Below are 71,412 nucleotides of genomic sequence, written 5' to 3'. Positions count from 1 at the left end.
ACATTCTGTTCTTTCAGAGCTTTGACTCAGAGTTCCCAAGGTGAGGGACATATACAGCTATAAATAAGAAGCCGTGCCTGAGAATACAGAAGGCTGCATTTACGCATTATGTGTCTATAGAGTCAGCACTGAACTGGAAAGATGAGGAGAATCACGATAAATTGGGTTTTTTTCTTAGAAACATAGAAGATTGACTTCAGAAAAAGACCTCAAGGTCCATCTAGTCTGCCCTTATACTATTTCCTGTATTTTATCTTAGGATGGATATATGTTTATCCTAGGCATGTTTAAATTCAGTTGCTGTGGATTTACCAACCATGTCTGCTGGAAGTTTGTTCCAAACATCTACTACTCTTTCAGTCAAATAATATTTTCTCACGTTGCTTCTGATCTTTCCCCCAACTAACCTCAGTTAGTGCCCCCTTGTTCTTGTGTTCACTTTCCTATTTATAGCAGCAGCCCTAATTACTGGAGCCCCACCCAAACACAGGTGGCCGCTCTTATCTCCTGTAATATGTCCTTTCTTGGTCTCTTCTACGCATAATTCTGCGCTTGCTTGGGTCCAAAACATCTTCATCCGAATCAATGGAAGATAAGGGAGATTGACTGCCTGGGCTGTGTGCCAAGCCCCCCTCTGCCGAGTCACTCCCACCTTCTTCTTCGTTTGAGGAAACTAAACTCTGAACTGACTCTTTAGACAATAACACAGGCCTGTGACATGTTGAATTTTCCCCTGCATCCACCTCCACATTGCCTGGGGCAGGAACTGGGCCAGAGCCAACCACAACATGGACAAAGTAAAAAAAAAAATGGGTTAGACAGCAACACCACCAGATGGATTCAAAACTGGCTGGCCAACCATATTTAATATGTGGCCATTCAATGGGACTGCATCTACATGGAGGGAAGTATGCAATATGCAGTGGAGCATCCCAAGGCTCTGTTTAAGGCCCAGTCCTCATCAACACCTTCATCAATGACTTGGACGAGGGGATAGATGGGGAATTCATCAAATTTGCAGATGAGATAAAACTGGCAGGAATAGCCAACACTCCAGAAAATAGGCTCATGCTACAGAAGGATCTTGACAGACTTGAACATTGGGTGCTATGTAACAAAATGAAATTCAAAGGTGAAAAAAGTAAGGTTCTACATTTAGGCAAGAAAAACAAGATGCACAGGTACCATATATGTGGTACATTGCTCAACAGTAGTAACTATGAGAGGGATCTTGGAGTCCTAGTTGACAACCATTTCAATATGAGCCAGCAGTGTGCAGCAGCTGCCAAAAAAGCCAACACAGTTCTAGGCTAAACATAGCCTTTATGTTTAGGCTTAGACATAAACAGAGAGATAGAATGAAGATTACGTGAAGTGTTAAGTCCACTTTATAAGGCCTTGGTAAGATCACACTTGGAATACTGCATTCAGTTTTGGTCGCCGCAATGCAAAAAGGATGTTGAGACTCTAGAAAGAGTGCAGAGAAGAACAACAAAGATGATTAGGGGAGTGGAGGCTAAAACATATGAAGAATGGTTGCAAGGACTGGTTGTTGTGAGCCACCCCGAGTCTTCGGAGAAGGGCAGCATACAAATCTAATAAATTATTATTATTATTATTATTATTATTATTATTATTATTATTATTATTGGTGTTGTTGGTATTGTTTGTTGGTGTTGTTATTGTTGTTATTGTTATTATTATTATGTCCCATTTAATGAAAAGAAAGACCAGGGGTGACATGATAGCAGCATTCCAATACCTTTGTTGCCACAAAGAAGGAGTCAACCTACTCTCCATCTTCTTTCTTCTTTTTTTTCATTTTTGCTTTTGGATTTTTTCTGGTGTTTTTTTTTCCTGCACATGCACAGAAGCCAGGTTTACAGCTCTGTACATGCACTTTCATCTTGTTTTTGGTGGGTTTTTTAAAAATACTGTTTTTGTATTGTGCACAAGGAATGGCCATAGGGCGCAGGAGGAAGTGAACCAGCAACGAGGTAAGTTAGAACCCACCCTGGGGGGGGGGGCACTGAGGATGAATTTGTAGCGCCAAGGGGGAAGTGGAGCGAAAAAGTTTGGGAACCACTGGTTTAGTCTATATTTAATTTCACTGTGGTCCTTGCTTTTTAGTACTAAAATTACCTTTGACTGACTGAACATCTTCTGACATATACTGTATTTGTAACACAAATATTTTTAACATAAATATACTTTCTTAAAGACTTTTTTTTTAAAGAAAAGAATATTGTAATCAGTTGCAGAATTGAAAAGCGATTTTGTTCAAAACTAAGCAAACAGACCGCTAATTTTCGCAGTCATCAATTACTTGCCTAAATCAAAGTCTATCCCGCCACCTGTTGGCTGTGATTGGAACAGCACCCTTTCTCTCAATCTCTGCAAGGCACCAAGCTGTGAAGACTACCATTTCCTTCCTCTTAGCCACATAATTGTCAAATCTTTCTTTCATTCTTGTAAGAGCGAAAGAAGAGCCATGCTGAATCAAGCCAAAGCCCATCGAGTCCAGCATTCTGTTTCACACAGTGGCCCACCAATTGTACATGAGCAGAAAGAGAAGGCAAAACCCTCCCTTTCGCTTGACCCCCAACAAATGGTACCCAAGGGAATCCTGCCTGACTCCACCGACATAGAGGACATCAATAACCACCGATACAACCTCATCTCACATAGTCTCTTTGTCTTCCTTTTCTTTATCCATTCACACTAGGCTTAATTTCCAGATATAACAAGCAGGAAGAGGGAGATTGTGTTCCTGCTGTATAGAGTGCTGGTGAAACCACATTTGGAATACTGTGTTCAATTCTGGAGACCTCACCTACAAAAAGATATTGACAAAATTGAACGGGTCCAAAGACGGGCTACAAAAATGGTGGAAGGTCTTAAGCATAAAACTTATCAGGAAAGACTTAATGAACTCAATCTGTATAGTCTGGAGGACAGAAGGAAAAGGGGGGACATGATCGAAACATTTAAATATGTTAAAGGAATAAATAAGGTTCAGGAGGGAAGTGTTTTTAATAGGAAAGTGAACAACAAGAACAAGGGGACACAATCTGAGGTTAGTTGGGGGAAGGATCAGAAGCAACGTGAGAAAATATTACTTTACTGAAAGAGTAGTAGATGCTTGGAACAAATTTCCAGAAGATATGGTTGGTAATCCACAGTAACTGAATTTAAACATGCCTGGGGTAAACATATATCCATCCTAAGATAAAATACAGGAAATAGTATAAGGGCACACTATATGGACCATGAGGTCTTTTTCTGCTGTCAATCTTCTATGTTTCTATGAATCAGAGGATGGTTAAAGGTCACTTCAAATAAGAAGTTGGCTTGCTTTTCTTTTGAACAGAAAATGCCAGGTTCTCCCTTGTCCCCACCTTGCAAATCAGACTGAGTATGTCATCATTCCTTGAAACTGATGAGCAGTGGGGTTTAAAGGGGAGATATAAATTGCCTATGTTTTGTTTGAAACCTAAAGAAAAACCAACTCCCTAACAGCATAGCATAATGTGTGATTAATGCACATTCTTGGGACCAACACACATTTTTTTTCTATGCAAAATACAAAGGTTAAAAAGAACCAACAATTACTTGCATCTCACAGCTATCTAATTTCATCAGAGAAATCTTTACAAAAGAAAGTTCAGCTCAGTAGAAGGAATTAGATCCAGAGAGCAATTTTTTTTAAAAAAATCCAGGGACCAGCCAATTATTTCACTTTATTATTATTTTTTGCATACTCTATGCCAGTAATGGCGAACCTATAGTATGGGTGCTACAAGTGCCATGCAGAGCCATATCTGTTGGCACATGAGCCGTTGCCAGTGATAAGCTCCTACGGGAACGGTCAGGAACGCAGTTCCGGTAGCAAAATTGGGAGCTCCACTCCGGAGCACCCAATTTGCACTGAAAGATGTTTCTTTTCTTTTATTTGTTTATTCATTTGTCCAATACACAATACATATAGAGGAGAATAGACATGAGGTAATATATATAAAGAAAAATATAAAATAGAGGAGAAGATACATGAAAGGAAGAAAATATATATGATATATGGGATAAAGGAAAGACAATTGGACAGGGGACGAAGGGCACACCAGTGCACTTATGTACGCCCCTTACTGGCCTCTTAGGAACTTGGAGAGGTCAATCATGGAGAGTCTAAGGGAGAAATGTTGGGGGTTAGGGGTTGACACAATTGAGTCCAGTAATGAGTTCCACACTTCGATAACTTGATTTTTGAAATCATATTTTTTACAGTCAAGTTTGGAGCGGTTCGTATTAAGTTTGACTCTGTTGCGTGCTCTTGTGTTGTTGTGGTTGAAGCTGAAGTAGTCATTGACCGGTAGGACATTGCAGCATATGATCTTGTGGGAAATACTCAAATCGTGTTTTAGGCGCCCTAGTTCTAGGCTTTCTAGGCCCAGGATTGTTAGTCTATTTTCGTCGGGTATTCTGTTTTGAGTGGAGGAGTAAAGGGCTTTTCTGGTGAAGTATCTTTGGACATTTTCAAGGGTGTTGATGTCCGAGATGTGGTATGGGTTCCAGACAGATGAGCTGTATTCTAGGATGGGTCTGGCAAAAGTTTTGTAGGCTCTTGTGAGTAGTGCAAGATTGCCGGAGCAGAAGCTACGTATTGAAACAAAATGCATAAGCCATGCCCACAGTGTGGTAGTAAAAATTTTGGTAGCCCATCACTTGCTCAGCTCCAACGTGTGCTGGCCAGCTGATGTTTGGCTCACACAGATGGTGTTTTTGGCTTCCAGAGAACTTCCAGGGGAATAGAGAGGGCATTGTTACCCTCCCCCAGCTCCAGGGAAGTCTTTGGAGCCTGAGGAGGGTAAAACACGAGCCTACTGGGCCCACCAGAAGTTGGGAAACAGGCTGTTTCCAGCCACCAGATGGCCTCCAGGGCAGGGGAAGCTGTTTTTGCCCTCCCCGGGCATTGAATTATCAGTGTGGGCACTCGCTAATGAGTGATAGTATGCGCCAACGCTCTTTCGGCACCGGAAGAAAAAGCGGTTCGCCATCACTGCTCTATGCTCTAAGAAAGTTTTGGAGATATATAATCATGTATGAATTAAGCTTGTCAACCCTAGCACCAATTATACGGAGGCAGTATGACTATTAATTTGTATTTCTGTTAACACAAATATGAGGCCAAGTAATTACTGGAACACCGGGATGAATAAAGTGACATTTCAGCTTTGAAAGAGCAATAATGAAAACTGATTAGATAGTCCCATTTTTGCATCCTTAGGCCAGGTACGCATTGTGTGTGATTCATCTGAATTTGTCCAGCCTGATTAGATTTCTGCCCCTAATATTAAAAAAAAAAGATAATCAAACAAAAAGAACCCAAAGATGATATATTTCTAAATCTCTGAAAACAAGGAAGGATTTAGTTACTTTGATTATCAGCATCAATCTTTACAATGGTCATCAACCAGCACAAAGCATATCAGGAAATGAAGATAACATTATTGCAGCGTTTCCCAACCGGTGTGCCGCGGCACACCAGTGTGCCGCGAGACACAGTCAGCTGTGCCGCCAAGCTCCAGCTGGGCGGGGCGCTGCCGGTGCCTCCGAGCTCCCACTCGCAGCTGTCCCCCGGTTCCTGCCCGTTGCCGCGGTTTCTGGCGCTCTCCTGCTGGGCCCCAAAGAAGGAAGGCGGGAAAAAGGAGAGCGAGTGGGAGCTCGGAGGCACCGGCAGCGCCCCGCCCAGCTGGAGTTTCCTGGCGTCGGCGGCAAGCGTCCTTTGGGCCCGGCGGGAGGGCACTGGCGGTGGGAGCGGGAGCGTGCCGGCTGCAGCGGCCCCAGGCGGTCGTGGGGAGATGGAGGCGGCGAGAGGGAGCATCAGCGCCACCCCACTACGAGCAGCAAGACCCTCAGCGACGGGGCACGCCGTTTGCCTTTCAGCTCCGTCGCTGAGGCTTTTGCTGCTCGTGGAAGGGAAGGCGCCGATGCCCAAAGCCTCAGCGACGTTTGGCTGCCGGGGGGGGTGGGGAGGAGAAAATCCTCCCCCCCCCCTCCAGGAGCAGCAAAAGCCTAAGTGACGGATCGCGCCGTTTCCCTTTCGGCTCCGTCGCTGAGGCTTTTGCTGCTCATGGAAGGGAAGGCGCCGATGCCCAAAGCCTCAGCGACGTTTGGCTGCCGGGGGGGTGGGGAGGAGAAAATCCTCCCCCCCCTCCAGGAGCAGCAAAAGCCTAAGTGATGGATCGCGCCGTTTCCCTTTCGGCTCCGTCGCTGAGGCTTTTGCTGCTCCTGGAGGGGGGGTTGGCGGTGCCGATGCCAAATGCTTTCCCTCCGCGGTGGGGGGTGGAGGGCAGCCGCAGTCAGCCCCAGGAGACAAAGAGGGAATAAGAGAAAGGAAAGAGACAGAAAGGGAGGGAGAGAAAGAACAAGTGAGAGATAGAAAGGATAGAGAGAAAGGGAATGAGAGAAAGGAAAGAGAGAGAAAGGGAGGGAGAGAAGGAATGAGGGGAAAAGGGAGGAAGAGAGAGAAATTAGAAACATGAGAGAGAAAAGGGGGAAAGACAGGAGAAGTACCCAGAAATGAGACAGTAGTATAAATTTCAGGAGGGATGATTGATGAGTGACTGTACAGGTATTTATAAGGGGATGTTACATGGGATTGTATATATGAGGGGGTTATTTATGTATGTATGTATGTATGTATGTATGTATGTATGTATGTATGTATTTATTTATTTATTTATTTATTTGTGTCATTTTGGTTGGTGGTGTGCCCCAGGATTTTATAAATGTAAAAAATGTGCCGCGGCTCAAAAAAGGTTGAAAATCACTGCATTATTGTACTAAACTTTTTTTAAAGGCATATATAAATAATTTTAACTAAAAAGAATGCTAGGAGTAAGTGACATTAAGATTGATTGATTGATTGATTGATTGGATTTGTATGCCGCCCCTCTCCGTGGACTCGAGGCAGCTCACAACAAACATAGAATACATAGTAAAACAATTTGATCCAATTAATTATAATTAAAAGACTTTAAAAGATCCTAAAAACTTAAAAACATTCAACTTATCATTCACTCAATAGGTCACTCTAAACACATTTGTTGGTCAGGTGTTGGGGGAGATCTAGTGGCCCCAGGCCTGGCGGCAAAGATGAGTTTTCAAACTTTTTCGGAAAGCAAGGAGGGTGGGGGCAATTGGTTCCAGAGGGCCGGGGTTCCCACAGAGAAGGCTCTTCCCCTAGGCCCTGATTCTGCACAAATCAGAATAACGTATGTTATTTTGTTAATATCTTGCTCCAGTACATTTCTGAAAATGAGAGATGGGAATTGGGTGGGGACGGGGGACAGAATGTTAGTATTCTTCTTCCTGATTGAGAAAATGTACAAAATAAACCGTTCAATCCAAGAATTGTTTTGCATCCATTCTTGGGAAGGCCTTGTTAAATGGGTTGAATCCCACAACTGCCAACATTCAATAACGGTGTTTTTAATACAGGTAGTCCTTGACTTACAATCATTCGTTTATCCACCATCTAGGACAGTGATAGCAAACCTATGGCATGAGTGCCACAAGTGACATATCTGCTGGCACACAAGCCATTGCCTTAGCTCAGTTCCAACATGCATGTGCATGCCAGCCAGTTGATTTTCGTCTAACGCCAAAGCTATAGGAGGGCGTTTTTAGCTTACAGAGGCCTCCGGGGAAAATAGGGGAGGGCATTTTTGCTCTCCACAGACTCTAGGAAAGCCTCTAGAGCCTGTGGAAGGCGAAAAACAGGCTTAATGGGTTCACCAGAAATTGGGAAACAGGCCGTTTCTGGCCTTGAAAACCTCCAGGTAGAGGGGGGAAGCCATTTTCACCCTTCCCAGGCATTGAATTATGGGTGTGGGCCAGTAATGGGCAGCCAAAATTTTTATTGCCACACTGTGGGTGTGGCTTATTTTGTGGGCGTGGCTTAATGGTCACGTGACTGGGTAGGAGTGGCTTGTGACCGGATGGGAGTGGCTTGAACGATCATCATCGTTCAAGTGAACTGTTAAGTCCTTGACTTACAACCTCATCAGTGTCGCTCTCTGGGGTGACAATTTGCTTCGCGTTTCCCGCGCTCTCCTTCCTGGGTCCCTCCCTGCCTCAGGTTGCGTAGCTAGGCGAACGGGTGCCAATCAGCTGTTGAGAAAAGATGGGGGAGGAAAAGGGCCCCCTACAACTCCTGCCGGTGCTGATCTCCCTGCCGCTTTCCGAGGAGGAGGATGGGAGGGGGGGATTTTTTATTATTATTATTATTATTATTATTATTATTATTATTATTAATTAGATTTGTATGCCGCCCCTCTCCGTAGACTTGGGGCGGCTCACAACAATAATAGTACAATATATAACAAATCTAATAATTAAAAGTCATTAAAAACCCCTTATTTAAAAAGAAACATACACACAAACATACCATGCATAAAACTGTATAGGCCCAGGAGAAATGTCTCAGTCCCCCCATGCCTGACAGCAGAGGTGGGTTTTAAGAAGTTTACGAAAGGCAAGGAGGGTGGGGGCAGTTCTAATCTCCGGGGGGAGCTGGTTCCAGAGGGTCGGGACCACCATAGAGAAGGCTCTTCCCCTGGGTCCCGCCAGACGACATTGTTTAGTCAACGGGACCCGGAGAAGGCCAACTCTGTGGGACCTAACCGGTCGCTGGGATTCGTGCGGCAGAAGGCGGTCTCTGAGATATTCTGGCCCGATGCCATGAAGGGCTTTATAGGTCATGACCAACACTTTGAATTTAAAAATATCAGAAAACCGAGGGAGGGTTACAAGGTTTTATTGCCGCATGACACCTTTTCGTCTCAGCTACAGGCGGAGCAAGGGCTTCCCAAGGGGGAAAAGACTGCAGCCCAGACCACTTTGGCATGGCTCGACTCGGCTTGGCTCAGCTCTCCTTTCCCCCCCTACTGCTGCTGCTGATGCTGCGCACTCCTTGCTTTTTTTCTCTTTCCTCCTTCTAGGAGATGGCTGTGAGAAGGAGGCCAGGAAGGAGGAAAGAGGAAAAAAGCAAGGAGTGCACAGCAGCAGGAGGAGGGAAAACTTTCGCAAACTTCTTAAAACTCACCTCTGCCATCAGGTATGGGGGAATTGAGATATTTTCCCCTGGCGTATATAGTTTTATGTATGGTATGCTTGTGTTGAATGGTTTTAAATTAATGGGTGTTTAGATACTTTTTAAATATTAGATTTGTTTATTATATACTGTTTTATTATTGTTGTGAGTCTATGGAGAGGAGCGGCATACAAATCTAAATGAATGAATGAATGAATGAATGAATGAATGAATGAATGAATGAATGAATGAATGAATGAATGAGATTTGAGCCTAGACCGGTAATCCAGAAAGTGACTGTCGCCGGTCAACTGGAGCTGTGCATGCAGCTTCATTTCCAGTGGTGGAACTGCGTTCCACCCCGTCCTGCCTGCTGCTGTACGTGACCATGCATACAACTCACATTTCAACAAAAGTTAAGAGAAAACTCTATAAAATCATTCTTGCCCATCAATACTGAAGGTAAACTTGGCTAATAGAACCAGCAAAGGCCCCACAGCAACTGCTGCACGTAGCTTTCCCTACAACTACCGCAGATTATGCATTTAACTCTCCAATTTCCAAACATATGGGAATAGCAAGGGCTATTATGATTTCACCTCCAGGAAGCCAGGGGAAGGTTGTCTTAATGAATATTAACCAGTCGGTTACAATATTTAACACTAAATCTGAACTTTAAATTTCATGTTTTCCTCTGGGAATGGTTGCACTAAGCCCATTAAATGTTTTACAAGTCTATGAAAATCTCTGGGCACATAAAAAGCTAAACAGAAATTAAATATGAATGGTTTTAGCCGCCTCATTGAAGAGTAAGATATTGAGCGCTGTAGCTTAATGAGGTACAGTTTTCTTTTCAATATCTGAGAGAAGCAACCAGAGCATCTTGTTCTGCAAGTATTTCAGCTGTTGAGGAGGCGTGAGACCAAGCTTCTGTGAAGTGCTATTTAAAAACTTGTTGTGACATGAAACGCTGGTTTTATCGGTTGTTGTCAGAAAACGAATTCATTAGGAACCTTGATTATATATCCCTGCTCACAGAAAGCAATTTGAAAACCAAGGTTTAAGGCACACACAGAGAACAGCTCAAAATTAGCATAAAATACTGACACCTTTGAGAAGATTCCTATAATTACTTTAAATGACTCCTTTAAAGCTTTTTACAGGTAGTTTCTAACTTAACAACCCTACTTGAGTCCACAATTTTGGGTGAGGGCCATAATGGGATCACATAACTGAGCCCAATTTTTACAACAGTTTTTTGCATTAGTCATTATGAAGCTAAAGGTAAAAGACACCCTTCCCTAAAATTTCTGAGATAACAATTAAACAAATACCTATAGTCATTAAAAAGCAGAAGTAAATGCTGTTTTCCAGCAAAACCATCATAAATAGTGATGGGCGAACCGAACCCGCACAATTCGGGTCCTTTTGCGGTGTTCGGTATGCCGAACACGAACCTGAAATGTTTTGAAACTTCGGGCAAAGTTTGGAGTTGGGTTTGGCGTTTGGAGCTTGGACGTCACCGGCAGGTTGCTAAGGATGTTAAGGTGATCACTTCCTGGATTCCATGGAATCCAGGAAGTGATCACCTTGGCATCCTTAGCAACCTGCCGGTGACGTCAAGGCTCCGCCCCCGGAATATCTTCATGGGAGGGATTCCCCAGCTCCTTCAAAGGGAGGTCTTCACGTAAAAATAAACATTGTTATTTTTACAAAAAAGGAGGCCGCAGCAGCGCTGCAAGCAAAGGGCAGTCCTTTCACGTAATAATAAACATGTTTATTTTTATGTGAAAGGACCGCCCTTTGCTTGCAACGCCGCTGCGGCGTCCTTTTTCGTAAAAATAACAATGTTTATTTTTACGTGAAGACCTCCCTTTGAAGGAGCTGGGGAATCCCTCCCATGAAGATATTCTGGGGGCGGAGCCTTGACGTCACCAGCAGGTTGCTAAGGAAGCCAAGATGCTCACTTCCTAGATTCTATGGAATCCAGGAAGTGATCACCTTGGTGTCCTTAGCTACCTGCCGGTATACGTGACATCAAAGCTCCACCCCCGGAATCTCTTGGTGGGATTCTCCGTTCGGGTTCGCGTTCAGGTTCGGTTCGGGTTTGGCCGAATTTTGCGTAAAGTTCATCCGAACTTGCCGAACCCAAACACTGTTGGGTTCGCCCATCACTAATCATAAATTCTGTGACAGTTCTGAAGCAAACCTGACTGAAGCTATCTTTTGCTGCCCCATAGTTGCCATGAATTCTGAAAGGGGGAAGAGAGGAGGAAGTAGATAGACTAGCTAACAGTCAAAACAAAAAATGTTTTCTTGTGGGAACCAAGGTCATCCTAACATGTAGCAGGTGGGAGAAAGAAAGGAGCGATCAAGCAATCTGCCAGCTACTTATATTGGACAATGTGACCAGTGACATCTGGGGAGGGAACCATTTGTTCTTTTAATTAGGCAAAAACCTGCAGGAACTTTTATCATTTTCTCCGGCTGTGCCATTATGATGTATCTGATAAACATATTCTTTGAAGAATCTACCTGCCTCAGAATTTTGGCAGGTGTATTATTTGGAACGCTGACATTTTTTGATTCATTCTGCACAGCATGATTTGGAAAGGAATCATAATCTCCATATCTGACCAGCACATGGCAAGGCATATATGCCAACAAATGTCTTTATTTTTATCTTCTTCTGTGCAATCATTTATTGCTTACACCTAATATGGTAGACAAAATCTTGTTGTAAAGAATATTCTTTCCGTGCCAACTCAGAAAGCTCAAACTGCCCAAGGAGCTGCTGATATAGTTCTACAGAGGAACTATTGAGTCTGTCATCTGCACCTCTATAATTTTATGGTTCGGTTCTACAACCCAACAAGATAGACACAGATGATAAACAGAATTGCAGAAAAACCAATTGCTACTAACCTGCCTTTCACTGAGGACTTGTATACTGCAGCATCCAAAATGAAGACATGTTGTGAAAGTAGGAGTCCCAGTTATTGGGAATTTAAATCCAGGTCACAAATAGCCTTTTTTGAGTCTATTAATTATGCAAGTAGTTGCAAGTTGAATACCACCTTTATTTTGTCTGTGAGAGTCAAGGTATTTATATTATTGGTGACTACTTTCCAAAAACAGTTGCATTAGTCTTAGGACAAATTTCATTTTTAAGGTTGTGGGTTCCGCACTCCCCATATTGTACTTGGCCCTGGTTTGCTTCATCCTTTTTTGCAAGTTAATATCTACTTAGTAACTCATAAATAATTTAAATGTTTACAGTAACTGTTTCCACACCCCACCTTATTTCAAAATGAAACATAACCTTATGGCTTAGGTTAGCATGATGTGTGAATCTACTGTAAATGTGTTATAGCTCTACCTCAATTCTAACATTTTACCCAAAGGAATTCAAATGCCATAAGGGGATATTAAAAGACTGACTACTCAGATATAACTCAACTGTAGATGTAACTTAATCATGTACATAAATAATGCATTTTATAAATGCCTCCTTTTGTGGCTGGGATAAACAGTTGTTGCCTTTATCTACAATATTAAGCAATATTTTGCAACAGTATGCACAGCAATGAGATATCTTTGTTTTATACAGGTTTACCAGCAATATTTAAAGTCAGACGGATCTGTGCACTAAGCATGTTTGTTATCACACAACATGCTCACTAGTTCCAATTCAGGGAGTTTAGATATCCTACAGCCAGAAAAAACTCCATCAACCACTAGTAAGTAGAAAAGAAAAACAATGTCAGAACTGTATTACATAATGCTCTAAATTTGAAAACTAGGGCAGGATTATTCTGAAATCATGTTTATTAATGAAGACACATTAAGTTGGGGGGGATCTGCATTAATGAGAAATCTTTTAACAAATAAAATGTAGAGGATGCAAGCAAGTGAAACCACATTTGGAACTCTCCCACATTCTTTATAAAGAATCTGGGTTTTGAAAGCTAGAATTATACCCAAAGCACAAAGCCTTCATTCAGCGCTCTCAATTTCCCCACTTAATGAATATAAAGCTTCCTTGAAGCCCCTCTTCAGGAAATCTCTGTTCTGGGAAGCATTTATACTCTTAATGTGCAGAACGCGTGCAGATATCATATGTTTCGCCGTATTGGCTGGACAAATGACTGTCCTGATCTCTGTAAGGCTATTATAATCTGAAGCAGTAGGGAAGCCTTGTAGATTAACACATTTTTTGTGGTGCGGTAAAGATGCCTGGTACAGAAACATAGAAACATAGAAGATTGACGGCAGAAAAAGACCTCATGGTCCATCAAGTCTGCCCTTATACTATTTCCTGTATTTTATCTTAGGATGGATATATGTTTATCCCAGGCATGTTTAAATTCAGTTACTGCGGATTTACAAACCACGTCTGCTGGAAGTTTGTTCCAAGGATCTACTACTCTTTCAGTAAAATAATATTTTCTCATGTTGCTTTTGATCTTTCCCCCAACTAACCTCAGATTGTGTCCCCTTGTTCTTGTGTTCACTTTCCTGTTAAAAACACTTCCCTCCTGAACCTTATTTAACCCTTTAACATATTTAAATGTTTCGATCATGTCCCCCCTTTTCCCTTCTGTCCTCCAGACTATACAGATTGAGTTCATTAAGTCTTTCCTGATAAGTTTTATGCTTAAGACCTTCCACCATTCTTGCAGCCCGTCTTTGGGCCCGTTCAATTTTGTCAATATCTTTATGTAGGTGAGGTCTCCAGAACTGAACACAGTATTCCAAATGTGGTCTCACCAGCGCTCTATATAGCGGGATCACAATCTCCCTCTTCCTGCTTGTTATACCTCTAGCTATGCAGCCAAGCATCCTACTTGCTTTTCCTACTGCCCGACCACACTGCTCGCCCATTTTGAGACTGTCAGAAATCACTACCCCTAAATCCTTCTCTTCTAAACTTTTTGCTAACAGATAACTGCCAATACAATACTCAGATTGAGGATTCCTTTTCCCCAAGTGCATTTATGGATGGATATATGTTTATCCCAGGCACGTTTAAATTCAGTTACTGTGCATTTACCAACCATGTCTGCTGGAAGTTTGTTCCAAGCATCTACTACTCTTTCATTAAAATCTACAAGTCTAAGAAACAGTAAGTAATTAGAGATAAAATCACTGGTGGGTTCCTACTGGTGCAGTAGGTAACTCTGATACGGTATTATTATTATTTCTGTCTGTCTGTCTGTCTGTCTGTCTGTCTGTCTGTCTGTCTGTCTGTCTGTCTGTCTGTCTGTCTGTCTATCTATCTATCTATCTATCTATCTATCTATCTATCTATCTATCTATCTATCTATCTATCTATCTATACAAATATAAATAATTAGCCAGGTTTTGCTTAATAAGAGTTAAAGAGGATGGGCTGGCATAGCAAAACAAAAACCGCAGAAGCTTCAACCATTAGCTGCGTTCACCCAGAACGCAGGACGATTTTGCTTTCACGCCAAAGCAAAATCGAGCCGACCCTTTTGGGTAAAGAGCCCCGGGGGTGAACGCAGCCGGAGAAGCATCTGAGAAAAGAGCAAGGACCGAGCCAGCAAAACCTGCGTTCTTCTGGCTGGATCGCTTCGGAAGGCGAGATCCGGGAGGCGGGAAACCGCTGGCCCTTTAAAGGAGGGAGGGCCGTGCGGGTGACTGTTTCCCTTCTCTCTCGGGGCCGAGGTGCCGCCTTCCTCTCTCCAGAAGCGCCGGGCGGAGGGCTGCGCCGGGTCAGCACCTCAGGGCTGCCATGCGCTGGCTAGGCCGGCCGTGCGCCCTGGTTCCGTTTTGGCCCCGGGGCGCTTTCCAGGCGATCGGCGGGCGCCTCGCTTTGGACCGAGCAGTTGGCACGGTCGGTGCTGCGCCGTTGGGGTCCCTGCCGGCCCAGGGACAGCTCAGCCGGCCAGAGGAGAGTTCGCTTCCCGGCCGAGGGCACCAGCCAAGCGGTCTGCGGCTCCTGCGCCTCCTCTTGCGGGAATCGAAGCTGCTGCTGCGCCCCACTCACTTTGCGCTCCCGCCGGCGGCCGATGATCCCTTCACTCTGCGCCTTCCCTACAGTCAGCTGGAAACGCCGGCGGTGGATCCCAACCGGCTGCGCCCCGACATAGCCTGGCATGGGGCGAAGAGCGACTTCCCTGGCGGCGGACAGGAGAGCCGAGGCGGCGCACCTCCGAAAGTGGGTGAAGGACGGGGAAAAGGCAAACGCGTGTGCGTGGGAATGCGCGCTTGGGTTGGTAAAAGGGGTCCCGGTGGTGCGCTACGGCTGGATATTCTGGAGATCAGGGTGGGCGAGCCACAATGCTTGCAACTTTTTCGATCAGAGAGTAGTGCGTACATGGCTTGTGTAGTTCGGGGATCGTGGGTGTCTATCCCTTGGGGACTTGGATCGACTGAACGCGGAAATGTCAACAATTGGTCGGCGTGTCTTGTGAGTTCACTCACAATAAGGGGTAATAATATAGTAGTAGTATTAGTAGTAGTAATAGTATATTGCATTGGCATCCTACAGTCTCGAAAGACCATGGTGTCATTCTCTGGATTCCCCAGGGCATGAAAAAGCCTGGGTAGGTTAGAATAGTAATAATAATAATAATAATAATAATAATAATAATAATAATAATAATAATAATAATAATAATAATAATAATAATAAATTTGATTTAGCATTTAGCTTTCCTTCTCTTTGACAATATTTAGCAGGTTTGAACTGGGGAATTCTACTCCATTTCCCTAGTCTGCTCAGCTATCCTTTATTATTATTATTATTATTATTATTATTATTATTATTATTTATTAGATTGGTATGCCGTCCCTCTCCGAAGACTCGGGGCGGCTCACAACAGTAATAAAAACAATTTAGTAGTGGAACAAATCTAATATTAAAAAACATATAAAACCCTATCATTATTTTAAAAAAACCAAACAGCACATTCATACCAAACATAAAACTAAGTATAAAAAAGCCTGGGGGAAAGGTGTCTCAACTCCCCCATGCCTGGTGGTATAAGTGAGTCTTCAGTAGTTTACTTTATAAGAGGTTTGTCTTGTGTGAATGCTACAGATAAAAGGGTGAGACTTGGGGAGGGGTGGGAGGGGCAGTTGTCACTTATCTGCCTTGAACTCACAGTTTACACTAGTTTTCTGTTATCTGGTGCCTGCCAGAAAGAGGCAGAATTACAATTCCATCCTTACGTTATGTATTTAGATTCATAGTCCACAATTATCAGCGTGGGGCAAAGTTGTCAAAAATGCTGCACTGTAAGACTTTTGTTGTTGGTTTGCTTAATTTTTACAGTCATCTTCCAATATGTATGTACTGTATTGAACAACAAATTCCTTGTGTCTTACTTTACCTGCAACATGTTTAAGCAATCGGATAAAGACTTAGAAGAGTAATTTGAAGCAACATGATAAGCTAGCTTGTTGGTAACTTTGATTTGCATTTTTGGAAACATGCTGTACATACCAATCAGCCCACTCAATTTATGATTCATTGGATTGTGTAAACACAGATGATGGAGTAATTCAAGAACCAGTTTAAGAATATTGTGGGATGCAACAACTGTTTGATTTTTTAAAAGCACCTGCTTTTCTGTTGAAATTATATCCAAGGTGACTTACAGTAGACAATAAAGCAATCTAGCATCACAAAAATAATAAGAAAGCAGCACCCAAACCCGGAGGAAATGTTTTTATTCAGGTAGCCTTTTTCAGCTAATGCTGAAATCTGCATGGATTTGACAGCATAAAAATTCAATAAAGTAATATTAGAAGACTGCATAATTCCCGAACTTTAATTATAATTTACTATTTTTTAATGTCAGCTTTTCTGAGCACTATTTGTTACGAAAAAGGTCAGATTCAATTTAATTAATTGAAATCCCTCTGTACATAAGAAGGAGCAGTGGAAGAAACAGGGTTTGTATTTACCTTCTGGAGATATCCAGGGATTAGTTTCATAAAGTTGGTCAGAGATCTATTTTACTATGAGAGAGATTTTTTTTTTAACTGTTTGGCTTCTCTTATAAGAAATGTTATCTATAAGTGAAACTTATAGAAAAGAACTCACTTCGCTGAGCCTTTTCCCTTTTGCAGTATTTTGGGCCAAACTTGCCCTCAGCACCATTTTGATTGATTGATTGATTGATTGATTGATTGATTTTGTCCAATACACAATGAGGGTTTTAGTGGGTATACAGATAGTAAAATACATAATGAAGGTTATACAGGATTTACTCATAGTAAAATATATCTAAGAAAGAATAGAAGATATAGGAATAGAACATATCAATGAAAGAATAGAAGAAGAGATATAGGAATAGAAGAAAGGTATAGGAGATATAGGAGAGCAATAGGACAGGGGACGGAAGGCAATCTAATGCACTTGTACTTGCCCCTTACTGACCTCTTAGGAATCTGGATAGGTCAACCGTGGATAATCTAAGGGTAAATTGTTGGGGGTTTGGGGATGACACTATGGAGTCCGGTAAGAGTTGCACACTTCGACAACTCGGTTACTGAAGTCATATTTTTTACAGTCGAGTTTGGAGCGGTTAATATTAAGTTTAAATATGTTGTGTACTCTTGTGTTGTTGTGGTTGAAGCTGAAGTAAGGACGTTGCAGCATATGATCTCCATTGTGCTATTTTACAAATTAGATTACAGTAGACGGGAGAGAATTTAGGAGACCAGAAATGCCTCTCAGCATGTAGTGAATTGACAGATGATTTAGAGGATAATATTGTTCTATATCAAAAATCTACAGCTTTTTAAAAAATGAATTTGCAACTATTCCACGGCAAGCTATTCTGTGGGTGTTCATAGCTTCTGAACATTTTAAATATGCTCTTCCCACAAGCTTTCGTCTCTCTTCTACGTGTATGGATTAATTTCTAGTTCTTGATGGCTTCCATCCTAAAAACTTTCAGAAGCTATTAAAGATCTGTCTATTTTCCCAGTGTGGGGTAGAGTGATGTTTGAACCTCTGTTGAAGGGGTTTTCCTTGTTTATATGGTGGTTTGTGTGTGCGTGTGTGTGTGTGTGTTATATTATTTATTTGTAATTGTAAGGTGCCCAGAGTCATTGGGAATCTGGCAGCCTATGAACTGAATAAAGGAATAAAAAATGATATTCAGAGGCTTTGCCCAGGTTCGCCCGGTGCACCAGTTGCGGCCCTATTTGGACAGGGAGTCATTGCTCACAGTCACTTATGCCCTCATCACCTCGAGGTTCGATTACTGCAACGCTCTCTACATGGGGCTACCTTTGAAAAGTGTTCGGAAACTCCAGATCGTGCAGAACGCAGCCGCGAGAGCCATCGTGGGGCTTCCCAGATTCGCCCACGTATCTACAACACTCCGTGGCCTGCATTGGCTGCCGATCAGTTTCCGGTCACAATTCAAAATGTTGGTTATAACCTTTAAAGCCCTACATGGCATTGGACCAGAATACCTCCGGAACCGCCTGCTACCGCACGAATCCCAGCGGCCGATAAGGTCCCACAGAGTTGGCCTTCTCTGGGTCCCGTCGACAAAACAATGTCGTCTGGCGGGCCCCAGGGGAAGAGCCTTCTCTGTGGCGGCCCCGGCCCTCTGGAATCAACTCCCCCCGGAGATTAGAACTGCTCCCACTCTCCTTGTCTTCCGTAAACTACTTAAGACCCACCTATACAGCCAGGCATGGGGGATTTGAGGCATCTTTCCCCCAGGCTTATTATAATTTATGTTTGGTATGTATGTGCTGTTTGGTTTTTAATTATGATAGGGTTTTTAGTTTTTTTTTTGTTTTTTTTAAAATATTAGATTTGTGCCTGTATAATACTGTTTTTATTGTGTTGTGAGCCGCCCCGAGTCTTCGGAGAGGAGCGGCATACAAATCTAATAAATTATTATTATTATTATTATTATTATTGTTGTTGTTGTTGTTGTTGTTGTTGTTGTTGTTGTTGTTGTGACTCTGTTCCTGAACATGGGGTTGTAGCAAAATTAAAACTATTTGGTATAGTGGCTAAGGTGCTAGTCCAGATTGAAACTGGGAGACACTGAGTTTTTAGGCATAAAAGCCGGCTGGATGACTTTGGGCCAGCCACTGTCTCTTAGTTCAACCTACCTCACAGGGCTGTAGTTGTGGGAAAATAAGAGGATGAAGGAGTATTAGGTATGTTCACCGCTTTGAGTTACAAATAAAGTAATAAAGGCAGGATAAAAAATCTAACAAAATAAAATGCACTTAAAATCTATTGCGAAGTGGTTAATGATTTAGAGATCTGGGCTGATCTTAATTAGAAACATACTAGTGCAATTGTTTATGTTACCATTTCCTGCAGCACAACAGTGAATTTTCTTGTCGAACAAAAATTCACATTCAATTGCTTTCTATATACCAAAGCTTAGGGACGATGTCAGGTTATCCGTGTCTACAGCCACTTACCTAGCACAGAGGGGGACCTTCCTTTATGCATCATTAAAAGAGAATTATGCCTATCACTTCTGCTTAGCTGACTTATTTTATGGATTGTAAGTTGTGCCAATCAGGCAGGTTTAACAGCTTTTTCCAATTCGCTGCCCTCCATATGTGTGAGACTTTTCATTTTCAGGTTTCCAGCCAGCATGGTGCTTGGCTGCTATAGCTGGGAAATTTGTGAAGCTTCAGTTGTGATGGAAGATAAGAAAGGCTGAGATGTAGATTACTGTGCAACCATTTTTTAAAAAAAATAAATGATTATAATTGTTAAAGGTCTGTGCAATCCCTGAACATTAAGTTTTAGAGCATATGAGTATCAGGATTTAAAATGTAATTAAAAGGACAGGAAGGATAGGAAATATTAAAAGGACAGGAAGAATTAGACTACTGTATTAGTTTCCGGTCACAATTCAAAGTGTTGGTTATGTCCTATAAAGCCCTTCATGGCACCGGACCAGATTACCTCAGGGACCGCCTTCTGCTGCACGAATCCCAGCGACCAGTTAGGTCCCACAGAGTGGGCCTTCTCCGGGTCCCGTCAACTAAACAATGTCGCTTGGCGGGACCCAGGGGAAGAGCCTTCTCTGTGGCGGCCCCGGCCCTCTGGAACCAACTCCCCCCAGAGATTAGAATTGCCCCCACCCTCCTTGCCTTTTGTAAGCTGCTTAAAACCCACCTCTGCCGTCAGGCATGGGGGAATTGAGATACTCTTTCCCCCTAGGCCTTTACAATTTTATGCATGGTATGTCTGTATGTATGTTTGGTTTTTATAATAATGGGTTTTTAACTGTTTTTAGTATTGGATTATTATTATATGCTGTTTTATTATTGCTGTTAGCCGCCCCGAGTCTCTGGAGAGGGGTGGCATACAAATCCAATAAATAAATAAATTATAAAGTAAGGGATAAAGTCTATGATTGGCTAGAAAAAAGAATATCGTATAGAATTTAATAATATAATGTAATTGATAAGTAATAATATAAATTTGTAAATAGTAAATAATATTTGAATTTTAAGTATAAAGAATTATAGAAAACATTGGTAAGCTATATCATAAAAGTTTATGAAATGCTATAAATATTTAAGTACAGTATCTACAAGTATCTACAATTCAACCCCAGAAAACAACTTCTGACAAGAGAGAGGCTATAAAAAAACCCTATAGTGTATATGTTTTGTGTTTGTTTGTACAGTATTTTGTATTGTCCTATCTTTTAAAAAAAATACCAGTAAATAAAATGTAATTAAAAATACAGTATTAAAATAAATAATGCAAAACAAGAATTTTCAATCTATATTGTATAAGCCTTCTTGTGTCACCATGGCCGAGTCGGTGGCAATATAAATTTTCTAAAATAAAAATAAACCTGCTATGTAACACATTTAGAATATTTATAAAAAAAACATCTTTCCTCATTATCCTTGATAATGGCTCAAGTCTCTCTCTTCTAAGCTTTTTAAAAAGAAATTGAAATCTATGGAAAGAATATTGGGGAACAATATGCACCAGGTTCTGCTAGATTTCCTGTTTTCCCAGATTCCTCTTTGCTTTTCATTGCCTCTCGTGTTTCTTAACCACCGCACACTTTACTATTGAGATAGTCTAATTGATTTTGCAATGTAGGCATGACCTTTGGAGAAATGTATTCAAATCTGTAGGCTCCCAGAGTACTTGACTGGGTGTTAATGTTAAAACAGCAGCTTGGGTGATTTGCAAACTTTTCATTAAAAGGCTAGGATGAATGCTACCCTTGCTGCCTCTCTGACCCCAGCGAGCTGTTGTGAAATCCACGTAATGTTTTAATTCTTCAGCTGCCTAGCGAAGAGTGTTTGTTGCCCGCAAGCAATCTGCCATGGTTTGTTACGACCACACGTATTGCATTATGCAGCAGGAGCGGGAAAGCCAAAGCTTTGTTCCCAGAGGAGTTATTTTACATCAGCATCCAGTTTAAGCGGTGACAAGCATTACTTGCACATTGCCTGCAGCAGTACAGAAGTCCCTTTCTTCTCCTAGGATTTCCTCCAAAATAATCTCTTTTGGGGGAAAATCATTGTTTTATCTAGACCTAGACTCAGGTTCTTAGCTGTCTACTTGCAATCATCTCTTGAATAATCAGGAAAGAAGTTTGGAACCCTGCATTCTTATATTCCACTGTTTTGGTGCTTTGCATGTACATGCATTTACAAAAGTACATACAGTACACATTTATAGAGGTAGTCCTCAACAACAGTTCACTTAGTGACCATTCAAAGTTACAACACCACTGAAAAAAGTGAGTTTTTCACACTCATGACTGTTGCAGCATTCGGGTGATCAAAATTCAGATATTTGGCAACTGACTCACATTTATGACATTTGCAGTATCCCAGGATCATCAATAGTGATGGGTGAACCCAACGGTGTTCAGGTTCGGCAAGTTCGGACAAACTTCACGCAAAGTTCGCCCGAACCCAAACGGTCCATGGCGCCAAAGCTCCAACCCCGGAATTCCATTGCTTTTTATTTTTACGGATTTTTTATTTTTATTTATTTTTATTTTTACGTGAAAGGACCTCCCTTTGCTTGCGGCGCTGCTGCGGCGTCCTTTTTCGTAAAAATAAAAATAAATAAAAATAAAAAATCCTTTAAAATAAAAAACGATGGAATTCCGGGGTTGGAGCTTTGACGTCACGTATACCGGCAGGTTGCTAAGGATGCCAAGGTGATCACTTCCTGGATTCCGGGGGCGGCACTAAAATAATGGAGGGAGGATGGAATCCAGGAAGTTATCACCTTGGCGTCCTTAGGAACCTGCCGGTATACGTGACATCAAAGCTCCGCCCCCGGAATCTCTTTGTGGGATTCCCCAGCTCCTTTTGTGCCTCCCTCCCAGCCGACAGCTCCCGGGTGTTTGCCTTCCTCTGCCGCCACCGGTGCCCGGCTCCTCCTTCTCTTCTCAGCACATGACAGCCGGGCGGTGGCTTTCGCGGTGTTCGGCACGAACACCGAACCGGAGCACAATTTTTTTAAAAAAAATCGGGTTCGGCTTCGGCATGTCGAACACCACAAAATTCGGTACGGACCTGAATTGTGTGGGTTCAGTTTGCCCAACACTAGTAATCAACTTTTGTGACATTTAAACAATCAAAAGTCAATGGGGTACCAAAGATTCAATTAACAACTGGGTTTCTAATTTAATAATTGCAGTAATTCACTTAACAGCTGTGGAAATAAATGTTGTAAAATGGAGCCAAACTCACTTATTATTATTTATTTATTATTATTTATTAATTTGACTTCTATGTAGGGGTGGCCTACAGCCGGAATGAAGGGGGGGGGGACACATTGGGGTAGCAAAAATGGAGCTCCACCCCAGAGCACCCAATTTGCACTGAAAGATGTTGAAAGAAAATACATAAGCCATGCCCAGTGTGGTAGTAAAAATTTTGGTAGCCCTTCGCTGTTTCTATGCCACCCAATCCCATGGGACTCAGGGCGGGTTAACAAATGTCTTACAGCAACATAAATTTTGGGGTTAATTGTAATCATAAGTCGAGGACTACCTTTAGAGGCCAACCTTTGTAAAATAAAATTTTACAGGTGAGTTACAAAAATATACAAATAGAATGAAGCAAATAAACTGCAAGTCAACACAAAAATGAGTTAAACTGGCAAACACCTTAAAGACCTCAATTGGAGTAGGCACAAAATACTGTTTTCTGACCTTAAACCTCTATTTGTATTCTTCCACAGCAATCTTTCCGAAGGTCATTGCCCAATTGGTGGAATTTTCCCAACATTTTGAGAGTATTAGCTCTCAAATAGATTTTACACAAAATTGAAAGAAAAAAAGCCAGAGAAAACAGCCAAGGGGAAGAAATAGTAGAACTATATCCCCAACCTGCAACCATAGTTACTCCTATTTTCAGCCATTGATTCTAAATACAGGTAGATCTCATTTAGCGACCATTATGGGGACTGGCAGCTTGGTCAGTATCCAAAATAGTTGCTAAGTGATCCACAACTCTGCTTGTGATCTTCCTTCAGCTTTCCTTTGCTGTGTAGACCTGCAAATGTTGTATGTGCAAGGACGGGTTGTCAAGTTACTCCTTCATTAGCATTGCAACTGCAAACAGTTGGTAAACAAGGCAGTCACTATAAATGACCATTTGTAATGCTAGTTGATATTTGGGGATAGGTGCTAATAACGACCATTTATGTCAACTCTGTTTTAACAGCCAGGATATGATAAACAGGAATACTATAGAAAGGGTAAAGGGGCCAATTGTTACGTACCAGCAGTTTGTAATACACTGCTCAAAAAAATAAAGAGAACACTCAAATAACACATAGAAAAATAGAAGACTGAGGGCAGAAAAAGACCTCATGGTCCATCTAGTCTGCCCTTATACTATTTTTTTGTATTTTGTCATAGGATGGATCTATGTTTATCCCAGTCATGTTTAAATTCAGTTACTGTGGATTTACCAACCACATCTGCTGGAAGTTTGTTCCAAGCACCTACTACTCTTTCAGTAAAATAATATTTTCTCACAATGCTTTTGATCTTTCCCCCAACTAACTTCAGATTGTGTCCCCTTGTTCTTGTGTTCACTTTCCTTTTAAAAACACTTCCCTCCTGAACCTTATTTAACCCTTTGACATATTTAAATGTTTCGATCATGTCCCCCCTTTTTCTTCTGTCCTCCAGACTATACAGATTGAGTTCATTAAGTCTTTCCTGATATGTTTTATGCTTAAGACCTTCCACCATTCTTGTAGCCCGTCTTTGGACCCGTTCAATTTTGTCAATATCTTTTTGTAGGTGAGGTCTCCAGAACTGAACACAGTATTCCAAATGTGCTCACCAGCGCTCTATACAGCGGGGTCACAATCTCCTTCTTCCTACTTGTTATACCTCTAGCTATGCAGCCAAGCACCCTACTTGCTTTTCCTACCGCCTGACCACACTGCTCACCCATTCTGAGACTGTCAGAATCACTACCCCTAAATCCTTCTCTTCTGAAGTTTTTGCTAACACAGAACTGCCAATACAATACTCAGATTGAGGATTCCTTTTCCCCAAGTGCATTATTTTACATTTGGAAACATTAAACTGCAGTTTCCATTGCTTTGACCCTTTATCTAGTAAAGCTAAATCATTTACCATATTACAGATGCCTCCAGGAATATCAACCCTATTGCACACTTTAGAGTCATCGGCAAATAGGCAAACCTTCCTTACCAAACCTTCCCCTATGTCACTCACAAACATATTCACATTCTAGATCTGAATGAATGAAATATTCTCATTGAATACTTTATTCTGTACAAAGTTGAATGTGCTGACAACAAAACAAAATTGATTGTCAATGAGTGTTGCTTCCGAAATGGACAGTTTGATTTCATAGAAGTTTGATTTACTTGGAGTTATATTCTGTTGTTTAAGTGTTCCTTTTATTTTTTTGAGCAGTATGTTTTAATAAGCCACATTAAATTATAGGATCCAAATGATGAAATAAGCATGCTCTAAAATAAAAGGATTGCTCTAGAAACGAAATGGCTTATTTGTATGATAATAACAATCATTATCTCTCTTTCTTACTTATTCAGACTACAGGTACATCTCCAGAAAATCTCACAGATCCCAATCAGGAAAATGGGAAGAAACCAAATAAATCGCAACAGTTGAAGAAGATTTTTAAGGAATATGGAGCTGTTGGAGTAACATTTCATATTGGGATTTCTTTGGTATCTCTGGGAATGTTTTATCTCATTGTGTCAAGGTAAGCATTATTATTGTTGCTCTTATTGGTGCATTAGAAGTTTGTTCACTATAATGTGAATCAGGTTTGTGTGTTTCCCCCCTTTCTGATCTTCCTACATTTATAAAGAATATGAAAGGTCTTTTTTCATTAAAAAAACTTTAAAGCTGAATTTATCTTCAGGATATTAAGGTCCCCCCACATACACACACACACACACAAACTGATTTTTCTCTATACCATCTCTTAAAAGTTGGGCCATGCCAAAACATCCAGTAAGCTTCTATGGCTGAGGATGGACTTGAACCCATTTCCCAGTACTCTTAAACATTGAACTTAGGCCTGCTGGAATTTGGGCAGCTCCAAATTACTTCAGGCTATTGAGAATGCTCAATTTTCATTTACATTTCTACACCAACTGATCATATTATTCTTTAATGTCCATTCCATATTTTTTTACAATTAATTAAAAATTTATATGCTTTTCCAATCAACTTTCTTTGGTTTGTAGTTAGTAGTTTGCCTAAGATGTTATTGTCCTTTCTGAGTATATATAGACTTAAATACTTGGGAAAAGGTATGGACATATAATTGGAAAATAACAAAGTCAACTTCCTTCAAAGAAAATCAAATTAAAATGTTTTATAGATGGCATTTGCCGCCAAGCAGAATTTCAAAAATGTTTTAAACCAATTCATCCAATTGTTGGAAATGTAAAATAGAAATAAGTACTTATGATCATACTTGGTGGACATGCCCAAAAGCAAAAGAATATTGGAACCTAATTAAAAAATGGTTAAAAGAAATAACACAACAAGAAATCAAGAAAACACCAGAACTCTTTCTATTAGGTATTTCAAATAAGAAGTACAAATAAGAGTTTGTTCCCTCTGTTTGTGCCCTTTAATTTTGATTAAAGGACCGTAGGTTGCAGTTGTGTATGTGCAAATACTATCTGTAAGTCAGTTTTTTCAAATTTCATTGTAAACTTTAAACAATCACTAAACAAATAGTTGTTGAGGAGTAACCTGTATTAAATTCTTTTGAGGTAGGGAAAAAAACACCAAAATCCTTCACGTTATTAATGTGTTGTCTGTTTCTCTCTCCTCCTCTCCCTTTTAGCGGAGTGGACATGACCACTATTCTCTTCAAGCTGGGATTTGATGAAGCCCTTGTGCAATCCAAGCTAGCTGCTGGAACAAGCACTTTTGTATTGGCCTACGCTATTCACAAACTGTTTGCTCCTGTCCGGATCAGCATCACCGTAGTCTCAGTGCCCTTTCTTGTTCGCTATTTTCGGAAGATAGGATTTTTTAAGCCTCCGGCTCCAAACCCATGAAATTATTCCCTGGAATTAAAAAAGGACGCTCTGTCATTTCTTCCTAGAAACATTCGATAGCTAATGCACTCTGATATGTCTGTTTGCATTCCCCCTCAATTTTTTTTCTTGGAAAGGGTGGGAATGTCCTTTGTTTGAAAAGACTGCTGTCTATGTTGCTCAGCTACAATGTTTGCTTACTGAGGCTATGAAGCATTATGGATTGGGTACGCTGATAAACATGTCAGATCACACCACAAGAGCCTGTTATCTGTATGGAGCAGGAAGACTTTTGAAACAATGGGCCTATTCAGGATTATCCCATGGTGGAAGTTCTTGAAGAACAGGCTTCAATGACCAGAAGGCAGGTATAAGTTGAGGACGAGAAACACTTCCTACAAGCAATTTGACAATGGAATCAAATTTGGGGTTTCCTTTTTCTGGGATGCTTTCAAGCATATTTTGATTTTTGAACTGAATAAAGCTGTAAAGATGTGGACTAAATGGTTTTTGTTTTTTTATTTTTCCAATTCTGATTCTAAGCCTGGGGTCTCCAAACTTGGGAACATTAAGACTTGTGGTATTAGCAACCCCGCCTAGCTTTGTGTCATCAGCAAATCTGATAAGTTTTCTTTCAATTCCTTCATCTACATCATTTATAAACATGTTAAATAGCACTGGGCCTAGGACAGAAGTGGTATTCCACTTGAAACATTCTTCCAATTGGATGTGCAACCATTTATTACCTTAGTACGATCACTAAGTACTTAGTACGATCACGAAGTCAGTTTTGAATCCATCTGTTCTTTTTTAACAGCCATCATTAAATAATGCTGCAGTTGTTTATGAACCCAGGTTTTTTGGGGTGGGTGGGGGATCCTTGAAAACTAGAAATGCTAGTTTTCAGGGGGGGGGGGGATCGTCGAAAATAATGGTTACATAACTGCAAGAACTTTGAATCTGAATCTTAAGTCCTTTTTTTCAGAGCCTGGAGTGACTTCACACACTGACCAACCATTAAGTCAAGGAGTACCTGTATTGGATTCTTGCTGCCCATAATAGTTTACATGCATGATGCGATTTCCAAACATTGAAATGGATGAGTAATGACAGTGGATAATACTATTAGCATACATAATAGGGCAGGTGGCCAATTTAAGAATATGAGAGTGGGCAATTAGAAGCTAGAATTCACCATTTTTCTTGAGTGTGATACGGAATGGTTGGTCCTTTAACATTGTACCTATTTTTAGCTATTACATATTTTCTACTGCAAAATGGCCACCCTTCATTTGTCGTAGTCAGCAGCATACTACAAAAACCACACATTCCCACATCTCCCTGCTTAATAACGCACACAGTTCTGAGGTTACATCAAAAGTGTGCTGGAATTGACATCACAAAATGCTGCTGTCACACAGAATTACACTTTTATGATTGCCTCAGCAATCCTGCTGCCAATTCTCCTCATAACCCCAGGATAACTCTTGAGAATTGCCTGGAATCATTACATGCCGAAAGAGGGCTATCATTCAGTTTATTTGAACTGTGCAGGTTGTCAGAAGTAATACACCCTTCAGGGTTGACACAGGTACCTTGAAGTGAAATGCGTTACTGTATACGTTTGGATAAATGTAAATTGTAAAAATGATGTACCATTAGAAGCAAGTATAAGTGCTGCAGAACCATCATGATTTTCTGATAAAGTTTTATTAGTGCTTAAACAAATACATTATTTAAAAATTAATGATTAAAAGTAGTTTGTAATTTTTTCTTGCAAGAACTTTCACTGAACAATTGCTCACTAGCAAGGATATCCCAGGAAGCAGGATATCTCTGACCACTGCATAAAGCAGTTAGGGAATTATTGAAAGCACTGGGTTATTGTTTATAAAGTCTTCAGACTTCAAAGAACTTCCTAACGGAAGGCAGAACAATGACTGCACAAGTATTTACAGAAACAGACGCCATCCATGTCACATCACTGCACAGGTTAACCTTAGGGTGGTTATTGCACCGTTCCAACAAATTCATGTGGCTATCAAGCAAGGAGAATCAACACAATATGAGCTATGTATCTGAGAAAGTCCTGAACAAGATGTGCCCCAGCAGCTTTGAATCACATGCACAAAAAGTTCAAGTATATGTTCCAGATATTCACAAACTGCTTTGATTGGAATTATAAGCATGTGAAAACTGCAGCTCAGACTTCATCGTGTTCATAAGAGGTTCGTTGTGCAGGAAACTGACTTCTTTTTGACACCAATTCTATGCTTCCTATATCGGCTGTCTTACAATTTATTGCCATCCTTGCTACTTGCAGTCAGCAATTCCTAGTTTGCTATGACTGAGTTTTATTAGCAAAGTGGTTTCCAAAATGCTTGGGAGATTTAGTAGACTTTGATGTGACCCATGGATGTTTAAGCACACCTTCCAGTAGTAATCTCTGCTTTGGGTCATGTTTCAAGAGCTTTGAAATCAGATCCCGAGCTCCCTCTGTTACAAACGGAGGAAACCTGTACTGCACCTTTAAACCAAAGAAAATTTCAGTTAACACACAAAGCACTGCATTCACTTCTTCCCATTGTAAGCTCAGTGGAAAATAGCATTTAGTTTGGCAGTAGCATATCAATGAAAAACATCATTCAAATAATCATTACTAGCGCAGGAACTGAACCCAAATTTGCCAGCTGATAAAAAGGTACTAATATGCTTGGTAAGTTTAAAAAAAATCTAATCCCTGAATCAAGAGATAATTTTAGGCTTCTCAAAATCGGGAAAGTTGCTCTTTTAGAGCGAGTTGTGGATTGCAAGAAAACAAAAATGTAGGCTACCTCAAGCCAGATAAATTCAACTTACCCTTGAAATGGCTCTATATGTATCCTGATATGTTTCTGTTTCAAAAGGAGGCTTTCCTACTAAAAATTCATAACATAAGACCCCAAGACTCCACAGGTCCACTGTTTCATCATGTGTCCTCCCTTCAATCATTTCAGGTGGTAAGTAATCAAGGGTGCCACATATTGTTGATCTCCTAGGATAACAAAGTATAGAGCAGTCAGCAAACCATGTTATTAATCTAAAAACAACAGATGCTATTAATACTCATAAACTATTCTGTTTATTATTACTATACTTTAATACATTTTGTTTATCGATGTTACCTAACCCTAAATCTTTCTACCATTTCTATCCCAAAATACTTGACATTTTTGGATGTCACAAGAAACAATCCTTTCTCAAATTCAAATCCAAAGTTGCTTTATAGAACATGAAATCCTCCACTGTTCAGGCTTCTCTATATACAGTGGTACCTCAAGATACGAACCCCTCGTCTTACGAACAACTCGTGATACGAACCCGGGGTTCAGAAAAATTTTGCCTCTTCTTACGAACTTTTTTCGAGTTACGAACCGGCGTTCGGAGACTGCTGGGAAGCCGCGCGGCTGTTTTAAAAGGTAACAGCCGGGCGGCGGGGCTTCCCAGAAGCCTCCCGAACGCCGGTTCGTAACTCGAACAAAGTTCGTAAGAAGAGGCAAAATTTTGCTGAACCCCGGGTTCGGTTCGGGAGGTTGCTGGGAAGCCCCCCAGGCCGGCTGCGACCTTTTAAAACAGCCGCGCCGCTTCGCAGCTGTCTCCCGAAGCCGAACGCTAAAGCCGAACTTCCGCGTTCGGCTTCGGGAGACAGCTGCGAAGCGGCGCGGCTGTTTTAAAAGGTCGCAGCCGGCCTGGGGGGCTTCCCAGCACCCCCCGAACCCCGAACCCGGGGGGGTGCTGGGAAGCCCCCCAGGCCGGCTGTCACCTTTTAAAACAGCCGCGCGGCTTCCCAGCAGTCGCCGAAAGCCGTTTTTTTGCGGGGGGGGGGGGGGGGGGGGGGTTGGTTGCACGGATTAATTGACTTTACATTGTTTCCTATGGGAAACAATGTTTCGTCTTACGAACCTTTCGTCTTACGAACCTCCTCCTTGCACCAATTAAGTTCGTATCATGAGGTATTACTGTATATCATCATCTTTACTTCTTTATCAGACTTCATTTCCCATCTACCTTCTTCTTGGTTTCTAGGATACTATCAATGTTCTATTTTTTATTGCATTCATAATTAACTTGCTGTTGATTTATCATTCATAAAATAACTAGGATTTTTGGTGTGTTATTTTGATTTGAATTGAGTTCAAGTGTTCCACTTTATTATATATTCAATTATTAAATGATTTTATTTACATGGTTATATATTATAGTACAAACTATACAACTTTAAACATATTTTCAAATTAATAGTTATATCAACTGAAAGAATCAGAAAGTTATTTAGCTATTTTTTTGTAAATTCCAGAGCAGCACATTGTATAAGTACGTCTAGAAAAGTATATATTGTATATTCAAGTAATTCTAATCCAATTCTGCTCTCAAACTTGAGAATTAAAAAGTACCTACCTAGAAGATGGGGCATGTACAGACCATCCAAAGTCAGCAATCTTGAGCTCTCCATTTGATCCCAGCAACAAATTTTCAGGTTTGATGTCCCTATGAATTACTCTTTTTGAATGACAATATAACAATGCATCTGCAAGTTCAGTCATATACTGTAGAAGAAACCAAATTTTGCAAATAAGGCTCAACAATTTCAAATAACGCAACTGACGCTAACATAGCCAGTATTTATTCATCTTATACTATATGACAATGATAAAAAATAACTACCAAAAAGAACAGGAAAACTACTACATTATTAAGCTAAACAGCAAGTCTCTACAATGAAATGTAAAGTTTGCCTTAACTGTTATGGAGCTCACCATCCTCTTAGTAGTCAGATACTTGAAGTGTTACCAAAATTTTAGGAAGGCTCTACTTGCATTATTTAATTACAGAAGTTTGTTTTAATAGAAAAATGACTATGGTTTCTCATACTTACTAACTATGGGTCTTCATCACGTAAAATGTTTGTAACTTTGTCTCAAAAGATTAAAAATAAATTAATGTACTTATTTTGTACTTTTCTGGCAAACATATAATAGCGCATAAAACAAAATTTGATGAGATCATAGAAGGTACATTGAAGACATCTCTAATATTGAATGGTCTAGCAATGACTTAGATGTGGGTACTTGTGGGATGCACTTCTAGAATCTTTTGACAGACAAGCAGCTTCTAAAAGTGTAGTATCTGTTCTTCCTTAAACTACTGAAAATGAGTAAACAGCCCATCTCAAGTTGTCATTATTCCACTCCCCCACTCATTGCCAGTATCACATGGAGGGAGAAAGAGACAGAGTTCAGAAGAGCACTTTCTTGATCTGAGAACAAGGAGGGAAGAGAAAAGAAGAGATCAACGCAGATTGAGCCAGCTATGAGGGGTGTGCCCCACACCCCGCTTCACAGGCCCACCTGGGGACTAAGATGTAAGGAGGTGCATTTGTTGGGAACAAGTGTTGAATCTATGAAGCCTTGTGTGCACTTGCCAAAGCCTGAAGATTGCTGTACTCTGTCTTCTGGGACTTGCCAGTTTTCCTGCTGCGCTGAACTTCTTGCTCTGGTTACTGTTTAGCTAACCTGACTTATTGGACTGCTGGCCCTGGTTGCTGTTTGGTTAATCTGGCTTACTGGACAACTTCCCGTCAGAGGCTGCGTGAGAGCTTTGCTCCAGGACTTGTAGTGAATGTGGGAAAGTTTTGGGGCACAGTTGGAGCAATGGGGCTACCTTTGAAAAGTGTTCGGAAACTTCAGATCGTGCAGAATGCAGCTGCGAGAGCAATCATGGGCTTTCCCAATTATGCCCATGTTACACTAACACTCTGCAGTCTGCATTGGTTGCCGATCAGTTTCCGGGCACAATTCAAAGTGTTGGTTATGACCTACAAAGCCCTTCATGGCACCGGACCAGATTATCTCAGGGACCGCGTTCTGCTGCACGAATCCCAGCGACCAGTTAGGTCCCACAGAGTGGGTCTTCTCCGGGTCCCATCAACCAAACAATGTCGCTTGGCGGGACCCAGAGGAAGAGCCTTCTCTGTGGCGGCCCCGGCCCTCTGGAACCAACTCCCCCCAGAGATTAGAATTGCCCCCACCCTCCTTGCCTTTCGAAAGCTGCTTAAAACCCACCTATGCCGCCAGGCATGGGGGAACTGAGATACACTTTCCCCTAGGCCTTTACAATTTTATGCATGGTATGTCTGTATGTATGATTGGCTTTTATATAATGGGCTTTTAACTGTTTTTAGTATTGGATTTTGTTATATAATGTTCTATTGCTGTTGTTAGCTGCCCCAAGTCTGTGGAGAGGGGCGGCATACAAATCCGATAGATAGATAGATAGATAGATAGATAGATAGAGAGAGAGAGAGAGAGAGAGAGAGAGAGAGAGAGAGAGAGAGAGAGAGAGAGAGAGAGAGAGAGAGAGAGAGAGAGATAGGGATAGGAGTTAGAACTGTTCTGTTTGGGTTGCTTTTGTGCCACGCCTTGGATCATCACAATCTGCTTCAGAGAGAGAAGTTATGAACTTTTCTACGTACATAAACATTTCAAAATGATTTTTTTTTTTTTAAACCCTATTGTGAAGTTTACGAAAGACGTTTGCCACCTATCTCTTAAACTAAAGCTATTCAGTATACTCAGATTCAAATCTTTAGGAGAATAACCATAGCAGAGCACCCATTTTCAAAGGAGGGGAAAACAGCCTTAATATTTTATACATAAAGTATGCATCGTCCTTTGCAAACCGTACCGTAGCTGTTTGTTGTTCATCAAACTTTTTAAGCTTTTGAAGTTCTTTGTATACTTCTCCACGAGGTGCATATTCCAAAATTAAGTACACTCTTGATGCATCGTGGAAGTAACCATACAGCCGGAGAATATTAGGATGCCTACAAAAGAGACATATGGATTTTTAAACAAGATCATAGCTATTAACAAGCTAAACACATCTATAACTCCTTCCTTTTTATATACAAGTGATAAACAATGAGAGGGTGAAGCTAAGCAAACTATTCAATACATTACCAAAAAAAAGTTGGATCATGTTTTTTCAGCTATTTCAAAGGGTTTTGACAAGACTATAAACCTCTGGAAAGTCTCTGCAATACTAGCTATTCTGATCACTTTCTCTATTGGCTAGAAATGGTAACTTAAGAGCCTTTGAGACAATCTAGGAATGAGAGCAGAGCCCTTTACTTTTTATTTCCACCTTCAAAACCTTCAAAGACCTCCCTCCAAAGCCATCTCTGTGTGGGTAAGAGAAAGCAGAGAATAAGAATCCCTTTCCAGAGGTCTCCTTCTTCACTTCTCATTTTTATCTATAATTTTACCTATAATTGCACTAAACGTTTACTCTTTTAGTCCCTTTTTGGCAGTGTACGTCTTATTTGCTGTATATGGCCTCCAAGCTACCCCTCTTTATTTTTATTCAACCTTACCGAAGATGAGACTGTATTTCTACTTCTCGCCGCAGCTGATGTTCTACACCTGCTTTTTCCAACTGTGCTTTAAACAAGACCTTCAGTGCCAAAATGAATTTGCTCCTTTTCTCTCGAGCCAGATAAACATTTCCAAATTTTCCTTTTCCCAAAGGACGACCAACATCAAAGTCTTCAAAGCACCACTGTTTTCTATTTTTTTTTTAAAAAAATAAAGCATTAGAATATGAAATAAGAACACTTCTCTCCTCAAAACTTGCAATTTGTATAGGAAATCTTCATAAAGGACATACTATTTCTGGGGATAGCTAAAAGCACTTGGTCTCCTGAGTTATATAGAAGAAAATGCTTTCTTTGAAAACCATTTTCGGCAAGACTGAATTTACATAAATGTCTATAGATGTGCAAATGTTCTGACTTGAAAAATAACACAATAAAACCCATCACATAAAATCACAGGTGCCCAAGGATAAGAACCCCACAGACAACAACAAAAAAAAATTATACATACACATTAGTAAGAGTGGAGCTCATCTAACCAGCTGAGTCAAATATCTAGAGAAACAGCAGGTCTCCAATCCTTTACATAAGGCTAACAGGCTTTGTTCCATCTGAATTTCTCAATAAAAAGTGCACATTTATTATTTATTTATTTATTTTATTAATTTGTATGCCGCCCCTCTCCGTAGACTTGGGGCGACTAACAGCAATAAAACAATTCATAACAAATCTAATAATTTAAAAACATTTTTAAAACCCCCATTATTAATCAAACATGCATACAAACAAACAAACATACCATACATAAACTGTATAGGCCTAGGGGAGATATCTCAATTCCCCCATGCCTGGCAGCAAAGGTTGGTTTTAAGGAGTTTATGGAAGGCAAGGAGGGTGAGTTCTACGGAAGGCAAGTAGGAGAGTTCTAATCTCCAGGGGGGAGCTGGTTCCAGACATACTTTTGAATATGTCCACCCACAAAAACCAAATAAGAACTTACCTTTTAGTTTCACTTCCTGATGCCTCTGTGCTCTCACTTTTTGAATGGGAAGCTCCTTCTGCCTTGGTTGTTATAGCTGATACATCTTCACTTTCAGGCTTTTTCCCTGGGCATAGGAAAGTTAAATTTTCTAAACTTAAAAATTGAAGTTAAAAAATTGAGTGGATGCAAACAATCTGTTCCTCTCCATGGCAGGTTTGGAATGCATACTTTATAGATGATGTGGAAATTAAAAATGTATGATCTCTTTATGTTTAGCCACAGCTATCCACCATAAATGATAATATGTACCATGGGCTTTTTTACATTCCTAACATGTTGGGTCAACATTGGGATATATTTTGGCAAGTCTGACCAGGGCAAAAGGTCTATAATTTTTAATTTGGTTGGGATCTGTTTCCTCTTTATATAATGTGGGCTTCCTCCCAAGGCGCTGGGTATTTTGCTTTTTGTAAGGTATCGCTGCAAACTTCTAACAATAAGTCTCCTGTTATTTTGAAGGCTGCTTTATAATAATCTCCTGGGAGACCATCTGGCCCAGATGTCTTGTCATTCTTCTCTTTAGTTTATAATTTATTTATTTTATTAATCTGATTTCTATGCTGCCCTTCTCCTGAGACGCAGGGCAGCTTACAACAAATAAGATATACGATAGAAATCTATATAAAGTTACAGCTAAAAATCCCTATAGTTAAAAAACCAACCAGATTCAGACATCATGAATCAGACAATTCATTCATTGGGCGGGGCAAGGTATACACATTTCAATGGCCCCAGGGTGGCTGGTAAAGATGGATCATTAAAACTGTACAAAAGGCAGGGAGAGTGGAGACAGAATGGATTTCGGGGGGGGGGGGCGCTTGTTTCATAGGGCTGGGGCTGACAGAGAAGGCTCCTCCCCTAGGCCCCGCCAGGCAACACTGTCTGGCTGAGGGGACCTGGAGAAGGCCAACTTTGTGGGACCTGACCAGCCGCTGTGATGTATGAGGCAGAAGACGGTCCCGTATAAGTAATCTCGTGCCATGCCATGTAGGGCTTTATAGGTCATAACCAACACTTTGAAATGTATTCGGATACTAATCGGTAGCCAGTGCCGCTCGCAGGTTACTGCTTGTTTTAATTCTTCTTTAGTTATTTCTCTATTTAACATTTCCTTGTCTTCCTCCTCTATTAGGTTTAAGTTTTTTCCTTGCAAAAGATTTATTATTTCTTTTTTCTTTATTTTATCTTTTGCATAGTTTTTAAAAATAATCTAGTACTATCTCTTTTTTCTTTTATAACTGGAATTGTCTTTTTATCTTTACCTTCTAGTTGTTGTATCACTTTTTACTTTTTCAATCTGTGGGATAACCATCTGCCCAGCTTATTGGCATTTTCAAAGTAATCTTGTTTCGCTAGTCTTATTCCCCTTGCTACCTCTTCTTGTACAAGAAGATTTAATTTCTGTTTTAGCAAAGTTTTTTTTTCTACAATTTTTAGTTTTCATGGATCTTTTTTCAGATTTCTTTCTAATTGTTTCAAATTATCAAGCAACTGCGTTTGCTGTATCCCCTTTTCTTTATTTTTCCTAGCCAAATAAGCAATTGCTATCCCTATTTGATACACTTTTGCCACATCCCATAAATTTTGCAATGTTGTATCTTGATTCTTATTTTCTTAAATAAAGATTTCCATTGCTTTTTTGATCTGGTTTATATAGTCCTGTTCCTTTAAAACCTGTGTAACATTCATCTCCTTTTTTCCCTTTCTTTCTCCTTTCCAAGTTATTTTTAAAGGATTAAAGTCAGCCCATTCATTTACCCCTATTTCTATTTCTTTTGTTTGCCCAGACTATGCCTATTCTGGACCAAGATCTATATGGGTTCAAATAAAATGTAGTCTCTAATTTCCCAACTTCGCTCTCTCCTGCAATCTCTTAGATTAACTTCGTAGCATATTTCATAAAATGATTTCAGCAAAATTATCCTCTTCTTTTGTATTCTTTTATTATTAGTTTTACAATCTCTATTATTATCAAAAATACCATTAAAGTCTCCCACTAAGCATATATTTTTCAATGCCTACCTCTGCTATTTTTTTATGTAAATTAGTGAAGATTTTTCTCTGCTTTTTGTTTGGGGCATAGATTACCACCAATACGGTCTATATATAGTGTATCCTAGTAGATATCATTAATATCTTTCCTTTATTGGCTGAGTATATCTTTTGCCCTTCTAAATCTTACTTAATATAAGTAGCTTTTTCTTTTTGCTTAGTGCTGTGAATAATTGACCTAATTTTTCTTGTTCTAAGTTTTTTTTCATTTTGTTGACAAATAATATCAATGTTCTGCTTATGAAGTTTTGCAAAAATGTTTTTTCGCTTTATATGTGAATTTAAACCATTAATATATACTAAAAAAAGAAGGCCTAGTCATTTTTCAGGGATCAAGATAAAATAAAATTTAACCCTAGCCCTTCTTTTTGGAGAAACACGGTACTAACAGTCACCAAATTTGTGATCTTAATTCAAAGACGACCTGTATCATAACCTTCAATAGATTTTTCTATGATAATTAGAAATACTTGAAAAAGGAATATTTACTGTTATAAAGTTAGAAATAATTGAAATAGTAGTACTTACAAGATGCAGAAGGCTGCTGAGAGATTATATCAGGTTTATTTGGACCTGATGTCCTAGATGTTGGTTGAATTGCAGATGTTGGTAACTGCTGAGTTGTGTAGTTGGAACATTTTGGATGGGTAATAGAAGGGTTCTGTGGCTGAGACCGAATAGGCACTCTCTGGGGTACATTTGAAGCAGAAAGTACACGCTGTGATTGAATTCCAGTTCTCAGTGCTCGATTCTGAGTCATAGGAATCCGCTTTGGACCGTGTCCCTTTTAAAAAAATAAAAATAAATAAACACAACTTTGAACAGTTTCAAGCATCTAAGAAAAAACAAAATTTCTTAGGATTGTTTATTTCAACATAAAACCATTATAGGGCACTGATGATCTATAGTTTTGGAAGTTCACAGTTCAAAATTGCAAAAGTTTACAAGTAGTCTTCAAATCACAATTACGAACAGAATTTCGATTATAAATCATTGGGGTCAAACTATGTCACCAGACCAAATTTTACAACCATTTTTATGAAGGTTGTAAGTCTAGCTTCTGTAGTAATTAAGCAAATGATGTGGTAAATGAATAACATGATCATAAGTCTGAATTCAACTTAACCAATGGCAGTCATGTCAGCACAGGTTGTTGCAATAGGTTGTAAATACAAGCCCACTGATAAGCATCCAATTGTGATCACATGACTGTGAAGAGCAGTGCAAGGTTGAAATCTAAAAAGGCAAGAATTACACTACCCAATAAATACAAGGAATCACTTTACCTTGCTGTTACGTGGGTGTCCATTCTGGTTTTCCTTACTTTCTTTGTCCATTACTATATTTAGGAACAAAAAAAAATCCAGGCATTGTCACGTTAACATAAAATAATTAAAACTTTTATCTCCCATATTCGATCATGCTATTTGAGACTATCATTTCAATATCTTCAACCTATTCATATTAGTAAACCCTTGCAAAAATTAAGTCATCATACTGACCTCAAAAAATTACACATCAATTTATCTATGTAATGCACAGTATAATGTACATCACACAGGCAAAGAAATGCAGTTTCTTTCTTAGAGTTATGAAAGCATTTCAAAAGCATAAACTGGCTAAAAAGGCTTTGCGATTGTACTCTCTGAAGTTACAAAGGCAGATGCTTATTTATTTAATTTTATGCCGCCCTTCTCCTTAGACTCAGGGCGGCTTACAACATGTTAGCAATAGCACTTTTTAACAGAGCCAGCCTATTGCCCCCACAATCCGGGTCCTTATTCGTGGTAATGCAAGTTAATTTTTAGATTTTCATCTGGAACAAGAAAGAAGAGATGAAGAGACACCAAAGATTTAGAAAAGACAAGCCTAAGGTCATGCTGGTTTGTCTGGATGGATAGTTACATAACTTTTATTAAACATACTTTTCAGAATAGATGGTTTGTTTAATCTCACAGGTATTTTACATCATGAAACCACAATATGGTACCAGTGGACTAATTATCTCTCAGTTAGAACTCAGCATTTTTTTAAAGAAAACGTGCTGCAAAATAAAACCCCATTTCTTCCCAAGAATGCCTCTAGGTTGAATGCCTTTTCTAAGAGGCATTCTTAGAAAATTAACATGGTAGATAACTGCAGTATTATTATTATTATTATTATTATTATTATTATTATTATTATTATTAGTGGAAGTATGCCCATTTTCTCAGAAACAAAGGTATTGGAGAACTATTGTAATACATAACACAATAAGGAATGTTCTTTCTGGCAAAAAGGCCATCCTCCATGAAAACCAGTTTATGAAAGCATGTGTAACAAGACTACTCAACTCCCAACTGTCTTCTAAATATAAGCAATTACACAAGCTGATCAGAGGTCACTTTTCCTCCTGCAGCAAGTATCTAAAGCTATCTAGAAGCCAGTCTTTATGCAGTTTTCTCCCAATTTTAATGCAACTTTTATCCACAATCACTTAAGCTGTTTGCTGTATCTTTTATTGTTGATATCGCCCTCTTGCTAAATGGCCATACCTATTTATATGGAAGAATGAACTGATAACTCGCTCCATTTTAGTACACAGGGTAGAGCACCTTGTTCTCTAATGCTTTGATAAAAAATAGTTTATATGAAGAGCTTGGTGCACTAAATTCAGTACTCATCAAAGCATAAGCATTGGAATTCATTGCTTTTCCAAAGAGTTCTTCTATTTTTATTTATAGAAAAACGTGCATTTGCAGCTTATTTCCTCTTTTGTAGTGCTGGTTCTTTTTTTTTAAAAAAATAACCAGCTCCTAAGGAAGTTTAAATAAGGATTAGAGCCGCCTGCCTTTAAAACAGGTTAGACAGCAAAAAAAGGGGGGGGGGCAAAAGGGCAGGCAAAAAAGAAAAAAAATCTCATTTTAAAGGAATTGAACAAAAACTTATTGCAACGGAAGCAACTTTTTATCATTGGCAGATTTAGAACATCACCCAGCCCTGGCCATACTTTTTCAACTTGTGGTTTAATAACGAAACGGCTAGTAGTCCCAGGATGTTCGAAAATACTAGTCCCCATACCGATTGGAATACAATTCCCATCCTCCCCAACCATCACACCTATTCTACGATAACGCTTAGGGAAGCTACCTAACGGGTGGGCGCCAGCGCTTGGGAAAAAGCTTCACCCCGCCAGCACTTACAAGGCCCTCTCGACAGCCCCGCCATCCACCAGCCGCCCTTCTCGGAAGGCCCACTCACCTCAACCAGTCCGTCCGGCAAGCTCAACCGCCGTTTGAATTCAAATGCCCTCCCGCCTACCTTCAACGCCCTTTAAACCGCTTGCGCGTTTTGATTGGCGAGTCGTTCCGCTTCACTCCATGATTCTCGACCGCTCATTGGCTAACACCACGACAACTCCCGCCCCTTCCTAACCGTTTGGGCTGAGAAAGGGCACCGGTTCCCATTGCATGCAAGCTCGCCGTCACTTCAGTTGCTTAGAAAGGTGGGGCGAGAAAGAAGCGTAAACGCATCGGTACGTTAGAGGCGTACACTGCGCTAATTACCGAAACAGTCGCATGTCATCGCAGCGCCGGGGTGGCATTCGTTCTCGCATGAGGAAATTGCGTAGTTTCTCAAGCAACAGCAGCTGGCTTCTAACGGCGGCGCGTCTGCAGCAGCAGTCAGGCCGGGACTGAGGGGGGTTGAAGGCTGCTTATTATTGGACACACTTTTAAACCAAAGCCCCTGCCGCAAAGTTTAAATGAGGCAATTCCTTTACATGAGTGGACACTCTTGAGAGCTGCTGCGGGTTACACATCAGCCATTGGCACAGCGTTGGCTGTATGTGATGGGTCGATATCATTAATCTGGTGCAGAGCTTTAACTATAGGCAGTAAAGCTGCAGCTTCGCCTTATTTCTTACTGCTTAATAAAAAATGAGCTACCTTTGAGCACAAGGAGAGCCAAACAAGCCATGGATGGATTAGATCAGGCATGAGTGAAGGTCTGTTTTGGAATTTGTCACTAGTTTTACAGTTGTTAGCGGCCATTTATCCTCACCATGTGCAATATCCACAAACTTCAGCAATAAAGACAGAAGGGTGCAGTGTGACATTTTATAATACACTGCATTTTTTTTAAAAGGATGCTTGTGATACTGCATTTTAAAATGCTAACATGTTTTTCCTCTATATGCCTCCACAGGAACAATACAAAGGGACAGTGGGCTTAAAGACTGCAATTTTATGCTTTTGCCACTAATGTTAAGGCCAGCCTAACAAGTAAAGGAATAAGAAGGATATGCATGAGGAATATTTCCTGTTGAACGGTAACACACAATGGGATTGTATAGTTTCTGAGTCTCACAAGAGACATTTTCCTGCTGAGGAACTTTCCCTCCGAAAGCAAAAAGAGGAGAGAAAATTGAACTACATTGGTGAATTGTCTTGTCATATCAAGTTTTTCACTGTACTCTAAAACAATTTATAAAAATAGTACCCATAAACTTAATCCAAGAAAAAAAAAGATTCTCTGGTCCTTATTCTCTGTAAAGGCAACATTGAAAGGGTAGATAGATATGCTCCTTTATGAGGAACAGTAAGGAAGATTTCAGAGTGTGAATATTGTGTGCTATATTATTCTCTCAGAAGGAATGTCAAGTCGTCGTATCACTCCACCCTGTGACAGGCGGCAGCTTCCATGGAGCATGACTGGCATGGGCTCACCCACGGGTGAACTGCGGCCAATGCGATTACCATTTCTTGAAGCCGATGTAAGTAGCATTGTTCTTTTGGATTAGTGTAATGGGGCATGCTGTTATGTAAATACCATAAATCTAATGTATAAGATACTGAAGATTGAATGTAAGATAAAGCCTGCTAGATTTATTTCTGAAACAAATTTATATAGTTTACCCAGTTCAGCACTAAGAAGCTTACACAGTTCTAAAAATCCATCATATAATAAATGCCCACTTTTTAAAAAATCCCATTCCAATGGCAGCAACACAATCAAATAAGCCAATTGATCCACTCTGGCTTTATTTGTGATCCTGAAATCTGAAAAACCATGGTTTTTTATGACTTTTCATAAAACCGACAGGATGGGGTTCAACTATACTTCAGGGACATGATGATGCATAAAAAAGGACCACCGCAGCGAAGGTCAATAATCAAACTAAGGCTCATATATTCCATTATTGTTATTCTATAGTTCAGTGATGGCGAATCTATGGAACGGGCGCCACAGGTGGCACGTAGAGCCATATCTGCTGGCACGTGAGCTGTTGCCCTAGCTCAGTTCCAACGCACACAATGTGTGTGCTAGCCAGCTGATTTTTGGCTCACACAGGCTCTGGGAGGGCGTTTTTGGCTTCCAAAAAGCCACCGGGAGGATGGGGGGGGGGGACGTTTTTACCATCCCCTGGCTCCAGTGAAGCCTTTCGACAAGAGTTATTGAGCCCACCAGAAGTTGGTGCCCACAGGCAGTTTCGGGGCTCCAGAGAGCTTCCAGGGGGGCGAGAGAAGCTGTTTTTTCCCTCCCCAGGCATTGAATTATGGGTGTGGGCACTCGTGCATGTGCAACAGCACCCACCCACACTCTTTCAGCACCCGAAGGAAAAAAGGTTCGCCATCGCTGCTATAGATACCTCTGAAAAGCTTGCAGCAAGTCATGTTTCTAATAGGATCTTCTCTTTTTCAGCAACTTATACTGAAAGAAGTGCTGTTTAACAGAGGCCGTATAATGAATATAAAGTCTAACCCTTGCACATACCTGAAATTTTCCAAGATTGCAAACCTCTGGAGTGATTCACTTCAATTTATCTACATTTAAATAGGTATAGAATTGGGGATTGGCAACTACACCTAAGTTTTCATTTTTCTCTGAAATTCAGATTAAAGTGATTGGATTCTGTCACTGAGCAAGACTTTCTGGAAGGAATTCTTCCTTAAATTAGTACCTTATTTAAGAGGATGGAATTTATTCCTTTATCCTTTGTTGTACATTATATTACATAGAATCATAGCATTTCATAAAGTACAGTAGGTCCAAAACTGCTGCCTATCAGATGTATTAGACAGACAATTCCCAGCATTTCTGCTGGAAATAAAACTCCAGTGTATACAATACGTATGGAATTCTTTATTGGCCAAATTATTAATAAGAAATCAAATCATACTGGGAAACAAAACAATATAAATTGTACAAGCAACATGGTTACAGTCATAAGTGGGAAGAGATAGGTACTAGGAAGGATGAGAAGAAGAATAGTAATACAGTCTTAGTAAATAATTTGACTGTGTTGTGGGAATTAGTTCATGGCATTCATTGAAAAACTATCCTTATAGTTTTTCTGTGAATGCCATCACACGTTGTCTTGGTGTGAAGTGTTCTATAGGGTTGTTTTGAGGGTATAAGTTGAAACATTTTATGTCCAGGATGTGAGGAGTCTGTAGATATTTTCACTGCCCTCTTTTTGACTTGTGCAGTATACAGGTCCTCAATAGAAGGCATGTTGGTAGCAATTGTTTTTTTTCTGCAGTTGTATTTATCCATTGAAGTCTATATCTGGCTGGCTGCAGAGCCAAACCAGACAGTTATAGAGGTGCAGATGACAGACTCAATTTCTCTGTAGAACTGTATCAGCAGCTCCTTGGGCAGTTTGAGCTTTCTTGAGTTGGTGCAGAAAGAATATTCTTTGTTGCGCTTTTTTGATGACGTTTTCGATATCATTGGGTTGAGAACCTTTACAATGATATTTATATTTATTAATTAGATTTTTATTTATTGTTTAGATTTCTATGCTGCCCTTCTCTGTAGGCTCAGGGCGGCTCAAAACTTATACATATAATTTATGCAGCTGCCCCTTTCAAGCAGTATGACTGCTTTTGTGCCTTACAAACTCACTTAGCAAAATACAGAACAGTGCATGTCGTATTGTATTGTATTGTATTATTTATTTGTTCGTTCATTCATTCATTCAATTTTTTTATGCTGCCCTTCTCGTTAGACTCAGTGCGGCTTACAACATGTTAGCAATAGCACTTTTTAACAGAGCCAGCACATTGCCCCCACAATCCAGGTCCTCATTATGACATATTTCAAGCAAATATCCTGAATTAAAAATCTTGAAAAGGAAATAATTGTTTGATGTACACTTTGGGTTAAGGAACAAGTTGTCCATGCGCATAGCATGATTTTTTAAATATGAAATCCACCTCAAACCTTCAGAGTTTTGAATTTCTTTGTGTTGTGTAGACATGTGCACTGTACTGAATCCAGGTAAAAATTCTGGGTCCAACATTTTTTTTCTTCTTTTGGATGCTGCTCCTCAATATATTTTTATTTTTATCAAATTTTGTCGGTCGAGATGGAAATCTCGACCGATGGCGCAAAGGGAAGCGATGCATACAGGTCAATTTTCTGCCAGTTAAAGCACTTCTCACACTAACACCCACACACGCAAAATTTAAAAAATCCCAGAGCAAAGGGGAAGATATAGTTTTTGACAACCTTGGCAACTTTAAAGACATGTGGACTTCAATTCCCAGAATTCCTCAGCGAGCTGGCTGAGGAATTCTGGGAGTTGAAGTCCACAAATCTTAAAAGTTGCCAAGATTGGAGACCCTTGCACTAAGGAAGCCGTCGTCCTTTGCTCCTTCGCCTTGAATCCCGGGCTCCCGTTTCAGTTTATGAAAATCCCAAATTCTGCCAGGCTGTGTTTTTTACTATTATTATTTCAAGAATCGGAGCGTTGCGTATTTTACGTAAAGCGATTTTACGTAAAGCGATCTCTGGCTCTTGTTGGTGCGGAGGATTGATTGCTTTTGCCTTCTTCCAGCCGCGGCTTCAATCGATGTGCGGAGGCTCGATCCAGCAGCCTGTTCGACGGAGCGGTCCTCGGGCCAGACTGCTGCTACCGCCGCCGCCACAACCGCCGCCCGCTTTGCCGCCGCCGCCGCCCGCTTCGCTTCACCTGCCCGCCCAGCCGCCCCTGGACTCCGCGGGGGCCCCGGCGGCCGCTCTGAGCGGAGATCGATCGCGGACGAAGGACGGGCTCGTAAGTGTCGGCTCCGGTACTTCCCCCGTCAGCCATTCGTTTTCTCGCACATGGAAGGCGGGAGAAGGTGGCGCCTTCCCTACGACCGATAAGCTTCTTGTCCTATCCCCGCGGGTATTAAATCCGTCGCTCGGGAAGGAGGTGGAGCGCGATGGGACCGAGAAGGAATGAGGGGAATTGCAGTATGGGTGCTGCCATAAGGAGAGATCCTAAAATAACAAAAAGACGAAAAATCTCTGATCCTGCCTAAAGTGAACTCCGCCCATCCCCGCCGTATAGAACTCTTTAATAATTTAATATTTATTTATTTATTTAATAATTATTATTAGGCAGTTGTATAGATTAGGCTATACAAGGTCGTTCCTCAATTTGTAACAGTTCGTTCATTCAGTGACCCTTCAAAGTTACAAGGGGGCTGAAAAAAAGTGACTTTACGGCTGCTTTTATTATTATTATTATTATTATTATTTATTATTATTATTATTATAAAAATTCATAAGATTTTATTGAAATACACTGCTCAAAATATAAAGGGAACACTCAAAGAACACAACTTAGGTCTGAATGAATGAAATATTCTCATTGAATACTTTGTCCTGTACAAAGTTGAATATGCTGACAACATGTGAAATTGATTGTCAATCAGTGTTGCTTCCTGGGTGGACAGTTTGATTTCCCAAAAGTTTGATTTGCTTGGAGTTATGTTGTGTTGTTTAAGTGTTCCCTTTATTTTTTTTGAGCAGTATATTTAACACACATATACAAACCTACAGCTGTTTTATGATCTTCATAACATGGTGTGATCAAAATTCAGATGCTTGGCAACTGACTCGTGCTTATGGTGGTTGCTGTGTCCTGAGGTCACGTGAACACCTTTTACAACCTTTAGACCAGGGGTCTCCAACCTTGGCAACTTTTAAGACTTGTGGACTGGCCGGCTGAGGAATTCTAGGAGTTGAAGTCCACAAGTCTTAAAGGTTGCCAAGGTTGGAGACCCCCTGCTTTAGACAGGCAAAATAGCAATAACCCTTAGGCCAGGGGTCCCCAAATTTGGCAAGTTTAAGACTTGTGGACTTCAACTCCCAGAATTCTCTAGCCAGCTATACTTAGACTCTTAACACCGCTTCACAATGCTTTACAGCCCTAAGTGGTTTACAGAATCAGTGTATTGCCGCCAACAATCTGGGTCCTCGTTTTACCTACCTTGAAAGGATGGAAAGCTGAACCAACCTTGAGCTGATGAAAATCAAACTGCCAAATTGTGCACCAAGCCTGTCCAGTTCCAATCTTAACTTTCAGAAATAATTCAGTTCCTCAGATTTACAAAACATGCTAAATTATAAAGTAATGATATGGTGGCTGTTTTTGCAGGTTGTACAAAGTGTGATGGGAAAAATAAGAAAGTTTCAAGGCAGGGGTGAAATGCTCCCGGTTCGCTTGTGCCTGTAAGTCGTTGGAGAACTGGTATGCACAAAGCGTTCTGTGCATGCGCAGAGGGTAAAAGAACTCAAGTGGCGGCATCCAGGCAGGTGGGTAGAGCCTCATGCTCTCTTTTGACCAGTTTTCTGATGACTCACAGGCACAAGCGAACCAGGAGCATTACACCCCTATTGCAAGGTCTTTTTCCCTGCCACATTTTTTCCTTTCTGTCTCCCCTCTGCTTCTCCTGTTGCAAACTCTTTTCTTTCTGCTATTCCTGTTTCCCTCGTGCATTTGGAAGGAAAGTTCTAATTTGTCCAGAAAAGTTCATCAATAATCACAATAATCTCACAATTGAGCATGAACACCTGACTGTCAAAATTCCACTTATCATAGAAGTGTGACTTTTGTTTTACAATAGAAAAAGTTTTCCCCTAATACTTGTTGTATCTCACTCCCTCAAAAACATTCCTCTCAATAAAATCTCATGGATGTCTCGCCTTTGAATAACAAAATATATAATAATCTGTGTCGTTCTATTCTTCAGTGTCCCTCTTTCTTGCAAATCAGGCACCCAGTGATTATTGAATAAAGTTTGGCAATTTCTCTGCATTGTGCTCCTTTCTTTGGCAAAAATTCCACAACAACATTTAGGATTGTGTGAGTACTGTCATAAAATATATTTTGCACAACATGCTAAGCACATAGTTTATTAAATGCTGATGATAGACTTAACCCTGTTGACTCTTTACACAGAACACTGAATCAGAAATTAACAACAATCCACTTTCTGGATTATCATTGTATAGTAACCTTTCAAAATCTAATCAAATTTAGCATATAAATAATACAATAGCCAAATCACACATTCAGTAACTGTAATTTAGCCTAACAAGCCATAAACTAAGACATTCCACCTCTGAACTTTCCACATAGCTGTTGTGGTTCTTTTGTCCAATTGTTAGAATCTATTTTAAAAAGTGACTAGTATTACCTCTTGGAACAAGGAATTATACAACTACAGTGGTACCTCTACCTACAAACGCCTCTACTTACGAACTTTTCTAGATAAGAACTGGGTGTTCAAGATTTCTTTGCGTCTTCTCAAGAACCATTTTCCTCTTACAAACCCGAGCATCCGAAACCTTAACCGGAAAAGTTGAGGAGAAGCCTCTGTGGGGCCTCTCTAGGAATCTTCTGGGAGGAAACAGGGCCTCCATCCTCCCTGTGGTTTTCCCAATCGCACACATAATTTGCTTTTACATTGATTCCTATGGGAAAAATTGCTTCTTCTTACAAACTTTTCTACTTAAGAACCTGGTCACTGAGCGAAGTAAGTTTGTAAGTAGAGGTACCATGTATATTGCCTTGTTTTTAGACAATAAGTAGTATCTCCTTCCTGCTGTTACATTAATGGTATATGTCAATGGAGATTCTCAGCCATCCAGGTCATGGTTGTCCAAGAGGTGCTTTTTTTCAAGAAGCAACTGGACTTTCTGTTTTTTCTTTGAAGGTGTTTTGCTTCTCATCCAAGAACCTCCTTCAGCTCTGACTGGATGGTGGGAAATAGAAGGATTTATATTCCTTGCAGACAACTTTGCATTCTTTAAGTGGGTTGTTAAGGTCACCTTGAGGTTTCTCTGTATCACCAAGGTGACCTGAGTGCAAATTAGTATGGAGCTTTCTTGGAACTGTTAAAAGGACTGTGTTGTCGATGGGAGATAAATGGTGTTTTTGAGAGAGGGTTGTTCAGTTTTGACATAAATAGCCTTTTTAACCCCTTTTTCAAATCAGTGATCCCCTGTTCAAAATATGGACTGTTTTCAAAAGAGTGTCCTGTGGCTTTTAAATTCATTTATTTATTTATTTATTGGATTTGTATGCCGCCCCTCTCCGAGGACCCCATCCCATTGTGTTCACAATCCCTGGTGATCAGTGGTAGGTTTCTACCACTGTGGCAGGAGACTACACAAGGGGTAGTGGCTGCCAGATTGCGCAATTTGTGCGCGACCACTCCGGTACCAGTCTTTTGGGTACCACCATCTTTTTTCTATAATTTTTCATCTTTTTTGCTTCATGCGCAGAAGCAAAATCTCTCACGAGGGAACGCTCTCACACGTGAGATTTTAGCAATTTTTTGCTTCTGCACATGTGTGGAAGCAAAAAATCACTGAAATCTCACACGTGTGTCCACTCGCAAGATTTTGGTGCGTTTTTGCTTTATATGCATGCGTGGAAGCAAAAAATCACTGAAATCTGACACACACACACCCTTGCAAGATTTCGTTGCGTTTTTGCTTCCTGGGCATGCACGCAAGCAAAATGACACTGGGGATGCACATGTGCATGCATTGTGTGCACACGCACATAAGAATACCCATGTTGCGCGCACAGCAATCCACCCCTGCTTGTGATCACAGAAAAGGAAGTGCAAGATCTATTTCACACACAAAAGCCAGGAAAAGCTTCAGGCCCAGACAAGATAACTCCTTGCTTAAAAATCTGTCCTGACTAATTGGCCCCCATTTTCACCCAAATCTTCATCAAATCACTAGGGATGTGCTATGTTCCTTCTTGCTTCAAACGCTTCACTTTCACCCCAGTGCCGAAGAAGCCCTCCATCAAGGAACTGAATGACTACAGACCAGTTGTGCTAACATCTGTAGTTATGAAAACCTTTGAAAGGCTAGTGATGTCCCACTTGAAAACCATCACAGATCGACAGATGATGCTGTTAATACACTACATCTTACAACATCTTGAATCTCCAAAGATTTACGCAAGGGTCCTCTTTGTAGACTTTAGTTCAGCATTCAATATCATCATACCAGACATTCTTCTAACTAAACTAAATCAGCTAGCGATATCTGAACACCTTTGTAAGTGGAACACAAGTTTCCTACTAGTCAGGAAGCAGCAGGTGAAGCTAGGCAAAATCACATCAGATACCTGTATAATTAGCACAGGGCTCCTCCAAGGCTGTGTGCTCTCACAACTTCTATAAACTAATGATTCCATTAGTTTAAGCTACTGAAGTTTGCAGATGATACAGTGATTTGTCTCATTCGAGACGACAATGAAACCGCGTATAGACGGGACGTTGAACAACTGGCCTCGTGGTGTGACCGGAACAATCTGGAACTGAACACACTCAAAACCATAGAAATGATGGTAGACTTTAGAAGAAAACCTCCCATCCTACCACCTTTTACAATACTAGACAACAGTATCAACAGTAGAGACCTTCAAATTTCTAGGTTCTATCATATCTCAAGACCCAAACTGGTCTTGAAACATCCTCAAAAAAGCACAACAAAGAATGTTCTTTCTGCGCCAACTCAGGAAGCTCAAACTGCCCAAAGAGCTGCTGATACAGTTCTACAGAGAAATTATTGAGTCTGTCATCTGTACCTCTATGACTGTCTGGTTTGGTTCTGCAACCCAACAAGACCAACACAGACTTCAGAGGATAATCAGAACTGCAGGGGGTGGAAAAGCAATTGTATACTGCACAAGTCAAAAAGAGTGACGTGAAAATATTTACTAACCCGTCACATCCTGGACATAAATTGTTTTCAACTCCTGCCCTCAAAATGCCGCTATAGAGCACTGCACACCAAGACAACAATATACAGGAACAATTTTACCCCCGAATGCCGTCACTCGCTATGATGACTGTGAGCCGTGTGCCAATCTGTACATTGGGTAAATGAAACCACCACTTCATAAATGCATGTTGCATTATAGAGTACAAACACATAAGGACTAGTTTCAGCAGTCCATCTGCATTTAAAAAACAGGCCACTCCTGAAGACAACAAAGTCTATATTTTGCACAGAGGGGATTGGTGGTTTGAAAGAAGCCATCTGTGTCGAAATTGAACAGCCCTCTCAATAGAGAGGGAGGGATATGATACCATCTATCTCCAGTCTACCCCATTGTCCTTTCAACAGTTCCCAGAAGGCTCCACACTAATTTGCACTACTCAGGTGACTCTGATGACACAGATAAGCCTCAAAGTGACCTTAACAGATCCACTAAAAGAATGCCAATGACCAGCTGTTTGCAAGGAATATAAATCCATTCCTCACCATCCAGTCAGAGTTGAAGCAATTTCTTAGATGAGAAGTTTGTTTGTTTGTTTGTTTGTTTATCGGATTTATATTCCGCCCCTCTCCGAGTTGCCTCTTCAAGGAAAAAAAAAGCACCTTTGGAACATTAATGGTATGTTTTACAAATAATTCCTTCTCTATCCTTTTTCTTTATTTAATTGTCCAGAGAGGTTTCTAAATGTTGTAAACCAATTGCTGGTAGATAGTTTTTACAATGTACAGTGATCCCCCGGTTATTGCGTCCCCGACCATTGCGAACAGGGTAATTTGCGATTTTTGAACCCGGAAGTCAAAACACCATCTGCACATGCGTGCCCTTTTTTTTCTATGGGCACGCATGCGTAGATGGCGCCCGGCAGATCAGCTGCTGGGCGGCTTCCCTGGGTCTTCCCCCTCTTGCTGGCGGGAGGGTGAGCGGCGGGCATCAGCAAGGAGTTTCCCAACCGCCCACGCAAACTCCTCGCTGCCGCCCGCCCTTCGCCCGCCCACGCCGTTCATTCTCGCCACTTCCCACCTGAGTCCTGAAGCGAATTCGCTTCAGGACTCAGGTGGAAAGCGGCGAGAGCGAGTGCTAGCAAACGGCTTGTCCGCCGCCCGCTCACGCGTCCCGCGCCCACGCCGTTCATTCTCGCCGCTTTCCACCTGAGTCCTGAAGCGAATTCGCTTCAGGACTCAGCTGGGAAGCGCGAGCGAGCGGCGCCAGCGAGCGGCTTGTCCGCCGCCTGCCTGCCCGCTAGCGAGGAGCCGAAGATTGGGGGCGGCGCGGCTGTTTTAAAACGTCGCCGCCGGCATGGGGGGCTTCCTAGCAGCCCCCCAAACCCGGGTTGGGGGTCCGAGGGGTGCTGGCAAGCCCCCCATGCCGGCGGCGACGTTTTAAAACAGCCGCGCCGCCCCCAATCTTCAGCTCCTCACTAGCGCTGCGGAAGTAAAAACACCATCTGCACATGCGCAGATGGTGTTTTTACTTCCGCACGCTACTTCGCGAAAACCCGCTCGTTGCGGGGGGTCCTGGAACGGAACCCTCGCAACGAGCGGGGGATCACTGTAAATCCTTTTTAAAGAATTCTTATTAATATAATTCTTATATCCAAGCATCTTTTTCCTGCCTGCAACCAAATATCAGTTTATTAGGCTTGAGTGCAAATAGGTTAGGTTATCTAAAGGCCTACTTCATTTCCTACAATAGGTGAGATCCCCTGCTTGACTCATTTATGGTCATGGTGTCTTAGTCTTCAGTATCTGATGTGGGGGGAGGAGAAAGGGAGAGGGGAGATTCTCTGTGATTGTAGTCTTGACTTCTCTCAATTAGAAAAATCTTTCATATTCCTTTCTAACATTATTTGGACCGGGAGTCACTGCTCACAGTCACTCATGCCCTCATCACCTCGAGGCTCGACTAGTATAATGCTCTCTACATGGGGCTACCTTTGAAAAGTGTTCGGAAACTTCAGATCGTGCAGAATGCAGCTGCGAGAGCAATCATGGGCTTTCCCAAAAATGCCCATGTAACACCAACACTCCGCAGTCTGCATTGGTTGCCGATCAGTTTCCGGTCACAATTCAAAGTGTTGGTCATCACCTATAAAGCCCTTCATGGCACCGGACCAGGCTATCTACGAGACCGCCTTCTGCCGCACGAATCCCAGCGACCAGTTGGGTCCCACAGAGTGGGCCTCCTCCGGGTCCCGTCAACAAAACAATGTTGTTTGGCGGGGCCCAGGGGAAAAGCCTTCTCTGTGGCGGCCCCGGCCCTCTGGAACCAACTCCCCCGGAGATTAGAATTGCCCCTACCCTCCTTGCCTTTTGTAAGCTTAAAACCCACCTCTGCCGTCAGGCATGGGGGAACTGAGATATTCTTTCCCCCTAGGCCTTTACAATTTATGTATGGTATGTTTGTACGGATGGATGTTTGGTTTTACAATAAGGGTTTTTTAGTTGTTTTAGTATTGGATTTACATGCTGTTTTTTGTTACTGTTGTTAGCCGCCCCGAGTCTACGGAGACGGGCGGCATACAAATCCAATAAATAATAGTAGTAGTAGTAGTAGTAGTAGTAGTAGTAGTAGTAGTAATAATAATAATAATAATAATAATAATAATAATAATAATAATAATAATTCTATCACAACCCATGAATTTTATACTTGTTCATATAACAATATTTGTTTCTCAAATATTGGCTCTTTTTGTCACCTAGTTCATTGTTGTCAGTACTGTGTTATTCTATTTGGGGATTTTGTTTTCTGAAAAATAAATACATCTGTTTTTATTTTTCGTTGTGTAAATCATTTTATTTTTGTTCTAGACACTTGGAAGGCAACCCTTGTTCACAATGTATAGACCGAAAGTAAGCCTTAAAGACCGGCAACAACTTTACAGACTTATTATCAGTCAGTTGTTATATGACGGATATATCAATATTGCTAATGGTCTGATAAATGAAGTAAAGCCACAGTCTGTCTGTGCACCCTCTGAACAACTGTTGCATCTTATTAAACTAGGTAAGTTGAAACATCAGCAAACAAAAATGTTACAGTAATATCATTTTATGTGAGCCTAAATTTGGTTATAGTTATTTTCACACTGAAAGCCTCTATTTTAATATGACCTCTCCCACATACTATTAATTAAATATGGCTGTGCAGAGATATGGAGTCAAAGAGCAAAATGGAATTCAGCCATAGTGACAGAAAATAATGCAGCTGTTTAGGATACTTCCCAATAGTTCTATATATACACACTTTGAATTCATATGAATCTAGATCTCTGCTTGCTTATTTAATTGATTGACTGACTGACTGACTGAACCACCATCTCATGTGATTCTGCGCAGCTTACATTAAAATGGACAAACAAAAGCAATGCAAAAAGTTAAATCTCACAGCAGCCAGGAATCCTAAAACCCACCATTAATTTAAGTAAAAGATTGGCACTCTCAGGCACCCAGAACACCAGACTGAAACACGTCTTTGGTTCTGCCTTCCAAAGTAACGTTGAGCAATATTCCAGCCAATTGTAATGGTGTAATTAAAATTGATTTCTAGAACTTTTTCTGGGGTGTTTCTAGCCTTCTGACTTTAAATGATTGCCAGTCTAGCTGTACTATCAAACTATACATTGATATCATGGTAAAGTTCTCTCCTTTACCTTCCTTTTTTCAACTGCTTTGCACATTTCCAGACTTCCTCTTTTATAGGTTTAAAGTTTTGATTTGCATGGAAATAAATGAGAAAAAAAATCTATAAATTCACGAACATTAATATTGATTAATATTAATACTGATGTCAAGGAAGCAAATATTAGTAAAATCTTAATAATAATGTTACATGCTTTTTTTTCTTTGTACATTACTTGTACAGTGATCCCTCGAGTTTCGCGATCTCGATCTTCGCGAAACGCTATATCGCGATTTTTAAAAAAATATTAATTTAAAAAAAAACCACTTCCGGGTTTGGCTTCGGGAGTCAGCTGGGAAGCGGCGCGGCTGTTTTAAAAGGTCGCAGCCGGCCTGGGGGGCTTCCCAGCACCCCCCCGAACCCCCAACCTGGGTCTTCCCGGCCGCCCACGCAAAGGGGAAACCCCGGCTCCTCGCTGATGCCCGCCGCTCGCCCGCCCACCAGCAAGAGGGGGAAGACCCAGGGAAGGTTCTTTCGGCCGCCCAGTAGCTGATCTGCTCGGTAGCGCAGCAGCAACGAGGAGCCGAATCGGGGTTTCCCCTTTGCGTGGGCGGCGGGGAACGCAAACTCCACCATCTACGCATGCGCGGCCATAGAAAAAAGGGCGCGCATGCGCAGATGGTGTTTTTACTTCCGCAACCCTACATCGCGAAAAATCGATTATCGTGAGGGGTCTTGGAACGGAACCCTCGCGATAATAGAGGGATCACTGTATTACTTGCATTATACTGTACCGCTTCTTTTTTTTTGCTTTGTTTTCTTGTTACATGTGTTTATCTTATTGTTATTTTGTGTCCTTAAGTATGTTTGTAAAACTTTTGAAAACCCATAATAAAAATTATTTTTTAAAAAAGCAAACAAATGACATACCATGATTTGCACAATGAAGAGAAGAAAGTAATTGACTAGTGGGAAAGAAAGGAAGGAGCATACAAAGCACATTGTACTCATGTTCTAAAGCAACACTTAGCTTTATGTTTGAATCAAATCAATGCTAGGAGACAAATCATTTTTATTCCATAAGCATTCTCTATGCAGCTTGTCGGTAGATATTATAATTCTATGCATTAACTTTATACTTACTGTATATTTTATAAGCTTCTTATCTACAATTATTTTGGTGCATTTGCTTCCTGAACAGCCACATGGTACATTATTGAATCAACTTCAGTTTATATTTTTTTAAAAAATAAAGTTTGGTGTGTTTTCTCCTCCAGGAATGGAAAATGACGATAGTGCAGTTCAGTATGCAATTGGGCGCTCTGATACAGTAGCTCCTGGAACAGGAATTGACTTGGAGTTTGATGCAGATGTTCAGACTATGTCCCCAGAAGCGTCTGAATATGAGACATGTTATGTCACATCTCACAAAGGACCATGTCGTGTAGCTACATACAGCAGGGATGGACAGTTAATTGCTACAGGATCAGCTGATGCATCGATAAAAATACTTGATACGGAAAGAATGTTAGCAAAAAGTGCTATGCCCATTGAGGTAAATATTGAGAATATGAATCCATATTGTTGCTTCAGTTCTTTTTTGATCGTCTGCTGTTTTCATAAAGAGATACTGAATTCTAAATGGGGAGACTGTTCGGTGACTTTCAGAATTCAGACTCTAGTTATTTTTTTATTATTATTATTTGGATTTGTATGCCGCCCCTCTCCGCAGACTCGGGGCGGCTAACAACAGCAGTAAACAGTAAATAACAAAATCCAATATTAAAAAACAGTTAAAAAACCATTATATAAAAACCAATCATACATGCAAACATACCATGCATAAAATTGTAAGGCCTAGGAGGAGAGTGTATCTCAGTTCCCCCATGCCTGGCGGCAGAGGTAGGTTTTAAGCAGTTTACGAAAGGCAGGGAGGGTGGGGGCAATTCTAATCTCTGGGGGGAGTTGGTTCCAGAGGGTCGGGGCCGCCACAGAGAAGGCTCTTCCTTTAAAAATATACATTTGCCTTAGATTTAATTGAAAGTCTATAAGTTTATATATAAAAAACTATCGCAGGAGGTACAAATAATTGAGGATGTGGTTGTAGATTGTCTTTGGAGATTCACTTTTGCTGGGCACATGAGAAGGATTAAGTTCACCTCTGTGCACTTTCTGAATTTTAATCCTTTTGGTAATGTCTAAACAGAGCTTTATTTCTTATCCATGCCCTTGTTCCTTTCACCTTATGACCATTCTTCATTCTTCACAGAAAATTCTTTGTACAGTTTTTTGGGGAGAATTTTGATTTACAAAGCTTTTTTTCCAATTAGTTAAAATATGCTCTGAAGTTAGCCAATTAGTAGCATATAATAGCTTTTGGCTGATTTCAGGCCACAACAGTATTTTGATCTGGAAATTCTGGGACCGTTGGCTTGACTGGAAATTTGAAAGATATTCTGAAAGAAGGCAGTAGTAAAATACCTTAACAACATTGTCAAAAGTCTGAATGGATGTTCAAGATTAATTTAAGAAATATTGTAGCTTGTTCTTTAGGAATAACAAAGGAAAATTTCCCCCCATATAATTTCTTTAGAACAAAAAATCCATGTGTATTATTGAAATGCATTGTAGACAAAGTACATTTCTGAATATGTGAATCATATTTTGTACTGGGAGCACTTCCCTTATGAAAGGAGCTTTCCTTTCATAAGGGAAGCACCTCCCTTATGAAACCAGGTTGTAAAGCCTTGGTTTCTTCAGCCTTGAAAGACAGCATTTAAGAGGTGACTTGATCGAAGTGTATAAAATCATGCATGGGATAGAAAAATTATTCTCTCTATCACATAATACTAGGACGAGGGGACACTCCCTAAAGCTCATAGTAAGAAAGTGAGGACAAATAAAGGGAAATATTTCTTCACCCAAAGGGTCATTGGTTTATGAAATTCACTTCCAGAAGAGGTCATGACAGCTGTCAGCCTTCATAGCTTCAAGACAGGATAAGACAGATTCATGGATGCCAAATGTATTGGTGGTTATTGAAACGGATGTCCATGTGCCGCCTCTATGTTGGTTGAGACAGGCAGGATTCCCTTGAGTACTGTGACACAGAATGCTGGACTCGGTGGGCTTTGGCCTGATTCAGCATGGCTCTTCTTATGTTCTTATGTACTACTTAGCATATAAACCAGAGATGGCGAACCTATGGCACATGTGTTGGAAGGGGCACGCAGAGCCATCTCTCCGGCCACGCCAGCCGTTGCCCATTGCTCTTCCAGGTTCCAGCATGCACACGTGCCAGCTAGTCTTTGCACACACGGGAATGCCGGAAACAGCAGCTCCCTGACACATATGCACTCTGGCTGGCTGGTCTTCCGGTTTCCGGTGCTTCATTGCTGGGGAGGTACACCTCCAGTTTCCGGTGCTCCCCTGCACACTTGTACGTGCTCCCATTTCGGCACTTACTGCCAAAAAGGTTCACCAACACTGCTATAAACCCATTTGTTCATGGGCAGCCATGTGAGAGTTTAAATGTATGTTTCAATTTCTTTTCCTATAACAGGTTTTTATTAGCTTATTTTAAAATAATTGTTAGGCTCTATATGAAAGAGAGCAGTTGCGAAAAGGTGCTATTTGTTCTTTAAACTCTCTGCAAAGCAAATTAGTTGTGTATTTACAGGTATTTTATTTTATATGTTTAAATGCTGTGCTTTTAATTTTTACAGGTTATGATGAATGAAACAGCTCAGCAGAACATGGAGAACCATCCAGTTATTAGGACCCTTTACGATCATGTAGATGAGGTCACCTGTTTAGCTTTTCATCCAAATGAACAAATCCTTGCATCTGGATCAAGGGACTACACTCTTAAATTGTTTGACTACTCAAAACCATCTGCCAAGAGAGCTTTCAAATATATTCAGGTCAAATTCTCTAATCATACATTTCTAAGAAATCTCATCATAAGAAACTTTAAAAACATTGGTCTTGCTGGTGTTACTGAATATAACTTTTAGGTATAAGGACATAAATTATACTTGACGATATAACTTTTCCGACAGTTTTTTAGTTGTTAAATTATGGGTCAAGCATGATAACAATTTTTTTTCTGTAGTTTATTTTAATACTTGAAACATTGAAAACTAACAAAACAATGATACAGTTCACAAAGATGATGTTAATGTTTTTCTCTCAAACTTTTTTTTATTGAAAGCTCATCATTAGTGTTCCAAATTGCTTGGTGGGAAATGTCTGTGTTCTATAATGAATATCTTTTTTTAAAAAAACGTTTTAAAATATTTTTTTTAATAATAGTCATGCATTTTTAAGGAGAAAAATAAGATTCCTCCTCCCCCCCCTTTTTTTCCAAATCTCTATCAAATGTGTACTTGTACTTGTTGTTCATAATCTTATATTCTGTCTGACTTGTTCAGATAGCAATGTTCATCTCTAGATAGCAATTCATTTTATATTTTATATATATATATTAGCATAGTGGTTGATATTTAGATATGTTACAGTTATAGAGTACTCTAATGTTAATTGTTGAATTTCCAATTAAATAGGAAGCAGAAATGCTGCGCTCCATATCTTTCCATCCTTCTGGGGATTTCATACTTGTTGGGACACAGCATCCTACCCTGCGGCTCTATGATGTGAATACCTTCCAGTGCTTTGTATCTTGCAATCCTCAAGATCAACATACAGATGCTATATGTTCAGTTAATTACAATGCAAGTGCAAACATGTATGTAACAGGCAGCAAAGATGGATGCATCAAATTGTGGGATGGAGTTTCAAATCGTTGTATCACCACTTTTGAGAAGGCTCATGATGGTGCTGAAGTCTGTTCTGCCATTTTTTCTAAGAACTCCAAGTACATACTTTCAAGTGGAAAGGATTCTGTAGCTAAACTATGGGAGATATCAACAGGAAGAACACTAGTCAAATATACAGGTAGGTGAAAACTAATCTGAACAATATAATCTGACTTTTTCTAGTTTGGCTTTTGTAGTGAATCCTGTAAGTAGTTGTATTAAGCAATGTGTATTAGACAACCTGGATTTTAGCAATGAATAATATTATTATTATTTATTAGATTTGTATGCCACCCCTCTCCATAGACTCGGGGCAGCTCACAACAACAATAAAACAATTCAAGACAAATCTAATAATTTAAAAACATTAAAAAAATGTTATTAAAGCAGAAATACACACAAACATACCATACATAAATTGTATAGGTCCGGGGGAGATGTCTCAATTCCCCCATGCCTGACGGCAGAGGTGGGTTTTAAGGAGTTTACGAAAGGCAAGGAGGGTGGGGGCAGTTCTAATCTCAGGGGGGAGCTGGCTCCAGAGGGTCGGGGCCGCCACAGAGAAGGCTCTTCCCCTGGGACCCACCAAACGACATTGTTTAGTCGACGGGACCCGGAGAAGGCCAACTCCTAATCAGTCACTGGGATTTGTGCGGCAGAAGGCGGTCCCGGAGATATTCTGGTCCGATGCCATGAAGGGCTTTATAGGTCATAACCAACACTTTGAATTGTGACCGGAAACTGATCGGCAACCAATGCAGACTGCGGAGTGTTGGTGTAACATGGGCATACCTAGGGAAGCCCATGATTGCTCTCGCAGCTGCGTTCTGCGCGATCTGAAGTTTCCGAACACTTTTCAAAGGTAGCCCCATGTAGAGAGCATTACACTAGTCGAATCTCGAGGTGATGAGGGCATGATACAAACTTTATAAGTTAATCACAATTTTTCACTTACCCGATAAGTGTAAAAATAGGTTACTTTGTGAATCTGGGACATTTTGTTTCACCTCAGAAGAAAAATTCAGTACTGCACTGAATTTTTCTTTCTTTATCCTAAGTACCTGAATGATCTAAAATCCATAGAAAGTATTTTGCAAATGACTTCAAATATTTTTTTTCCTGTTCTATAATTGTATGAGTTAATTATACAGTATAAGGAGTTTAGGAGAAATTCAGAGTATAATTTGCAAACCTGCCAGGAACGCACTTTGTACTTCTGAATTACTATTTCCTAGAGAGAAAAATTTTTAAGAAAAAATCCCAGGTAGGTTCACACATTAACACATGTTTCAAATTATACTTCTTCGTACAGTTTGTCATCAAATGCAACATAAAATGTAAGCTTGGCAAAATGTAAACATCCTAAAAGAATAATCATAAATCATTTAAATAGATCCATCTTCTGAGATTATTTTACTATTTCAAATTTCACTTTCTAATGCCTACACTGGCTCCCGATTGGATGCAATTCAAGGTGTTGGTCATTACCTTTAAAGCCCTACATGGCTTAAAGCCAGAGTATCTTCGAGACCACCTTCTACCACATAGCTCCCAGCGATATGGTAAGAGTTGGTCTTCTCCGGTCCCTGTCAGCTAAACTGTGTTGGCTGGCGGGTCCAAAGGGGAAGGCCTTCTCTGTGCTTGCTCCGACTCTCTGGAACCAGTTATCTCCTGAGATCCGGATTACCCCCCACCCTACTGGCCTTCCGGAAAGCGGTAAAGACCTGGCTTTTCCAGCAGGCCTGGGGCCATTGATTTGATGATGGTAACCATCAAGATCCAGGCATAAATGGTATGCATGGGTTTAACTCTCATGTTTAAATTGTTTTTAAACTGTTTTTAGAGGTTTTAGTATTATTTGGATGTTTTATATTTTTGGTTGTGAGCTGCCTAGAGAGTTGGGGGCATAAAAATTGAATAAATTAATTGAACAAACGAATGAACATACATGCATACATACATACATACATACATACATACATACATACATACATACATACATACATAGAATAAATAACAAGACGGAGTGGCTGTGGGTTTTGCCTCCCAAAGACAATTCCATCTGTCCGTCCATTACCCTGGGGGGGGGAATCATTGACCCACTCAGAGAGGGTTCGCAACTTGGGCGTCCTCGATCCACAGCTCACATTAGAGAAACATCTTTCAGCTGTGGCGAGGGGGGCGTTCGTCCAGGTTCGCCTGGTGCACCAGTTGCGGCCCTATTTGGACCGGGAGTCACTGCTCACAGTCACTCATGCTCTCATCACCTCGAGGCTCAACTACTGTAACACTCTCTACATGGGGCTACCTTTGAAAAGTGTTCGGAAACTTCAGATTGTGTAGAATGCAGCTGCGAGAGCAATCATGGGCTTTCCCAAATATGCCCATGTTACACCAACACTCCGCAGTCTGCATTGGTTGCCGATCAGTTTCCGGTCACAATTCAAAGTGTTGGTTATGACCTATAAAGCCCTTCATGGCACCGGACCAGATTATCTCAGGGACCGCCTTCTGCTGCACGAATCCCAGCGACCGGTTAGGTCCCACAGAGTAGGTCTTCTCCGGGTCCCATCAACTAAACAATGCCGCTTGGCGGGACCCAGGGGAAGAGCCTTCTCTGTGGCGGCCCCGGCCCTCTGGAACCAACTCTCCCCTGAGATTAGGATTGCCCCCACCATCCTTGCCTTTCGTAAGCTACTTAAAACCCACCTCTGCCGCCAGGCATGGGGGAATTGAGATGCTCTTTCCCCTTGGGTCTTTACAATTTCATGTATGGTATGTCTGTATGTATGTTTGGTTTTTTATATTAATGGGTTTTTAATCATTTTTAGTATTTATTGGATTCTTATTATACATTGTTTTATTATTGCTGTTAGCCGCCCCGAGTCTCCGGAGAGGGGCGGCATACAAATCCAATAAGTAAGTAAGTAAGTAAGTACAGTAATACATTAAGCCAGCAGGGTGCAGCCAAGACTTGACATGCAGAATTGTTGAGTGTTACTATACTTCTTTTAAGAAATAAAACTGGAGAACTTTCTTTTCTACACATCCTGTAAATATAACAGATCCGGACAAACCAGCTGCCTAACACAAAATGCATAACAAACACTACACTACCCCATTCTAAACTCACTCCCAGTAGGGTTAAACTGGGCCTAAGGCCACCCCAGTACACATTGGCTTGAACTGAGTGGAAACCACTGCCCCTTAACAAGGGGTGAAATCTAGCAGGTTCAAACAGGTTTTGAAGAACCAGTAGTGGAAATCTTCAGTAGTTCAGAGAACTGGTAAACTGGCCCCAGAGTTGGGTGGGAATGGAGATTATAATAGAGGAAATTTACATACTTTTACACTGAGGAGAAAGTATGAAAGATTAAGTTGAGGTTGACTGCTCATGCTTCCATGGATATGTCAAGGTAGTTTTCAGGGTGGTAATAGATAAGCGGCATACCATTGCTTTCTAGATTATTATGTCAATCTCCCAGTCTGGCCTACAGCTTTAATATTTAGTAAACTCTTTTAACCAGGCCTCATCCCATTTAGCTTCTGGATTCAGCAATGGTCATGATACGAACTTAATTGGTTCCAGGAGGAGGTTCGTAAGGTGAAAAGTTCGTAAGATGAAACAATGTTTCCCATAGGAATCAATGTAAAAGCAAATAATGCGTGCAAATCCTTCAGGAAAATCCCAAACTTTAGAAGGGAGGCGAACAGAGGGCAGGGAGGAGCAGCTAAAGGGGGCGGGTGGAAGAAGCAAGGCTAGGCTAAAGGGTGAGTGGGAGGGAAGAAAGGCAAGGGGGGCGCTCCTCCCTTTTCTTTTTTCAAAAGACACCGTTTCAGTGCCTTTGCAAGCATGCAAAATCTTTACTCCTCCAAGCTGCCCCTCTCTTTTCTTTCTTCAAAAAAGGGGAGAAAAAGAAACCCCTTCATCCCAGCAGCAGCTGCTTGGGTTCGTAAGGTGAAAATAGTTCGGAAGAAGAGGCAAAAAAATCTTAAAACACCGGGTTCGTATCTTGAAAAGTTCGTTAGAAGAGGCGTTCGTAAGATGAGGTACCACTGTACTATGAATTTGGAGGAACGTATATAGTAGAACCTCTGGTCACGAACACTTTTGAACCAAATCGGGTTCCGACCAAAAAAATCACAATTTTTTTAATCTGGTCAGGAACACGGGTGGCGTTCAAATATGGCCACAACCAGTTTCCCCTTCCGCGCCTTGTTTTTTTCCGCAAGTGCCAAATTTCCTATTCTTTGTTTAAAAATAACAGCGCCCTCGTGTGGCCACTGTATTAAGTTTGGGTCATGACCAAATCGGGTTGCATCCAAAGTTATGGAAAGAATTATGGTTGTGACGAGAGGTTCTACTGTACACTACACCAAACAATATGAACTAGTCTGGACTTTGGGAAGCACTGAAGATTTTCTTTTCTGTGAGCATGCTTGCTGACCTTACTAATGAATATGTTGTGGCCCATTATAGGAGATTTGACATTCGTGTTGTTGGGCTTTAATATTTAAAAATATTGAATCCAGTTGACAAAGGATGGCATATGTGAATATCATATAATCAATTGTATACAATATGCTGTTAAACCTGCAGGAGCTGGCCTGAGTGGACGCCAAGTTCATAGGACACAGGCTGTTTTTAATCACACTGAAGACTATGTGCTCCTTCCAGATGAAAGGACCATTAGCCTTTGCTGCTGGGATTCACGAACGGCAGAGCGAAGAAATCTTCTTTCCTTGGGGCATAATAGCATTGTTCGCTGCATTGTCCATTCACCTACAAATCCTGGCTTCATGACTTGTAGTGATGACTATAGAGCTCGATTTTGGTACCGAAGATCAACTACAGATTAAAACAGCAGTTCTGAAATGCTCGCTCAGATTTTATTCCACTTTCTTTTTCAGATAAGTCTGTTTTTATTAAGATTTATTTAGGAAGTTGGAAAATGAATCATCTGTAAGAAAGAAACAAGCCCTACTTTAAGGGTATTTTTTTAAAGTTGTTGTCTTTTTTTTTAAAGGAACCCATAAGCTTTTTTTTTTTTTAAATGTGTACATGTTTGCCCATTTTTATTACTTAAAAGTTGGTCTTTTGATTTTGTGTTTTTAACAAAACGTTTAGTAATCTTTATTTCCTTGGATACACATTTAATTGCCTAATCCTGATTTGTAATTCTGTGCTATACTTTAATGTTTTGTTATTTAGATGATTTATATCTGCTAGCCTACGTTTCTCTTATTAAAACTGATTCTTACAACAGTGGGCCTTTGTTTTCTCAGAATTAACCATTTCCTGTTTCCACATCATAATTCCAAATAAGGAATACATGTTATGACTACAAAATACATCTAGGAAGTTCTGGTTAATCACACGCCTTCTCTGAGCTAAGATTGGCTTGAAGGTGAAATTTCATCACTAAGCCATACATAATGGACAAACTGCAAATTGGAATTTAATCTCTTCTAAGACTTGAATGATATGGTAAGAAAAACAGTATAGATAATTAAAATCCTATTAAAGCAAGTCCATCTTCCTCTCCATTTACAGATAAGCTGTTCAGACATGCTGTTAAATATTCAGCCAACATAAATACTTTATTTTCTAGATAGTGAATTTTCATTGAGAAATAATGTTTGTTGTATGGGATGAAATTTTGCTCAATAGTAGACTAGGACATAGTTTAATAAGCTGCAGTTAGCTAGATTTCAATAATAAACACATTTTATATGCCACAATGCGAAATTCCTACAAGATGTTATTTTATACCGTTGTCTTAGTGCAAAATAGCAAATTTGAAAATGGGCAGTGAAATTGCACCAATACTCATCTCAACTTCCCAATGCCTTGCTTTTAAAACTCTCTTGACAAAAGTAATTTTATTCCTGAGAAGCCCTAAAATAGATCAATTTCTAACAGGAAATAAACCCGTTGAATGTTGTGTAAACAATTCAAAAAGAGGAAGGAATTGTCAGACCTATGGAAACTTGGGGTTATAATTCTCACATTTAGCACTGTCACATCTTAATGACTTCTGGCTAGTTCTAAGGGGAATTGAAGGACCTGGTGGCCTACCTTCAAATGGTTGTGTTTGCATGACATCTGAACCACAAACCAACCATATTCTCCATCCTGGGTGGAGCCAATGTCCTTGTCCATTCAGAGAGAGGACCGAGTCTGTTGGTTTTTTTTTAATTGCCAGGGTCCACCCTGCTGTTACCCTGGTGTGACTTGGTCCTTCAGCAGACGGACATGGCAAACAGACTCACATCCTGAAGACTGATTTCATACTCAGTAACTCTACAATTTCACTGCTGGCTTTTCATATTATATTGGAGAAGGTGACATGAGAGCTTCGGCACTGACTGTTTTGGAAGTAATTTATTTCAGCTGTGCACTGCAGCAGAGAGCCATCTATCCTGCCGCAGCCTGTTGGATTTTTCTCGCCATCGGCTTAGTAGGACAAGCAAGAGGGGCTTCGGTTCCGTTCTTCATTCCAAAGATATTCCCCCACCCTAGAGCCATTGTGAGGTTTGTTTGATTATAAGGAATTCCCCTTTCTTGCGCCAATACTAAAGTCTGACATATTTTTTTTGACCACCAGGGCTCGCCACCCACTAATCGCTTTCCCCGCCACACAGGAAATTCAGTGCTGAAGCTACCAACTCGCATGCTTCCGGCAGCCATTTTCAGAGCTGCTTTTGTAGGCAGGATAATTTTTGGATTTCTAGAGCCCGATTCCCTCAGAGCTTATTCAGGAGGTTCTGACTACTTTAATATACCACCCCTGTAAACCCCCTTTGAGCTTACGTGGGTGGGGAAGGATCACCAGGAGTCAAGGTCCATGAGGTCAGAGCGGCCATTTTGGGGGAGGAAAGACAATTGGAACCATTTTGTTTTGGGGCCTGTATCAACTGTTCTGTCTGGGTCCCCCCAGACGCCAACACCAACCAAAAAGAGTATCCAGACACACTGGTAAAAAGCAAAGGCAGTTTATATAACTCAAAGCAAACACAGGTAACAAAAACTGTTCTTACAGACAGGAACACTATGAAGCTTCACAGAGGTTTCACGAAGGCCAGGCAATAAAACAGGATTCTTGCTGGCAAAAACAACGCTGGAGATAATAAAACCCACGCCTCCCCCAAGTCTTCCAGACTTCTTGGTCACAAGCCAAGATCAGAGACGCCGAGAATCGAAGCAAGGTCACAGGACTCCTAGTTGATAACTCTCCACAAGACTGTAAGGGCGGGCCTGCCTTTTCAACCCTGCTGAGGAGAACCACACCCAAACCCAGCTATTGCCAATTCAGGGATGGAAATACCTTTCTAATTGGCCCCGTCTTTGAGCTGCACGTCACTGCCTCATGTCTATTGTAGCCTGTGCGTCTTCATCGAATGAATCCAGGCTACTAGCTGGGGAGAGCCCCCCCCCCCGGGGGTCTCAGGCTGCTCTCCCTCCTCTTCCTGATGTTCCTCTCCCCCGTCTGCCTGGTCCTCCCCCTCCTGTTCACTGTCCTCCTCCTCTGGGCATGGATCCGGCAGAGATCCAGCCAGTCCCTGAGGAGCCTCAGGCTGAAGCACAACAATCAACAATATGGCAGACAACATCCAGGAAAAGTCTAGTGACGAACGCCACAAAAAGTCTAATCAACCCTCCAATGAAGAAGATCGGTCCTCTTCCTCGGAACATCTCTCCACCAGATCTCATCATCTTCAGCCTTCTTCCAAAGCCACTGAAATGGCTGAAAAGCGCAGGCATAAGGCCCTGCAGAAAATATACAATAAATCAGTAAGAGCAGCCTCCAATAAGGACAGGAATACCCCCCCCCAAGGTCCTACCCCCCCAGCAGACAGGTGGCTCAGTTAAAGAGAGGAAGGGGCACCGATCTCTGGGGGGGCAGGGGGCCGGAATATCCCTGTGTTGCTGGGGAGAGGCAGATATGGCGGGGGCCACAGAGTTAGCCGTTCCAGGGGAACGAGGGATCGTTGCTTAATAACGGTCCCTTGTTCTGGCTCTGTGAGCCCAATCTTGGGTACTGGTGGTGAGTGTAACTCTGGCCCTGGGCTCAGGTTGTTGCTGCTGAATGCCAGGTCGGTGGTAAATAAAGCTCTCCTCATCCGGGATTTGATCCTGGATGAGGAGGCCGACCTGGCATGCATTACTGAAACCTGGCTGGGCCCAGAGGGAGGTGTTCCTCTCTCGGAAATTTGCCCAGCCAGGTTTCAGATATGGCATCAACCGCGACCCCAGGGAAGGGGGAGAGGAGTGGCCATTGTAGCCAGGGAGAGCCTTTGCCTGCGTAGACTCATTGCTCCGGAAATTGCGGGTTGCGAATCTCTCTTGATGAAGTTGGACTTAGGGGTTCAGGTGGGCTTATTTCTCACATACCTGCCTCCCAGCTGCGTGTCAAAAGCCCTGCCTGTGCTACTCGAGGAGGTAGCCGGGTTGGCGGTGGAGTTCCCCGGACTTATTGTCTTGGGGGACTTCAACCTGCCGTCACTCGGCGAAACCTCTGGGTTGGCACAGGAGTTCATGGCCACCATGACAGCCGTGGACCTGACTCAAGTAGTACAGGGTCCGACTCACGAGGGAGGGCACGCACCTGACATGGTATTCCTTTCCGAGCAATTGAGTAATGGTCTGAGACTAAGGGGCTTAGAAGCATTGCCTTGTCATGGTCAGACCATTTTCTACTACGGCTTGACTTCCTGGCTCCAATCCTCCCCCGCAGGGAGGCGGAACCAATGAAGATGTTCCGCCCCAGACGCCTGATGGACCCAGAGGGCTTTCAGACGGTGCTTGGGGTTATCCCAGAGGCACTCGTCCACAGTTCGGCGGAGTCTCTTGCGGAGGCCTGGAACACGGCTGCTGCGGAGGCTCTCGACCGGATTGCGCCTTTGCGACCTCTCCGAGGCGTTAGACCCCGTAGAGCCCCATGGTTCAACGAGGAGCTCCGGGAGTTGAAGCGCCAAAAGAGACGTCTAGAGAAGCGATGGAGGAAGAGTAGGTGGGCTTGTTTCTCACGTACCTGCCTGTCCGACTGAACCCCTAAGTCCAACTTCATCAAGAGAGACTCACAACCCGCAATCTCTGGAGCAATGAGTCCACGTAGGCAAAGGCTCTCCCTGGCTATAATAGCCACTCCTCCCCCCCTTCCCTGGGGTCGAGGTTGATGCCATATCTGAAACCCTGCTGGGCAAATTTCAGAGAGAGGAACTCCTCCCTCTGGGCCCAGCCAGGTTTCAGTAACACATGCCAGGTCGGCCTCCTCATCCAGGATTAAGTCCCGGATGAGGAGAGCTTTATTTACCACCGACCTGGCATTAAGCAGCAGCAACCTGAGCCCAGGGCCAGAATTACACTCATCACCAGTACCCAAGATTGAGCTCACAGAGCCAGAACAAGGGACCGTTATTAAGCAACGGTCCCTCGTTCCCCTGGAACGGCTAACTCTGTGGCCCCCGCCATATCTGCCTCTCCCCAGCAACACCGGAATATTCTGACCCTCTGTCACCCCAGAGATTAGTGCCCCCTCCCCTCCTGCCTCTCCGGCGTCAGGTGGGCCAAGTCTATCATTCATACTGTTTCCATTTATCACATTCATACCATAAACCCACCCGCCCCAACCATTACATTCATACCAATCATTCGTCCCATATCTACCCCAATCATCCATTAATTACGAAACCCCCTAGCAATATTAAAATGAGTTTAAATTAATAATAATTAAAATACTAATAATATATATCACAATATAAAATAGAGAATAAAAAAGTTCATAGATTAATAGTTAATAGTATAAAATCAAGGCTTAGCTATGAATTAAAGTTGGTAAAGTGCAAGGTTCTAAAGTGCTAAAAAACATAGGAAATAATTGAAAATCAACTATCCATCAAGCCAGCAATACTGACACCAGTTCTTAAAGGTGAGTTCTGGGGGAAAAAAGAATTGATCAGGGGAAAAATGTTGTTGAAGGAGAAATCTTGGCATATTGTTGTTAAGTTTTTGGTGCCAGCCACTGCCACTGGCTGGCACTCTCAGGTCTTTCTCTGGGTTCTCAGTCACTTCCACTCCTCTGCTCTTACAATGCTTCCAGGTCTCCAGACCCTCTGCAGTCTTATGAGGTCTTAATAGAAACTCCATGTGGGCTCAGTAGGGCGAGCTTCAGGCACTGCCTCAGTCTCAGTTCCTCTTTCCTCCTTCCTCTTTCTTTCCTCTCCTTCCTCCCACTAGTTCATTCCTCTATAGTCCCTCCGGCGCCGGGTGCTCCCACCATACAGCTCCTTGGCGTCTCGGGTCTATGCAGTGGGGGGAGGGCAATTTCAGACGTCGCCCCTCTTTCTCCCCTCTCTCCTTTCCTCTCGGTGCATGCTCTCTCCTCCCGTCAACTGTCCTTCCTTGCACACTCGAGACCCCTCCAGGGGACCGTCAGCTTCAGGAGACCTCCAAAAAAGGCTTCCCCCGGAGTCTGGGTCGTCCAAGCCAGTTGTTTCTTGGTTGGCTCCCTCTCCCTCTCCCTGGCCGTCACGGTCCTCCGCTCTTCCCTTCTCCGACTCACCCGACTCACTCCCGGCAGCGCGGCTCAGTTGTAAATAGCAGCCGCCATTCCTCCGTGTCTCCGCCAACCCGACTCCAGGCGTGTTCGTGGCCAAACAGCTCGCCACCGCCACGAACACCGCCGAATCTAGGATTTCTGGAAACGGGGACACTTCGCCTCCCCAGAACTTCAAAGCAGTTGCTGACTCAACGGGGGGTTCCTATATTTTTTCTTTGATATTTAGCCGTAGTCCGGTGGAGCAATATTCCACCCTCCTCCTCCCACCGGAACCGGATGCTTGTGCCATTGGTCAATCCCTTGTTTCCAATCAATCCCTTGTTTCGAATATAGAATACTCTCCAATGGGTGGGGGAAAGCATCTAGAGCAGTGATGGCGAACCTTTTTTGGTTTGCCTGCCAAAAGGGTGTGTGTGGATGTGCTAGCATGCGTGCATATGCTCACACCCCTTTTCTCCCCCCCACCACGTATGCGCATCCCCTGCATTACCCTGGACATGTGCAAAATCTTCCCCCATCCCCGTACATGTGCATAGGTTTCATTGAAGCTTGGGACATGAAAAAACCAGCCAAACTGGAAGTTCGAAAAACTGACTTCCGGTTTGCCCGTTATGCTGGGTTTTGCACTCTGGTGCTTCAGAAAGCTTTCCTGATCCCTCTGGAGTGCTAAAAACAGCACAATGGGCAAAATGGAAGTCAGTTTTCCAAACTTCTGGTTTGTCAATTGGGTGGGGTTCTTTGTTTTTGTTTTTGCACTCTGGGGCTTTAGGGAAGCTTCCCCGAAGCTTTCGGAGGGTGAAATGGCCTTCCCCAAGGCCGAAAATCAGCTGGCCAGCCTAGGTATGCGTGCTGGAGCTGACATATGGCAATGTCTTGAGTGCCCTCCAATATGGCCCTGCATGCCATCTGTGGCACCAGTGCCATAGGTTTGCCATCACTGATCTAGAGGGTATTGCTTCTTTTTTTTCCAAGGTTGATAAATTAATTTAATCCTGATTTACTCAACACTTTCTCTGGTTTTCCTGAAATGGTGAAATACAAATTAACCACACGTTTGAACCATCCACTAAGCTAAAATAGGTGTTGGACTTACCTGATAGGCCTCTTCTCATCAGGTGGAGCTAGCATTCAGGATGGGTTGTCCTTGTTCATTCAGAGAGGGGACCAAATCAGTCTATTTTTTAAAAAAATTGCCAGACTCCATCCTGCTGTGACCCAGTTTTGAGAAATCCAAAGACTAGACTTGACGTGGCAAACTAGGGAAAGATCGAATGTAATAGTATGCCGTATCCAAGAATCATGAGTAGACGATTCCCAGACTGAATAAAAACTGGTTAAACAACCGCCAATAGGCGTGGAAGGCCCTTCACCACCTAGATCTGCAATAGGGACGACTGACGGAACCCTGCCTTGACTGATGTCTAAACTGCTTTCCCTGCCCGCTTTGTCTGTTGACTGACATTGACAGGAGGAATACTGACCTGGGACCTGTGGAAAGTTGGAATCCTGGTTAACCAACCAAACGGGCCGGGGATAGTAACCCCCCTGCATCGGTTGAGAAGGGCAGCATAGAAATCTAATTAATTAAATAAATAAATAAGGAGTTACTTGAGGCGAATCCCATCTGGAAAGAGAGGGAAGAACCTTCTTCCTGTCACTGAACTCCACCGAGATGGGACCTGTTGTGGTTAGCTCTGGCCCAGCTCCTGACCCAAGGACTGTGGAGGTGGGGGAAACATCCACATGCTGCAGGCCTGTTTTGCCCCCGGTGGAATCTGCTGATGAAGGCTCCTCTGACCAAGAAGACAAGAGTGACAGGGAGGAGGAGAGTGTGGCAGACAGTTCAGAAGGAGATCAATTATCTAGCTCCTCCTTGGATTCAGAACAAGAGTTAATGATACAGCCACGCATGCGGAGAGCGATGCATAGGCAACAACAACTGAGAGATTATTATCAAAGAAAATGAGGCCACCTGTGGTTGGGTCGGACTGTGGTAATTAGTGAGACTGCTATAAATAGCAGCCTGTGGGTTTGGCCATTATGGAGGATTATCTGATCTTTGTGTTTCATGATTGCTTTACTGACTTTGACCTTTTGTGTGCTGATCCCCCCCCCCCCCGCTTTGAAACTAAACCAGAGCAAAGTGTGTTTCACTTTGTGAAAGGACTGTGAATTGCCTCACAGCTGCAAGCTAAGTATCACAGAACTGATAAGGGA

At 41.5% G+C, this 71,412-nt stretch overlaps 3 protein-coding genes across 8 annotated transcripts; 2 read left to right on the top strand and 1 right to left on the bottom strand.

Annotated features, from left to right (window-relative positions):
• The first annotated feature begins 14,780 nt into the window (after nt 1–14,780).
• On the top strand, nt 14,781–27,128 carry FAM210B (family with sequence similarity 210 member B). The gene is made up of 3 exons (XM_070744587.1): nt 14,781–15,275; nt 25,155–25,327; nt 26,429–27,128. Exons 1-3 carry the CDS (start codon nt 14,850–14,852, stop codon nt 26,643–26,645), a joined length of 816 nt encoding a protein of 271 aa, XP_070600688.1. The 5' UTR covers nt 14,781–14,849; the 3' UTR covers nt 26,646–27,128.
• A 1,187-nt stretch (nt 27,129–28,315) lies between these two features.
• AURKA (aurora kinase A) lies at nt 28,316–40,708 on the bottom strand. Of its 5 annotated transcripts, none has more exons than XM_070744582.1 (9): nt 40,675–40,708; nt 38,416–38,468; nt 37,658–37,913; nt 35,036–35,141; nt 34,036–34,227; nt 33,348–33,486; nt 31,062–31,210; nt 29,484–29,658; nt 28,316–29,151 (listed from the first exon to the last, which is right to left on the bottom strand). In XM_070744582.1, exons 1-9 carry the CDS (start codon nt 40,691–40,693, stop codon nt 28,966–28,968), a joined length of 1,275 nt encoding a protein of 424 aa, XP_070600683.1. In that variant the 5' UTR covers nt 40,694–40,708; the 3' UTR covers nt 28,316–28,965. The 5 variants fall into 5 exon arrangements, with proteins under 5 accessions (XP_070600683.1, XP_070600685.1, XP_070600687.1 ...); XM_070744584.1 differs by lacking the exon at nt 40,675–40,708 and adding an exon at nt 40,370–40,488; XM_070744586.1 differs by lacking the exon at nt 40,675–40,708 and adding an exon at nt 40,430–40,482.
• Nucleotides 40,709–40,769: 61 nt separating this feature from the next.
• Nucleotides 40,770–63,899, top strand: CSTF1 (cleavage stimulation factor subunit 1). Of its 2 annotated transcripts, XM_070744580.1 has the most exons (9): nt 40,770–41,114; nt 41,315–41,882; nt 42,812–42,947; nt 44,952–45,170; nt 53,006–53,201; nt 55,094–55,371; nt 57,542–57,739; nt 58,382–58,772; nt 63,234–63,899. In XM_070744580.1, the coding sequence occupies exons 4-9, from the start codon at nt 44,967–44,969 to the stop codon at nt 63,491–63,493; spliced, it is 1,527 nt and encodes a 508-aa protein (XP_070600681.1). In that variant the 5' UTR covers nt 40,770–41,114; nt 41,315–41,882; nt 42,812–42,947; nt 44,952–44,966; the 3' UTR covers nt 63,494–63,899. The 2 variants fall into 2 exon arrangements, with proteins under 2 accessions (XP_070600681.1, XP_070600680.1); XM_070744579.1 differs by lacking the exon at nt 42,812–42,947 and having other exon boundaries at nt 40,896–41,114; nt 41,758–41,882.
• The last annotated feature ends 7,513 nt before the right edge of the window (nt 63,900–71,412 follow it).

The sequence above is a fragment of the Erythrolamprus reginae genome, chromosome 3 (assembly GCF_031021105.1).
Source record: "Erythrolamprus reginae isolate rEryReg1 chromosome 3, rEryReg1.hap1, whole genome shotgun sequence".
Lineage (NCBI taxonomy): Eukaryota > Metazoa > Chordata > Lepidosauria > Squamata > Dipsadidae > Erythrolamprus > Erythrolamprus reginae.
The sequence above is the reverse complement of the archived record's forward strand: the minus strand, read 5'-3'. Positions and strand labels throughout refer to the sequence as shown.

What these genes read in the sequence shown, in the direction of transcription:
- FAM210B (XM_070744587.1), top strand. Translation starts at nt 14,850, where the DNA reads ATGCGCTGGCTAGGCCGGCCGTGCGCCCTGGTTCCGTTTTGGCCCCGG. An exon ending in GAGGCGGCGCACCTCCGAAA is followed by an intron (nt 15,276 to 25,154) that starts GTGGGTGAAGGA and finishes TTACTTATTCAG; the next exon opens with ACTACAGGTACATCTCCAGA. An exon ending in TTTTATCTCATTGTGTCAAG is followed by an intron (nt 25,328 to 26,428) that starts GTAAGCATTATT and finishes TCTCCCTTTTAG; the next exon opens with CGGAGTGGACATGACCACTA.
- AURKA (XM_070744581.1), bottom strand. Translation starts at nt 40,336, where the DNA reads ATGGCGGGGCTGTCGAGAGGGCCTT. An exon ending in GAAATACAGTCTCATCTTCG is followed by an intron (nt 33,487 to 34,035) that starts GTAAGGTTGAAT and finishes TCTCTTTTGTAG; the next exon opens with GCATCCTAATATTCTCCGGC. An exon ending in GTACATGCCCCATCTTCTAG is followed by an intron (nt 29,659 to 31,061) that starts GTAGGTACTTTT and finishes TTGTTATCCTAG; the next exon opens with GAGATCAACAATATGTGGCA.
- CSTF1 (XM_070744579.1), top strand. An exon ending in TACCATTTCTTGAAGCCGAT is followed by an intron (nt 41,883 to 44,951) that starts GTAAGTAGCATT and finishes GCCTTCTTCCAG; the next exon opens with CCGCGGCTTCAATCGATGTG. An exon ending in AAAGTGCTATGCCCATTGAG is followed by an intron (nt 55,372 to 57,541) that starts GTAAATATTGAG and finishes TAATTTTTACAG; the next exon opens with GTTATGATGAATGAAACAGC.